The sequence below is a fragment of the Tenrec ecaudatus genome, chromosome 1 (genome assembly GCF_050624435.1).
Source record: "Tenrec ecaudatus isolate mTenEca1 chromosome 1, mTenEca1.hap1, whole genome shotgun sequence".
NCBI lineage: Eukaryota > Metazoa > Chordata > Mammalia > Afrosoricida > Tenrecidae > Tenrec > Tenrec ecaudatus.
Window position 1 is genome coordinate 261,336,658 of NC_134530.1, and position 62,446 is coordinate 261,399,103.

A 62,446-nucleotide genomic window follows, 5' to 3' on the forward strand; every position below is an offset into this window, starting at 1 on the left:
TGTTAATTGTCTAGTGCCATAATACCATAAGTAGGAGGCTTTAACCAGCTAAAGTTTATTTTCTCACAATTCAGAAGGCTAGAAGTTCTAACTCAGGGCACCAGCCCTAAGCTCAAGGCTGTGTCTTGCAGCTCTGAATGGAGGATCGTGTCTGATTTCAGCTTCCATTCCGAGGTAACTTGGTGAATATACAGTGTATGCTTTCTCTCTATTTGTCCTTGCTTACTCTGCTCTTTCACATCTCAGACAAGTTTGATTTAAGCCACACTCTGTGCTCATACTGTATAACTAACATACCAAAGAAATTCCATTCCAAAATAGGAGTATAACCATAGCTATATATATATATATATTTTTTTTTTAAAACCCACTGCCATCGGTCAATTTGAATATGTGCATCTCTCTGTATCAGAGTCATATCTACCACCTGGAAAAAATAAAGAGAATTACTATGAGACAAAAATGTCCCATTTTTGTATTTGTTAGGTTTCTCTCTTCGGCCTAAATCTCATCCTCGGTCCTTGGCTCCGTGCGAGAAAGATTTCACGCCGAAGCCGGGCTCGTGATCCAAGTGAATTTAATGAAAGTTCAAAGAAGCATCAGGTTTTACACGGCACCCATAGGATTCCTTTGACCTTGCGGCCTGGCAGAGACTGCTCCGGGACACGCAAGGATCTCTCTTCTCCCACGAAGACCACCACACCGCCCAAGCAAGACAAGACCAAGAGACCAAGAGCTCAAGAGCTCAAGAGCTCAAGAGCTCAAGAGCCCAAGAGCCCAAGAGCCCAAGGGCCCAAGAGGGCCCAAGAGGGCCTCTCCCTTCCGGTCCCTGCCTTTTCAAGGGTTCCCGGGGGAGGTGTGGTGAACGACCCCAGGTCGATTCCATTGGCTGAATTGCAATCACCCAGCCCAGGTGGGCTGCTCCAGGTGTAACGCCCATCAGGGCCCACCCGTGGGAAAATCCAGCTTTTGTCCTTTGCTGGCTCTCCTGGGCATGCGTAAATGGACTTCCCAATTCCCTAGGCTAAGCTACCTAACATATTCATAAAATTATAATGTATCTAGGGAAAGCACACACATTAGAAAATTTGTTATAAGTTAATATAATAATCACTAATTTATGATATTGCTACAAGCCTCCCACACAAATCCTCTATACCCACTAGAGCCCTGTCTCTCTGGAAAGGAAAATTCCCAAAAGTTCTTAGTGCTGAGCCAGAGCTTGAAGAAAGTGATGGCTATCTTTAGCACGGAGGAGAGGCATGCCCTCTGAAGGGGGGTGGGGTGGGGAATAAGCAGTGAGGAGAGACTCAGGTCTTGGAAAAGGATGGAAAGAGCCTGACTCTTAGATCTCAGCTCCAGAGCTGAGAGGTGAGAGAACAATGGCTCAATTCACAAGTTAACTAAAGCTCTTGAGTCATGAAATGACATAGGATAGTGTGACACTGAGCTAATAAAGTCATGTGATTTATTATATACCACAGACTTCAACAGACTGGGCTGAAAGGTAATGAGGGTCCTTCGCCCATACTGAAATTTCTACATTAATGTACCCTTATTTGCTACAAAACAGTGACATAAGAAAGCAACCCTTGTCTGTGCTCCTAGTGTCTTGGGGCTTGTGCACTCCATTGCTTCCATGACTAAGGTGGCTGAGAAGACCCCTGTGTGCACAAATAGTCCGTTGCTGTAGAGCAGGGATTCTTAAGCAGGGGGATTTCTCCCTCTCCCCACTCTCGGCCGGTGGACCAATAATATCTGGGAATTAGTTAAACATGAACATTTTGGGGCTCTACTGAATGCAAAATTCTCAGCACGAGGTCCAGAAGTCTGTGCTTTACCAGGTTTTTCTGGCATACTCAAATTTGGGAGCTATTGCTATAGGAGACGCCAAAAAAGAAACACACCAGTTGACAATTTAGTCTCCTTTCACCACTATCTTCTTCCTGCCTATTGTCTTCCCAAAGAATTCCTCAGGTCAGATGTTATTGTCAGGTGCCATCGAGTGGGTTCTGGCCCACAGCGACCTGATGCACAACAGAAGGCGGAGCGGCCCAGTCCTGCACCATCCTCACAGTTGTTCCTGGGCTTGAGCCCATTGTAGCAACCGCAGTGTCAGTCCCTCTCCTAGAGGGCTTCCTCTGTCTCACTGCCGCTCTGCAACATGATGTGCTTCTCCAGGAACTGACACATGTCCAAAGTATGTCAGGGACAGGCTCGCCATTTTTGCCTCATCCAAGCCAAATAGAAGTTGGCAAATTCTTTGGGGGTGAGGTCATCCTTAAAATGCACATTATATAATAATTATTTATAAACTATCAAGGGACCAGGGGTGGGATCAGGGAGGGAGGGGGATGGGGGAAAAAAAGGGAAACCGAGCTGATTCCAGGAACCCAAGTGGAAGGTGAATTATGAGAATGACGAGTGCAACGAATGTATAAGGGTGTTTTGCTCAATTGATGTATGTACAGACTGTGATAAGAGCTTTATGAGCCCCAATAAAAAGATTTTAAAAAATAAAATAAAATAAATGCACATTAAACATCTAAAAAATGTTGAAATGTCTAACTAGTAGAAAACAGTGAAATAGTGTTAAATGTCACAATCTCTGCCACCGAGGAGAGTCTCAATAATTGTCCATTTCTTCTTCGTAGGGAAATAGGATAAAACATTAGAGAATATGTATGAAAGGCTGTCAAAAGGAATAAAACCAAATATATCACTACTTAAAGTGAGAATGGTAGTTTCTGTTGTTGTTAAGTGTTATCATTCACTGCCAGGCTCTGCACCGTCCTCTTAAGCATTGTGATGTTTGAGCCCTGAGTTGCAGCCACTGTGTCAATCCATCTCCTTAAAGTTCTTCCTCTTTTTTGCTGCTCCTTTACCAAGCAGGATGTTGTCCAGGGACTAGTCTCCCTGACAACCAGTCTTGTCATCCTGGCTGTACTTTTTCAAGACAAACTTGTTTGCTCTTCTGGAAGCCCCGGGTTCTTTCAGTATTCTTTCCCAGCACAACATTCAGATATATCCATTGTTCTCAAGTCTTCCTTTTCAGTGTCCACCTTTCACATGCATATTTCCATAGCTTGGGTCCGCCACACCATAGTCTTTAAAATGACATCCTTGTTCTTCACCATTTGAAAAGGGCTTTATGCAGCAGATTTGCTTAATTCAATGGAGTGTTTGATTTCTTAACTGCTGCTTCCATGAGCAGTGAGTGTGAGTCCTATTAGAATGAAATTCTTGACAATTTCAATCTTTTCTCCATTGATCAGGATGCTGTACAGTTGTGTATTGTTTGCACCGAGTTGTAATTCATATTGAAGACTGCAGTCTTTGATCTTTGTCAGCAAGTGATTTAAGTCTTCCTTACGTTCAGCAAGCAAAACTGTGTCATCTGAATTTTGTGGGTGGTTAATACGCCTTCCTCCAATCCTGATACCAAATTCTTCATGTAGTCCAGCTTTTCAAACTGTTTGCTCAGCAGACAGATTGAATAAGTATGATGAGAGGATACACCTTGATGCACACTCTTACTGATTTTAAACCACTCAGTATTCATTTTTTCGGTTTGAATGACTGCCTCTCAGTCCATGTACAAGTTCGGCATGAGCACAATGAAAGTTCTGGAGTTCCTCTTCTTCTTAATGCTACCCATAGTTTGTTATGATCCACCCAGTCGAATGCCTTCACATAATCAGTAAAACACAAGTCAACATCTTTCTGGTATTCTCTGCTCTCAGCCAGGATCCATCTGATGTCAACAATGATCTCCCTCATTCCACATCCTCTTCTGAATCCAGTTCGAACTTCTGGTGGTTCTTTGTGGATGGACTGCTGCAACCATTGTTGAATGATCTTCAGCAAAATTTACTTACATGTGATACTAATGATATTGTTTGATAATTTCTGCATTCTGTTTGGTCACCTTTCTATTATAGGATACTAGTAAGAAAACCCAAACCAAACTCATTGCTCTTGAGTCAATTCAGACTTATAGTGACCCTGTAGGACAGGGTAGAACTGCCCCTGTGGGCTTCTGAGACTGTAACTCTTTATGGTAGTAGAAAGCCTCATCTTTTTCTTGCCAGACTGTCTGGTGGTTTAGATTTGCTGACTTTGTGTTTAGCTGTCCAACCCATAACCACTATGTCATGAGGGCACTGTGTTAGTCTGGATAGAGTAGGGGAACAAATCCACAGAAACTCATACATGTATAAGAGAGAGTTTTATATAAAGGGTAAGTGTACATTCAGAAAGCATTCCAACCCCGTGCAGTCCGAGCCCTAAGTCTGACTTAGCTCATATGTCTGACATCAATCTACAAAGTTCTCCTCAAACTCGCAAAACACACACAATGATGCTGCATGCAGAGGGATCACAGGTCAATGGGTAGAAAGTCTTTGAATCCAGTGGTGGTGTAAGCATCCCAGCACTGGCAGGGGTCTTCACATGGCTTCTCCAGCACCCAAATCTGTGGGTCAGGCTGGAGGCTTCTCCTGATTCATCTGGTGGTAGGAGCTGAAGAATTCCAAATTGGCTAAATCAGGATAATGACCTGGATGCACGACTGAGAAAGTCAACTTTGCCAGAACAAGCATGCACATTTATTGGTTACAAGGCACACTTCCGGGGAAATTTCTCTTTCAGTTGATTGGCTATTCATATCAGATCACAAAATGGAGAAGGATTACATAATATCTCTCAAAACATTGAGAATTGTGGTCTACCCAAGTTGACACATAACCATGCTACTAAAAGAATAATAATAAAAATCATATGACATTTACTCAATAGTCAATGAAGCCCTTATTTTCAACCAGGCCTTACTATGACCAAAAAATTAACAGGATAATGCTCCTGCAATTCTGGTGGGAATGCAAGAACACCTCTAAGAAAAATAACTGTTTCCCTAGTTTCTATGAAAAGCATTCCAGGCACGAACAACTTCTGAACACTTGAATTTGCGTTATTTAGACTATATGGAATACAATTAAGATCTTAAGGAACTGGAAGATAGATTTCCCATCACCCACAGATCTATTAAAAGTAGCTATATTCTTTCTGTTTTCAAGACATTTTTATCTCTCATTTATGAATAATTTCTTTTAGAAGGATTAGCACAAAGTTAGTTTCTATGAGGCAGAAACCAAAGATATCCCAAATGTCCAAACCACTGTACCACTCCATCATCTGTGACATCAACTCCTCTTCTTCCCTCCACTATAGGCCTCCCCTCCTTTGGCCACCATAATTCACTGCAACATCTCACAAACCATCAAAGAAATGGCTTATGTTTATGGAGGCTGGGAAGCACCAAATCTGTTGGTTAGGCATCAATCTGGCGGATCCTCCTGACTCACACGGTTGCAGGAAATAACAAAACTAAATCGATAAGTAAGACAACAATTCATACGTACGGCCAGGAATCAGATAAGATGATAAGCTGCTGGTTCAAGCCCTCAAAACCAGAGGTCTGGTGATGATGAGCCAGATGTAGGATCCAGAACAAGCGAGAGTGTTGCCGGAGCATTCACAGACACATAGTGGATGCAAACCACACACTCAGAGGAACGCTCCTTACTTGAGCAAGACAGCACAAGGGTATAAAAGGTAGTGACTGGGATAAGGGCAGAGGCTTGAGTTTCACAGTCTACTAAGGTTGTGACTCAAGATGCAGTTCACCCTAAGCCTGCCTCACAAACAATCCAGACGGCTCATTCCAAAAGGGACCGCAACCACAGGCGTACAGAGGGAAGCCTTTACAGCACATCACAGACAGAAAGGGCATGGACAACCCGAGCTAGAAAGGCCTCTGGTTCTTTTCACCGTTACGTTTTTCATACTTGAAGAATTAACTTGCCACTCCCAATCATTTTCCTAGCTTAAAATTCACTCATCCTCATGCTTAACAAAGAGAAGCAACTAGCTCAATAAGTGTTTTAAGAATAAAGGAATGCTCTTTGGAGACTCTAAATTTTTGGACTATTTCAATGAAATCAGACATGATGTAATTACCTCTTCGTTTTGTAAATCAATATCTATTGGCTAAATAAAAATCACAGAGAGGTAAGAGGAGCTTATCATTCAAACTATTGCTTAGGGAGATGATTAGTTCTAGATACATCCCACTCTTTTACCTTACTGAATATTCGAAGTTTGGTTGTTTTTTATTTCTTCTCATGGAGTGCATTTATCCAATTTTTCTAATTCCCATCAAGTCATCTGTTTGGGTCACTTGATTCCCCTGAGTTTTTTCTAATAATCTTGAAGAATTTTTCTTGTAATTACCCCATATCATCCAGATAGTAGACTTTACATACTTTGGTCAATGTCCCTGAATTATCTCATGTTTATATTATTTTGCAAACATCCCTGACAATAAATTATATGTGATCCAAAATACTCAGTAAAGTTTGTGCTTTTTTTTTAAACAATTTATTGGGGCTCATACAATTCTTATCACAGTTCATACATATACATACATCAATTGTATAAATCACATCTGTACAGTCTTTGCCCTAATCATTTTTTTCTCCTCTTTTCTTTTTTTAAATTTTATTAGGGACTCATACAACTCTTATCACCATCCATACATATACATACATCAATTGTATAAAGCATATCCATACATTCCCTGCCCCAGTCATTCTCAAGGCATTTGCTCTCCACCCAAGCCCCTTGCATCAGGTCCTCTTTTTTTTCCCCCTCCCTCCCCTTTCCCCCCTCCCTCATGTGCCCCTGGTAATTTATACATCGTTATTTTGTCATATGTTGCCCTATCCGGAGTCTCCCTTCCCCCCTTCTCTGCTGTCCCTCTCCCAGGGAAGAGGTCACATGTGGATCCTTGTAATCAGTTCCCCCTTTCCAACCCACTCACCCTTCACTCTCCCAGCATCGTCCCTCACACCCTTGGTCCTGAAGGTATCATCCACCCTGGATTCCCTGTACCTCCAGCCCTCATATGTACCAGTGTACAGCCTCTGTCCTATCTAGCCCTGCAAGGTAGAATTCGGATCATGGTAGTTGGGGGGAGGAAGCATCCAGGATCTGGGGGAAAACTGTGTTCTTCATCGGTACTACCTCACACCCTAATTAACCCATCTCCTCTCCTAAACCCCTCTATGAGGGGATCTCCATTGGCCGACACTTGGGCCTTGGGTCTCCACTCTGCACTTCCCCCTTCATTTAATATGGTATATATATATATACATATACATATACATATATACATATACACATATATACACATACATACACACACTTATATCTTTTTTTTGCATGATGCCTTATACCTGGTCCCTTGGCACCTCGTGATCACACTGGCCGGTGTGCTTCTTCCATGTGGGCTTTTTTGCTTCTGAGCTAGATGGCCGCTTGTTCACCTTCAAGCCTTTAAGACCCCAGACACTATCTCTTTTGATAGCCGGGCACCATCAGCTTTCTTCACCACATTTGCTTATGCAATCATTTGTCTTCAGCGATCCTATCATGGAGGTGTGCAGTCAATGATATGATTTTTTGTTCTTTGATGCCTGGTAACTGATCCCTTCCATGTGGACTTTGTTGCTTCTGAGCTAGATGGCCGCTTGTTTATCTTCAAGCCTTTAAGACCCCAGTCACTATCTCTTTTGATAGCCAGGCACCATCAGCTTTCTTCACCACATTTACTTGTTCACCCACTTTGGCTCCAGCCGTTGTGTCGGGAGAGTGAGCATCATAGAGTTCCAATTTAATAAAAGAAGGTATTCATGCATTGAGGGAATGTTTGAGTAGAGGCCCAAGGTCCTTCCGCCACCTTAATACCTTAATACTTGACCTATAAATATAGACACATAGATCTATTTCCCCATCCTCCTATATATATTTGCATGTACATGTCTTTGTCTAGACCTCCATGAATGCCCTTTGACTCCTAGCTCTTTCCTCCATCTCCCTTGACTTTAAGTTTGTGCTTTTTTGAAAGCAGTAGTTATATTTACAAATATAGCTTTGAAAATAGCATCGGACTAAGATTTTAATAACATACAAGGCTTCACATGCAAATTTCAAAGCAAGTTTGAAGATAGGGAGTTTATAAGACTGAAGGGAACTGAATTGGGACTTGCCCAATGGCTACCATAAATTATTCTAATAACATTGTTGATATTATCTTTTATTTTATTCTGTAACATACCACACTTATGATATATGTATATATGATATACCATATATAGTAGTATAATTTTTAAATTTCTGCATATAAAGACCATCATCTCACATTTAAAAAAACTTTGCAAATTATTTTCCATTTTGGAATTTATCTAAGTATTACGTAAGAGGTAAAGACCCTAAGGAAGAGAGGAAATGCCTTCTATTTGTTCCTTTGTTATAAAGAGTGGGCACTTCTCACCTGACTGTTGTCTATTGTCAGGCCTGTGTTAAACCAGATAAGCAGTTGGGGTGATGCATGATTTTAATTTTATGTTTTAAAATAAATGCACCTTGGTGCTGGGTGCCATGCAGGACATTCCCACACCCAGGGACCCCAAGTCTCTATGATATACCAGTGGTGCTGCCAACACTCCTCATTGTTTGGACAGCATTTCTGGTTGATTGAAAACCAATGCCCCTTATTTGTTTGCAAATACGAAGCTGGTGAGTTTTGGTGATTTCTTGAAGTTTCTAAGTAAACATTGTTCGGGGAGCAGAGACTGGCCCTATGACCTGCTTGGGAAAACCTCATTGCTGGTCTGGGATGCATGGTGCTGTCGGAAGTCATTTGTGTCCTCTGTCCTGCTGCTATCACTCCTTGACTAGAGAGCCTGTTAACTACTTGATGCTTCATTTACTCCTCTGGTCCCCACCCCCCTCTCCAGTCCCCTCAGTAAGTCTGGGAATTAATTTTCTATTATCAGCATAAACCAAATGTTAGTTCAGGCATTCCCATGGCGTCGCCCTGCGCAAGGCCACCCCCTCCTCAGATTGCAATCGCTGCCAGGACCCCCGCCACCTTCTTGGACCGGTTCAAGAAACCCAATGCAAGAAGGCCCCGGACAGGAGTAGCTCGGCGGGCGACTCAGTCCCGAAATGTGGGTTCTGCAAACATCACGTTTGAGAGGCAAGTTTCCTTTGTCAAGCAAGTGACCACGTGGCAGCATGGCGAACACCCCGGGACCGCTCCCACAATGGCCCGCCATAATCAACCTCGGGAGTGCTGTACCCCGCAGGGGGAGCGGCAGCCACCCCCAGAGAAAGCTTGGGTAGGACCCGGCCGGGAGCCGAGGGGGTCCGCAAAGCGGGGGGACGGGGCAGCGGGAAAGGGACGCAGCGGCGCCGGGAAGGCGGAGAGCAGAGACCCGGCTCTGGGCTGGGAGGAGTGGGGAGGCGCGCGGGCGGCTCGGGAAGGTGGGAGTCGGCGGGAGAGGGGCGGGGCTTCGGGGGGCGGGGCCTCGAGGAGGAGGCGGGGAGAGGACGGAGAAGCCGGGGGCGGGGCGAGTGGGCAGGGCCTGGCGGGGTGGGGCGGGGCGAGAGCTGCGCGGTGGCGGGCGAGGCAGGGTCCCGGCCATGGCCTCCATGGCGGCGGCGATCGCGGCCTCGCGCTCGGCCGTCATGAACGCGAACCGGCCTCTGGACGACAAGGAGAGGAAGCGCTTCACCTACTTCTCGTCGCTGAGCCCCATGGCCAGGAAGATCATGCAGGACAAGGAGAAGATCCGCGAGAAGTACGGGCCCGAGTGGGAGCGGCTGCCCCCTGCGCAGCAGGACGAGATCATCGACCGACACCTGGTGGCCCCGCACGTCCAGGCCCGCTACGCGGCTCACCGCGCCGGGACCCCGGACCCCGCGCCCGCCGGCCTACCCGGCTCGCGCGGGCCCACGGGTCAGAAGATCGTGCACTTCGGGGACGAGGTGGGCGCGGGGACCCCGGGGCTGGAAGGAGTGAGGGTGGGGGAGGGGCGTCCCGGAGCCGGAGGTGGGCTGACACCCCCGCCCCGCGCGCCCCGATACCAGAGTGGGCTCTTAGAGACCCTTGGTCTGGACCTGAACCTGCCCCACTGTAGTGACCCGGTAGCCAGAGACTTGCCAGGAGTGGGAGGCGGCTGCTGGTCAGAGGAGCCAGCCCAAAGTGGAAAGAGCCAAGCCTTTTAAGCCACACGCACGCGTGCATTCTAACACAGCTCCAGTAGTCTGAGTGGTCCGAGTGACTTCAACACAGCCTCAATTAGCCCCTGTGTAGAGCGAGCAGAATAGTAGTCCGCCCACAGGGTTGTTGAGAGCAGAGGGAGTTAGTTCTTGGGTGCCTGGTCCTTCCTGAGTTTAGAAGGGAAAGGCAAACCCCTCGGTCAACTCCTGAGCATCCACACTGCACTTCGCCTTGAGGGTCCGCCCTGAAACAGGAAGGCATGGAAAGTGCAGGTGAGGTGTGACAAGCCTCGGAGACAGGGGTGTATGCAGGTATGTGGTGTGGACGCCGTGAGGATGACACTGACCCAGAAACATAAAAAGGCTGCCACAATTGCAAAGGCCGCAGGGGTTTGCACTGGTCCCAAGCTTTGGTCTCGTTAATCTTGGGAACCTGTTCAACCAACAGTGCTACTTTGGTGCCATGACCAAAGTGACTCTTTGGCCATTCGAACTAAACCCTGATGATGGAGGGCAGAGGCCAGAGGAGTGAAGTGTGGGAACAGGACACCTGCCTACTGCTCAAGCTAAGACTGGAGCGAGAGGCAGCTGGGCGTGGAGTGTGTCAGAGGAAGTTGACCGTTGAAGTAAGAAATGATGTGTAAATAAATGAATTTAAGAGTCATGAAGTTAAGGTTTAAATTGGTTTAAACGTATTTTCTGAGTTGAGCGTGCTGAGATGTTAATACAAAAAGTTTGTGTTACTCAAGCTTCCTTGGATGTGAGGGAGTGTGAAAGGGCAGACATACACCGCAAACATTGCCTCATTCTGCCTGAATTAAGATGCAATTCTCTGCTGGGATTTAAACTCTGAAAGACTTGCTGGAAAAACAAGGGTCAGGTAAACTGGAAAGTTTTAAGGTATATTCTTATTGTTGAGAGGTTTCAGAGCATAAGCGTGTCTACCTATAGGGACATGTATAGTATCCATCTCCGATGAGCTAAGGGGCCTCTGCTGAAGATACATGAAAAAAATAAATGAGAGTAAAGACCTGTTAGTTCCTATAAATGTTGGAATGTGATCATCATGTTACGTGTCTTGGTGTCTGCCACAACGTATGTACACATCTGCTTCTAATAAAAAAAACCAATGCTATGTAAGAACCTGATATTGCCAATATGGTAAAAATAAAAAGGGCTTAGTGGCACAGGGGATTCAGCACAGGGTTGCTAACTGAAAGGTCACTGGTTCAAACCCACCAGCTGCTTCATCAGAGAAAGATAATGCTTTCAATTCCCATAAAAAGTTAGTCTCGAAAACCTACAGGAGCCATTCTACCCTGTTCTATAGGGTGGCCATCAACTCGATGGCAGTTTGGTTTGAGTTTTTGAGTGGTCCTCAGTAAGTGCCAGAGCAAGCTGAGGTTGTGAGTCCAGGGTGACTTAAAGGCAGACTGACAGCACTTCGTGCTCCTCTGCAAGGAGCAAACCGACCTTGTTTCCCAGAGTTGACACTTGGCTGCAAATCTGCGACTAAACCCCAGCTGTATCTGCCCAGCCTCAGCACACACAGGCAGACAAGACTCGGAATTTTAGGAGGGTGTGCCTGGCACGTAGGGTTGCTGCCTGCCACATCTGAATGGCACCCACACCCACTGTCATCAAGTCAATTTTCATTCACAGCAACCCTAGTAGATAGGGTTTCCTAGGCTGCGTATCTTTTACCGAAAGAGCGTCATCTTTCTCCCTTGGAGCAGCTGATGGATTTGAACCACCAACCTTGCAGTTAGCCATCCAACACTCACCTGACAGCACTTCTCTTAACTCACTGCTGTCAAGGCGATTTCCACTCACAGGACAGGGTGGGAGGGCAGCTCCGTAGTAGTTGGACAAAACCAACTGCCATCAAGTTAATTTCCACTCTTCCTGACCCTGTGTCGGGTTTCTGGGGCTGTAAATATAATGGCAGGAGACAGCCTCATCTTTCCCCCGCATTGGGTTTGTCCCAAATGGCGCTAGCCTAGTTTGACTAGGACAGTCTGTCCCTTCCTGTGTGATGTTTCTCCTGATTGGTCTCAGGGGCCTGCATGGAATATCAAGTGTTGGAGCATGCATTCCAGGCTAGCTCATGCCTTGTGGCGCTAAAACCTATCAGCATGCTTGACCCCAATGGCCACAAACAGACCGCAGCCCCAGCACAGTGTCTGACCTTAGATGAAAGCAGGGGAGGTTCTGGCCAGCCTATAGAATCTACAGGGTAGATGGAAGACCCCTGGGAATACTGGTTTCCAGGGGAGTCTGTGCCTTGTTGGCCTTTAGGCAGTCTTAGATTGGAATTCTGGCTCCAGCATTTACTGATCTCCAGACCATAGCAAATTGCTAACCTCTCCAACTTTCATTGGTCTCACTTCTAAAGTGGAAATCCCCCAGCAGGATGATGGCAGCGAATACGTCCGTGAAAGGCTGCTGATGGCAGGGGTAGGAGTAGCTCGTCTTCCCATTTTCACTTGGGACATTAACCGTGGTGCAGTAAATAAACTGCTACTGTTGCTAAACTGGATGTAGAGTTACCCATTTGTGAAGCAGTCCCGGGCCCAGCACGTCCCCAGCTGTACCCCTGGGAGCATGTACTTGAAACCTCAGTCTGCTCTGTCCAGTGTCTGGACTTGATACGGCAGTCTCTTATCAGTGGTCACATGAGCCTCAGACTGTGCCTTGGTTCAGCTACTCAGAAGACAGCTGCCTGTTTCTTTGAATCCTCTTCCCCTTCCCCACCCCCAGTGACATTTTGTATCTCACACAGTCCTATGGTCCATCAGATTATGCAAATAGAGTGTTACCAAGTGGGGACCTATGGATGTATTGGACCTGTGGATGTATTGGACCTATGGATGTATTGGACCTATGGATGTATTGGACCTGTGGATGTATTCCATGAGCAAATGAGTAGAAATGTAACGGTGAGATAACATAGAGCCTTTTTGGTTTTTCTGGGGGAAAAAAGAACCCCCTCAGCATGTCTTAAACAGAAAGAACTCAAGAAGAAATTCAAGCCTCGAATCACAATCTTGCAAGATTCTATGGGTGAAATGTTGTATGATGAAGGAATCATCACGAGAAGATGGGAAGAATACAGTCACCGTAGGTTGGCATTGTATGTCTGTACCATATTTTATTTATGGTAGGCACTTACACTGCTTCTAGATTTTTGCTAATGTGACTAGTGCTTCAAGGACGTGGATTTGCATGGGGCTGTGTTCCTCCTGTACTCTCCATAAAATATACAACTGCTGGAATTGCTGGGTCATGTGGCAGCTTAACGCTAGGCTTTTTTTTTAAACTAACACTTCTTTATATATGTTTTAAAAATAATTTTATTGGGGGCTTTGACAACTCTCGTTACAATCCATACATCAATTGTATCCGACATATTCGTACATATATTCCATCATTCTTTTCTAGACATTTACTTTCCACTGAGTCTGATTGCTCTAGAAGGCTGATAGCCTTCAGGGAGATGACCTCCAACCAGCTGACCTCTGAGTGTACCACCATTGAATATGTGTTGCATGCAGCGTCTTAGGTTTGGCATATATTTGGGGGACACCCTGGGGAAAAACCCTTCTGCATCCCACATCACAGCTGGGCCATTCTACATTCCCACCAGCAATGGACGAGGGTTTCGATTTCCCCGCATCTCTGCCAACACTTGCTATTTTCCATTTTTTAAATCTTAGTCATTCTAGTGTCGGGGAAATTGTTACAAAGCTGAATTTTAGGAAGGTTTATGACTATGTCACATTCTTGTTCTCTGCACCCCCAAACACCTTGCTGTGAATTTATTAGGTTCTGAGCTAAGCATTGGCCTGCGAACCACAAGGTCAGCAGTTCAAACCCACCAGTCACTCCAAAGGAGGAAAATGTCTGCTCCTGAAAGATGGACAGTTTCAAAAACTGTACTCTGCCCTCCAGGGTCTCTGTGACTGTGAAGCCACTCAGTGGTCTTGAGTTTGGTTTGGGGTAGATTGCAGGGAGTTAGGGATTTTCTCTGATTGCCTGTTTTGCTCATCATAAGCTGACCCAGGGACCTGGGGCAGCCTGTTCTTTCTTCTCTCTCTCTCTCTCTCTCTCTCTCTCTCTCTCTCTCTCTCTCTCTCTCTCTCTCTCTCTCTCTCTCTCTCTCTCTCTCTCTTTTGTATAGACCTACTTGGCCACTTTTGTTTTTCATAAACTAGGCAGAGCTGAACAGAAGTCATGAGTCCATCTGCCAGTCCACAGTGGCCCTGATCTGGATCTGGCTTGATGTTGGTTGAGGAGTTTTAAGACCTTGGAGCTAGACAGCGGTGCCTCTCTTCAATGGTCCCCCTCCAGCAGAGAGAAGTCTCTTGGTGCCTCCTGCTCCAGCTTCCCTTGTTGCCTGTAAACCTGGCAGCTTTCGGAGTCCTTTCAGCTCTAACCTTCTCCTTGGGGCCTTGGGACCTGAGCTCCACCCTCCCTGAAGCCCACCCTTTCATCTTTGGCAGACCTTTTACAGGGCTGCTTCCACCCACCCCACTGCTCGCTTGGCCCTCTGCCTTTCCTGGGTGCTCTGCGGAGTCCTTCCACGTGAACCTAGTGAACCTAGCCCTTTCTTTTGAAGGAAACAAAAAGGAAGTTTGGGTGTTGCTTTTTAGTATTTTGGATTTTTTTTTCTGAGAACGCAGTCGGGAAAATACAGGTGCTTTTCAGGGACGATGGATGGTCTCCGGCATGCTGCTTCCCTTCAACCTGGGTCAGGCCAAGACTCTGGGCAGGAGTTAAGAATGGGGACCTGCATTCCAATACAGTTCTCAGTGGCTAGTGGAGGAGGCTGCCTGTCCTCCCTCCTCCTTGGCTCTCCTTTCATTTGAGGTCTCTCTGGCCCAGAGCAGTACTTGGCCTGGCTCCAGTCTCAGTCAGTGGTGAGAAGGGTGCTAAACAGGATTGGAGCCTCTCCCTCTCCAGGTTCCTGGCAGGGCTGCCCAGGAGCAGGCCTTGAAGACCAATGGAATGACTTGCTCACTCTTGAGCAAGGAGGGCGGGACAGAACTGTGACGCATGTTTGCCGGGGTAGCTTTATATTGAATTAGTAGGAGCCACTTACATTCCTACCAAGAGATTCCCATGACCTGTTGTGTGGACTCAGAGCAGCCCTATAGGAGAGAGTACAAACTGGCCGATTCGCTTCCAGGACAGTAATCTTTTAAATTTTTTTGTTTCACAACATTGGAAGCCAATCGGCTTCCTGTGTTCATCATTCAGTTCTGCTTTCCCTTCTATCCTCGTCTCTTTTAACCTTCTGAGATTTGTGCCAGCAAAGCTGCCCTTTCGATCTAGGATACTTGACGGTTTTGAGCAGTGCATACGTCCCTGGTGGCGTATTCATCCTCTAGACGTGTCTGTTGCTTGGTTGCAAGTTGAGCCATGGGGATGATTTCAGTTCTAAGTATCAAGGTTGTCCAAGGGACACAACCTGGGGGGTTCCTCCAATCTCTGTCGGATCTGTAATTCTGGTCCTTTTTGATGATTTGGAATTGTGTTCTACTTTTTCTCTCACTCTACCAGGACTTTCTACTCGGAGCCCTTTCAGAGCACTTCATCGTGAGTGGTAGCAGGGCACCATCTAGTTCTTCTGGTCTTAGGTCTGTTGGACTGTCTCCGTGCATATTTGATTCCTTTGCTCCGGAGAGGGAGAGAATAGTTGTTACAACTTTGATGGCTGTTTGCAAGACTTGAAGACTCCAGGTGCTGATGTCCTCTGAGACGATGGTCCAGTGAATCACCCCCGCCAGGTGTTTGCTTCTGGCTAAGACGTTTATATACACCGGCCCGCTGATAAACATGGATATATTTAGAGCACATACAAATATATTTGGAGGAGTATCATCTGCCAAACATATGTGGTCATGAGTATGCACAGTGCTCATCCGGCCGGTCTGCTTGTCCAAAGCTGTAACCTTGATGGCAGCAGAGCTGCCATATCTTCCTCCCGTGGAGCAGTTGTTGGGGTTGAACTTCAAGCCTTTCGGTTAGCAATGGGTGCCTAACTCCCGCTCCACCGGGGTTCTAGAGACTCCTGCAGTACTGGAAAAATACCTATTCCTTGAAAAATGTAAATGAAGGTCAGATCTGGGCTACTCAGATTCTCTCCTCTTTCTGTTCACTTCTACCCTCTATCTGCCCACGCCCCCACATTGGCCAGAGCATGAGCTCTGCATCCCTGGAGGCCCACGTGTCGAAGTTGATACTCATGGTGGAGCCTGCTGAGCAGTTAGATCATAACTTTGCTATTGGGTCTGCACTTTTGTATTTCCTGTTATGGAAACCTCCATGTCTCAGCAGAGTTAAATTTATACAGTCAAAGAGAAAATCATTGATTCCATAAATATCCAAACAATAGTCCCTCAAAAGGGATTCTAATGGTGCCGTGGCTGTAGACCAGAAGGTCCGCAGTCGGCACTCCTGGAAGAACGATGTGGCAGCCTGCTTTTGTAATGACAGCCGTGGAAACCTATGGGCCAGTCGTATTTTGTCACATAGGGGCTGCTGTGAGTTGGAACAGTTTGGGGTTTTTTTGGTTTTTGTTCTTCTCTTTTGGGTTAGTCCCTTGGAAGAAGCAATGGGTAAGATAAGTGCATATTTTAGCCATTTTTCCCTTCCCTATGCATTGTTAATATGAAGCAATAATAAAGCAGTAAATCCAGACCAAACCATTGGCCATCGAGCCAATTCTGAGTTACCGTATTTAATCCTTAAAAAAGGAGCTCTGCTGGTGTAGTAGGTTGGCTATACATTGGGCTACCACAAGGTCAGCGTTTCAAACCTACTAGTCACTCTGTGGGAGCTAGATGATGCATTCTATTCCTATAAAGATGTAGAGCCTCACATACCCAACTCACACCTCCCAAAACTGTCACCTAGTTGATTCTGACTCTTGGCAACCCTGTAGGAGGGGTTGAACTGCCCCTTTGGGGTTCTGAGACTGTAACTCTTGATGGGAGCAGAAAGCCTCATCTTTCTCCTACACAGTGGCTGATGGGTTCTAATTGCTCACCTGACGGTCAGCAACCCGATGCATAAGCTGGAACCAGGGGTGGGGGGTGGGGGCGGGCAGCTGTACATCCATGCTGCCTTTACTGGATAAGGTGTTTCTATTTATAGTCACACAGTTGTAATTATTATGAAACAATGTTATTTAAAATGCAGTTACAATAGTTCTGTGTAGCTCTTCCAATTCTGGGAAGAACAAAAGAAGCCTTTGAACATGGTTCTCTTTATGCCCGATATCTGTAGCATTTCAGCAAACTGTTAATGTACCGGGCTGCTTAGACTAACGAATGTTGTTAGCTGCTGTCACGTTGGCCCCCAACTCATGGCGACCCTGTGCATATTGGGATCCAAAGAATTGCGATCTAAAGTGATCTCAGAATTGATCACTGACTGATTTTCAGAAACAGCTCTCCAGACCACCCTTTCTTCCGCATCCTTCTTAGTCTGGAAGCCCCACTGAAACTGGTCCAGCGCTATGGCACACAGATAGATTACACGGGAGGTGTATTGACTAGGAGTCAAAGCCGAATCTCCCACCTGGAAGGTGAGAATTTGATTCGTGTCTGCTCCAAAGTCAATTGAAAGAGTTGGTCCAGAAAACTTGGGTCCCGTCTTGAGAGAACCTGAACGTAGGATAGTTTCTCTGGTAGTTTTTATTTGGGGAAAATGGGAGTATGTAGATAGCAGTAACTTTTGATAGGGTCTTTGTGCATCGGGTGGTCTTCTGTGCAGCTGCTAGGAGTGAATGAGCAGAGCTTCATGGCCTTTAGTTAGTCATGTTGGGGCTTCAGGCATCCGAGGAAGGATGGAACTAGATACACCGATCAGTGCGGTACAGTGAGCCAGGTAGTGGTTTGTTTTTCTAAACAACATCAAGGTGGCACCTAAGGATTCTGCATATTAAAATAACACCTCAGGGGCTCTGATTTATAGGCCCCCTTGTAATGTTGCGAGCCACTGTGCTGGGGGGGTTCCCTTGGTCCTTGGATTTGATTTTATTTGTTTTTCATACTTACTGTGTTATTTATGTCCTTATTAATGAATTCATTATTGTGAGTTAGGTGAGGGATTTACATTACTGACCAGCTCTGTACACCCCAGTTTGGGTGTTTGTAAACAGCTCCAGGGGAATCCAGGGCAGAACAGACACTGAAGGAGGTGCTTACATTGGTTACAGATGACAAGCCAGTGTCCTCCCGGACAGGATGGCAGCAAGACCCAGTTTGTGGAGGATCGTGTTAGAGACAGCCCGTCATTCTGCCCTGCAGAACTGCTACAACTTTATGATAGGTTCTTCTTGAGTGGAAGTGCCACAGAATCCGTCCTTTGGGTATTATGGAAAGGTACTGTTTCCTCCTTTGAGGCTGTAGCAGGAGGCTTGGCTTTGTACAGTGGTGCTGGGAGGTGGCTTCTGAGGACCCTGTCCAGGGCCAGCGTGCCTCCTGGGCCTGCTGCAGGCTGAGTGATATTCAGTCAGTCAATGACTTCCACCGGGGACATCACAGGTGCTAGTGATCTAACTACAAGAACTACTGGCCTTGAAAATTAGAAAAGAAAACTCATTTTCTTTTAGAATTAGAATTTCTGATGCTGCAAACTTTATGGATGCTGAAAGTCTCCTCTTTCTCCCACAGAGCAGATGGTGGGTTTGAACATCTGACCTTATGGCTAACAGTGCAACACTTACCTAGTAGTACTATCAAGTCTCCCAGATTTTATACAGAATTATTCTGTTAGACAGGGTTTTCTAGAAAACAAAATCAGAATGCTAATAATTATATATATACATACAGATAGATGTATAATATAAGAAACAAAAAGTTAATTAAATTATAAAGCAGTACAAATGGTTCAATGCAACTCACTCCCGTGAGACAGCTGTGAGACACTGGCAGTCTTTCAAGTCTTGAGGGCTGCCAGGTAGTCCTCTGTAGAGCAATTCAGGCTATCCAGCCATTGACAACAAACAGCAAGGCAGGTCACCAACAGTCAGCCAGATGGCAGGGTCCGACAGTCCCCAGTTCAAGAGATGTAAATTCCAATGGTGTGGCAAAGAAGGTCTAAAGGAACTTCAAATTACAGCGACACAGTCCACGGGTTAGGTGTCCCACAGGTAGTGTAGCTGGCAAATTGAAGCATAGAACAAGCAAGGCAGCCACACACTGGTCCGATGATCAAAGAGCAAGAGATGAGAAAGGCGAGGCTCACTGAGCCATTTATCTCTCTGCCCTTCAATTAATTCCACATGTGTTTATCAGCCAGGTTGATACTCAATTATAAACTTTCAGAACCAAGGAGTCTAATGATTAAGCACTCAGCTGCTAACAAGAAGGTTAGCAGTTCAAGCTGTGCTAGGGGAAGAAAGACACCAGATTGATACATAATCTGAAAGATCCTTCTATTTATAACCTTAAATATGACAAAGGAACAATGAGCATGATCATCCTGGAAGAAGAAGCCATCAGCATGCATTGCAGGGCAAAAGCCACATGAAGTCCACTGAGTCCTGGCCATGGAAGTGGGAACAGGGCAGAAAACATAGGAAATAATCACAAAATCATAAGTGCTGGTGGGACACTTGCTCACTTTCCTGGGTAGGACTACAGAAGTGTGGGAAGGACCTGGTTGTGATACATACACAATTGCAGATTTCAAAGTTTTACAGGATTGGTTCTGGGGCTAAATGATGGGCATTGTATGACTCATGATCTGTGGCCGTGATTCAGAGTCTACAGGACCCCAGTTTTTTAAACTTAAACTAAGTAGCATGTTGCTGTTTTCTTTAGTAAATCACCAGGGTTACGCCTAGACCAGTTCCATGGGGCAGCACCCTCCTGGGCTTGTAATGTGCTTTCAACTGCATTCTTCCTGAGGGCAAATGTTGCCTGAACTTGTGTCAAGACTCCAAATGGAGTTGGGCCTCCCACTGTAGACCACAGCCTTCCCTAAACCAAATGCTTCAGAAGATAAGCTGTAATGCACAGCCCACCAGCTGCACGGAAGTAAAGATCCTGCCTCCGTAAGGATGACAGCTTCGGAAGCCCTGTGGACCAATCCCATGCCATCATGGGCAGCTGCTATGAACTGGAACAGACTCAAAGGAATTCAACGGTAACAACAGTGTAAATCCACTTCATTCATGTGAAACCTCACACTCGACGCACTTCTGTTACAGTAGAGTGGCTTGGCACGGCCCTTCTATCCACAGCCTTTGTAGCTTCCATCAAATGACTGCGTGGGAGTCTGCAAATAGGGTGTCTGGGATTAATGTGAGTTTTGCCTTCCCACTGGGTACACAGTGAACCATCTCAAACGCAGGATTGGAGAATTTGATCACCAAGAAAGAAGAACCGAGAGCTGAGCACGTCCAAAATCTCTGCAAACACGCAGCAGGTGCAGCACAGAGACCATGAGATCAAACAGCAGGCGTCCTGGCCCACGGAATGAGTACCTTTGGGCAGGAGACTGGCTTGCAGAGTGGGCTACACTCAAAGAAAGGTCTTTGTAACACTTGCTGGAGCAGCACAAAGGCCAAAGGGCTAAGAGGCCAAAGACCAGAGAGAGATGTGCCTGCTGGCATGGCTGAGAAGACACAAGACTGATGAAAGAACTGCATCCTTAACATGTCTGATCGGGACTTGTAACCTGTTAGCTTCTGGGAGTTCTGGATGGCTCTTATTACAAGAGATTCCTGAACTCAGCAGACAAATAGGGTGCTGTGGGAATAAAGAAGGTTGACGTCTTTGACATCTGCTCACAGGCTGGTCGTGGGCTGGTGTGGAGTTGGAGTCTCCTTCCGCTTGTGTGACCAGAGGAAGTTAGACCATTTCCTCACATGTGAAATGAAGACCACATTTGCTCATTTTGGAAGAATGTTGGAATAGGCCTGATTTCTGACAGAGAAATCATAATTCTACTGAGTTCGTTGTAGCCGAGGGATTTCAGCAGCACAATGACCAAAATGCATTTCAGTTCTGGTGTCTGCAGCCAGGGGTGTGCTGGCTTTGGGGGCAAAGTGAAGGAACCTACAACTCTTGACAGTCTGTACACGAACCTCCCACCTCGGCCTCTGTTACAGCGCTGACTTAATTCACTGAACTCAAACTTGTGACGAAATACATTGGATTTTAGTTGTACTTTATAACTGTAATCGATGCAAAGTTTCAAGAGCATGGACAACAGTAAAGCATACTAAATAAATTAGGAAATTATGAGTTCTGAATATTAATTGTCTCTCTTGAATGCAATTTATTCCATTGTAAATTTGTATAAGTTAGTATTTCATCATGGTTGTGCTTAACAACAGACATATGATCCCTAAAAATGTACACATGGCTCAGGATGGGGCCTGCTGGGTCAGATGATTCTGTTTAGCTTTCTGAGGCGCAAGCAAACTTTCCAAGGAGCTGCACTATTTTAGATTCCTAGCACCTTCCCTCCATTCTTTACCAGCCAGTCCATTTCAACGCACAGTGACCCGTGTGACAGAGTAGACAGACACTTAGGGCTTTCTAGGCTGTCATTTGTTTGTTTTTTAATCCATGTGCTTCGTTTTATTTATTTCTTTATTTTCTTCTTGCTTTTTTTGACTCCCTTCACTCTGCCCCACCCTGCCTCTGTATGCTTTCAAAGTATGCTTCTTCTTGATGTGAAAACCATTTCCCTTGTCTTTTTTAATGGTGGTCTTACACAGGATTTGTTTTTATAAGATCCACTCAGCTTGCTGAGCATCATGCTTTCCAAATTCGCTCAGGCTATGAAGCCTTTGGCTGGGTTTGAAGGCAGATCACCTGGTCCTTATCCTGGGTTCTTGCTGGTTCCACATCCCAGCTGGGTGTGTAACCCGCGCAACACCAGGCCTCTCTTTTACCAGTAGGAAAGCAGTAAATGTGAGAGCTTTCATACAACATGTATTTATTTACAACATAGTGTCCCCTTTAGAAGTAAAAACCCTGCTGGGTGAACATTTCTCCGATGGCATTGTAGGGCTCAGGGCCTCAGGGGCATTTTAAAAGAGGTATAATTTGTGACTTTCCACCATGGAGTCCTGGAGCCATGGTGGGGACCTGCAGAGCCTCCCATGGTGTTCTCTTGTCCCTGATAATTACCAGGTGTCATTCCTCCCCACCCTGGGCTCTGTGGGAGGAGAGGGGCTGGGCACTCCTGTCAAGCTTTACAGTCTGGGAACCCTTTGTGGAGCGGTATGAAAACCGACTGATGCGGTGGTGGATGGGTTTCACTGGTTTGATGTGTGTCCCTGGCTTTCAGTAGCCTGCCATCTGACTTCCGGCTTTCTCCTTTGGAATTTGGTGCCTTGAAGCCTCTTCCTGTCCCTTTCTCAGGAAAGGAAATAATTTTCAGAGAGGCTGGGTGCTGCCTTTGGTATGGTTATTTCTTGTGGAAAGGAATTCCGCTCAGAGGATAGTTCATAGCAAAAATGGAATCTGTGCTGTCCCTTGGTGTAAGTGATGGGTGTAAATACATGTAAACAGATAGTCAAGGATGGGCGTAGGGGCAGCCTTCCAGGCAACCCTGTAGAAGCATACCCGGTTAGTCCCTAAGTTAGTGCCCTGCTTTGGGAGTCATTGTGTGAGCAGAAGAAAGGTTGCGCTGTGTGTGTGAGAGGGGTGGGGGTGGGGGGTGTTACCACTTCACAATTCTGTGTCATTTGGCATCCAGCTGCCGGGGAGCCTATTTTTGCTGCCAATACTCTTTTTTTGTAGCTAGAGTGTGCAGCTGGTGACTGACATCAAAACTTTAATCACATTTTTGTTTGGCATGTTTATTTTTGTTAGGTGCTTTATAATTTTTTTTTATGAGCTCAGAATCGCAGACACCCAAGGAATCTGCTCTTTGAGTCTTTTTCTTGCTGCAGGAAACAAGAGACTATTGACTTGGCACCGAACTGGGGAGAGGTCATGATGTGCCTCCTCTCCCAGTCTGGGACACCCTCCCCTTCAGTCTGTGGTCCCCTGAAATTTCAACTAATTTGAATGACAGCCTCTGGAGAACGGACCTTTTCGCCTATTTCTGAACTCATTCTTCCACTTCACTTCCCAAGGCCCCAAACCTAATTCCTTTCGCTTGTGGAGAGTTCAAGGAGGCTCAGTCGCATACTGACTTTGTAGACAGTCGGTTCCATTTGCCTGACAAGGCAGTCCTGGGGCATGGGCACAGCCCTGCTGCCCCAGAAGATGTCTGCGTGTGCTTCATCTGTCCACAGAGCTGGTCACTCTGGATGAAAGGGGCAGCTTGGCCAGCAGACTGCCCTTTCCCTCTCTTCTCCCTCCCCCCTTTGCCCCCAATAGGCTCACATGTCGAATAAATGATACAGTCTTTCCGCCTCTGTTTTTCTCATCTGGGGATGCAGGGTGGGTGGAGAGAAGTCCTCAGTTTGCTTTATGATTTCTACGCGGAATTCAGAGGGCTCTGAAATCATGGGCTTTTAAAGACATTTGCTGCAATCCTCTCTAGCAACTTCCAGGTAGACACAGTGGGGCAGGGGCCACGCGGACTGCTTAGGAGGGCCCACCACCTCGATCAAATACTTCCCTCAGTGACCCAACCGTAACCTGGAAAGGACAGCATTTGTAAGCTGGAAAGTAACTTGGAAAGGAAGTTGGATTTTTTTAACTGGAATTCCACCCAGGGAGAAAGTGACCTATATTCCCTCTAATTTTAAAAAAGTTTTTCCTGATAACCATGACTGATAGGATACCATGCAAACCCCCTCATATGTCAGAACTATAATCAAATAGTATTACATGAAAATATTTTTATATTTTTTGATAGATGAGATCTTTGCTAACAACCCCCCCCCCCACACACACACACACATTGTTTATATAGTCAGAGAGAAAGAAAATGCAGACTTCTGACCTTCCAACCGGCTCCTGCTGACAACCTGGTTTGCAAAATAGCAAGGCAATTAAAGACAAAGGCAGACCTTTGACAGTGGCTGCATCGATGGATGCAAACACAGGGACCATTTTGATGCTGGTCCAGGGTCGAGCAGTGCTTCATTCTGTTCTGCACAGGGCCACTGTGAGTCGGAACTGACCCGGTGGCACCTGGCAACAATGATACACTATGGGAACTGTGTGTCGTCTCCATTGCCTTTGCCTTGCAGAGCGTGAGCAGTGGGGTTGAGAGGAGCTCAGTTCTTTTGGCATGACGTTTCCCCTCCTGTGTTATCTCATTTAATCAGCCCTGCCTGAGCAGTAATGTTCTCGCTTTGCAGCCCAGGGCACTGAGCTCAAAGAAGCTAAGTATCTCCCCCGGGTTGCACAACCAGTCCTGGGTAGAGCCCAGACTGAGCCCCTGTCCTCTGCAATTACCAATAAACCAAACTCGCTGTCCTTCTGTTGATTGTGACTCATACACTGGAAAGTCCTGTGCCCTTTCTGGTCTGCTCCCGTCCTGTCTCTGAGTCCATAGCGGGCCTGTTTGGGGAGAGGCGGACACTTGCTATGGGCTGGCAGCCTCTGCCGGAATGGTGAATGTGAAGGGCCCCCGGGATGGCTGGGACTTTCCGCGCACAGCATCCACACAGCACAGGTCCATGCTGGGGGTCGGGGCACTCGGAGCTCTGCGTTGCCCTTGGCGTTGGGTGGGTGTTTGTATGTGGTAGGTCTGGGTTTCAGATTTATTTTAGAATTTTTGTTTTTCAGGGCATAACTTGGCAAGATGAGCACTCTGCCCCTTTCTCCTGGGAAACAAGGGTAAGTAGGGTTAAATTTAGATGTATGTGTACTTTTTTAACAGGATTGAGGGCTTCCGTGTTTTTCTTTCCACATTTGATGGACTTAGAAGGCAGTGGCCCACACTCCCAGGCTGCAGTTGGCATGCCTTTGTGGATAGAAAAGCAGCCGTCCCCACCCCTCCCCAACCCCAGGTGGGGACTGTTGTGGTTTGGGGATGGAATGTTAAGTAGTTCTGAGTGCTGTCAGCAGGCCCCGTGGTGCCCCAAGGGCCAGAGAATGTGGGCCAGCTACATCCAGCCTTTCCTGGTAGGCACCTTCCCTCCCAGCATCAAGCATCTTGCTGGCTTCATAAGACAAAACTGTGGGAATTGTGGATCGCAATTTAGTGACATTGGCTGGTTCTACCCCCATGAATTGCCCCAGTAGAACTGCCTTAATGAGCAGCAAAATATCCCAAAGGCACAGGCATCTGTCACCCAAGGCAGAGAAAGACAGGGCCAGGTGTTTCTGAAGGCCAGTAGTCATTGTCATTGTCATGTTGAGGTCATGGAAGTGGCTGTGTGCCCAGAAGGCACTAAGGCTAGGCCTTCACCCCCTCCTCATTAAGGTGTGCACCTTTCCCCGTGTCCTCTCATTTGCCAGTTGGGGCTGTCACCCTGCAGCACCAGGAGCGGGGTGGGGGGCAGGATGCTGCCATGGAGTAAGCCTGTGAGGAGAGCCAGGGTGGGCAGAGCTGCGAGCTGACCCTCCAGGGTCCTGGGGGCCCTTACATGGAGAACTGTGTCTTACAAGGAAGCATTGGCTCCTATGGATGTGCACAGCCAGTATACAGATATAGTCAATAAGTGATTGCAATTCCCCCCCCCCCCCCAAACACACACACACACACACTCCAACAGTGAAGCAAGCTGGCCCCAGGACAGATCCAAAGTGTGCCATTGAGCCTCACAACCAAGTGAAGAGGTGGTTTGGGGGAGTGCCTAACATTAGATTACTTTGGTGACACACCCTCTGTTTTCAGTGCATTGTTTGTGTCTGATCCAAAATGCCTTAGAAATAAAGACACAGGCAACTTGGTCCTGTGCGCCTCATTTTTTTTCCCCTTATAGGGTGGTCACCCAAGTCTGTGCAGAGGGTAAGGCAAGAGAGGGTAGCCTGACCGGAAGCTGAGTCTCCCTGGGCTTTTGGACGTGGGTTGAAAGGCCGGCTGTGATTGGGGTGGGGAGCCGAGGGTGCAAGAGGGAGCAGCCTGCAATTGCAGTTCCTCCTGAACCTGACCAGAGCCCTATGTCGGATGCCACTGCAGAGGAGCCTGGAGGAGGTAGAGAGAGATTCAGCTGTTTCCCTGGATACTGATGTGTGTGTGTCTCCCAGAAGGCGTGCCTGTGGGAAGCACTGCTCCCAGAGTGGTCATAAAAGTCAGGAAGTATTGCTGTACACCCATAGAGACCTTTAGTAAGCAAAACCATCAACACGTGAAGCGGTTGTTTCTAGACATCCTCTGCACATCCCTGTGCACATTTCTGAAAGCAGTGGTTTCATCTGTCTGACCTTTCCCTAAAGAATCCTGCCCGCTTGTCGAAGGGATCAGGTATCAAGCATCAAGGAACAAAAAATCATATCATTGAAAATGTGGGTGAGTGCAGAGTGGAGACTCAAAGCCCAATGGTAGCCAACCGGACATCCCTTGCTGAAGGGTTGTGGGGAGGAGATGAACCAGGCAGGGTGCAGGGTAGCAACGATGAAACACAAAACTCTCCTCTAGTTCTTAGATGCTTCCTCCCCCCCCCCCCCACTATCATGATCCCAATTCTACCTTGCATATCTGGCTAGACCAGAGGATGTACATAGGTACAGATAGCAACTGGAAACACAGGGAATCCAGGGTTCATGATGTAGGGGGGAGTGAGAAGAGAGGGGGAAAATGAGCTGATATTAAGGGCTCAAGTAGAAAGCAAATGTTTTGAGAATGATGATGGCAACAAATGTACATATGTTCTTGACACAGTGGATGGATGCATAGATTGTGATAAGAATTGCATGAGCCCCCAATAAAATGATTTAAAAAAAAGAATCCTGCCCGCTTCAACTTGCCCCCTTGTCAGGATGGCTGCTTGGAGCGCTTCAAGAATGCCAACTGTGCTTCCATCCAACCCAATGTGCTTTGAGTTTGATGAACAAAAAGAGCTCGGAAGCTGCAGGGGCAGGGTTGCCGGGCGGATGGGGGGGGGGGGGGGTTCCTAGCAAACGTCTCCTAGGGCAGCGCTTACTCCCCTCAAAGAATGAGCACACTCATTGTGATGGGAAAAACATCCTCCAAGCCTCTTTCCCTGGCCCTTTCCCCACCAGTGTGCTGTTCTGCTTTGTTAAAACCTCCTCCTGACCAGCCCCATGGTCACGCCGTGTCCTTTGGGAAAATCCATCAGGATTACCCCTTCTGGAATCTCAGAAACCAGTCTCCAAGAGCTGTCTTGAATTGGCCTGGTCCAGCAGCTCCCCTCAGATGCCTGTTTGGTTGATGGGATGTCCTTTCTGGAAGGCACCCTTGAGGAATTTAAGACAGGGCATTTCTGGGGAATTTGCCTGCACCCATCCACTGATTGCAGGGGTGTGCTTAAACACCCCCCCTTTTTTTTTTAAGGAATAGACCTGTCATATGTAAGAACTGGCTCCCCAGAGGCTCTGCCGTAGGCATCCTTCACACTAGGAACCAGCAGCCTGCGTACAGTAGCCCAGAAAGCAGCGCCCATTTCCCAGTGCTGGGCCCATTGTCTGCTGTTGTCAGTCATCACGGTGAGGTCATTGCTAACTGTCAGAACAGCTAAAATGTCTCCAGGCCTAAACCCATCAGGTGACCCAGGAGAAGAGCTGCTCTCTTAAGAAATTTAGCGTGTGAAATGTTCCCGAATCAGCTCTTTGCAGGAAGGGCATTACATCTATTATTAACTGGCTGCACACCGCCTTCTGAGACCAGGGCGCCTGGTGCCTGGGGCAGCTCAGCTGCTGATACCAGGTCTTTTGACTGGGCACCAAGTGGAGCTCAGGTAGGTCCAGCCTGCTCCCACATGCACTCATTGTTCACAGCGACCGGCTAGGCTGCTTGGGAAGCCATCATGCATTGAGAAGGCCAGGTGAAATCAAGCCCAGGATGCTACCTTTTTCACCCAGCATCCTCGGAGAGGAAAATGCAGTGTGCCGCTGCACCATTCTCAACTCAGTTCCCTGTTTCAAGAGTTGCAGTTTCTTTCATAAGCTGGGGTGGGGTGGGCCTATGGGGTGCCCTTACCTGTGGTGTGCTCTCGGGGGGTAGACTTGTGTAGCTCAGGGCATGAACTTTTGCAGGTGAAGTAGAAATACCCCAGAGAGCAGAGTAGCTTAGTCCTTCTGCTCCCGTTCACTAGTGTGTGTGTGTGTGTGTGTGTGTGTGTGTACACCGCAGGCCAGCTTTGGATTCTTCTCATTCCGCTGGTGCTTCAAGAGGAAAGCCAGCAGGATTTGGATTGTTCCACTCCACTCACGGGAGGTAGGGAGCAGAGCGGTCTTGGCATTCCCCAGCCAGTGGAGGAGGAAGTCTGAGGAGGCCAGGTGGGCTCTTGGGACCCCTGGCCGATCTTGCACTTGGCTCTCAGTTCAGCTGCCTGCTGCCTTTGTATGCTGTCTCCTTCACTGCACTTGAGCTGCCTGCTGCGGGTTACTAAGCAGCTGGGGCGTGTGTTAGACCCCTTGGGTCCTTGGGGCTTCAGAAGGCCAGTCCAGACCATTCCTAAGAGAGGGCAGTCCTCCAGCCCCTCTTCAAGGGGGCACCCTGAGCAGGGGCACCGCCATGGGACGTGCCCACCACTGTAGACAACCACGTGCACTGTACTAGTGTCCTGTTGATTCATTACTGCCATGTCCTGACCCCTATTAGAAGACAAGTCCCTGGTGGACAGTGACTTTGTATTTCTCCCTTAGCCTTTCTAGCCACAGGGGCCAGTGAGGCAAGGGTACATGCCCTAGACAGAGGCTGGATGATGGGGTATGTCTGGGTGGGTGGGGTCAGGCTGGTGTGTGAGCCCCTCTGCAGAGACTCAGGACTTGGGGTCCTCTCAGACCCACTCCGTTGCAGGTTGCCTGATGCACGGGGCAGCACCCTGAGACCCCCCAGCTCTGGTGGTCTGTTATCCTCTCTCCCTGCCAGGGCTTCACGGCTTCACGTCTATTGAACTTGTGAGATCCCAAAGGTTTTTCATCTTCATTCTTCCTTTTTCTCCCTGTCCCCCCCCCCCCCCCGGGAGGGGGAAGTGGGAGGAGGGAGACTAGACGGTTTGTGGAGGTATTAGGACTTGCTCCAGCTTTCTTCGGACACTATTTCTGCGCCTCTGTTTCAACAATTTAGATGTGCCGAAGGCTGCCAAGCCAAACAGTGAGGCTTGGCTGCATACTTCCCCCGCTTTGCTGGAATATTACACATTCCTTTCCAGGGACAAGGACACAAAAATAGATTCTGGGTCCCATCATGGCTGTTCTGTTTTTAGAGTGGACGTGGCCATCTAAGACCCAGTTCCCCCATGGGCTGCGCTGCTAATCTTGTCTGATCCTAACTAGACTGGGCCCTCCCAGAGGTCCAGCCCTAGCACTGAGGACCTCGGGGTTGGCTCTGCTTGGCTGCCAGGGGAGAGGGGCCCCTTATGTCACCCTGCCAGCACCCATCGCAGATCTTCCCTCCCACACTCTTGCCTGTACCCAGTGTGGGTGTAGGAGAGTCCCCCTATCATCCCTCTGTCACACTGAGTCCCTTGACTAGCAACTGGCTCCGTGCTTTCCAACACTGCAGAAGTGGTGCTGATGTCCCTACCCTTCCCACAACGCCCCTAGGAAATGGAAAGCTCCATGTGGGGTTTCATGTCTTCTGGATGACACCCTCCGTCCTCCGAGGCCTGGGGCCTGGTCTTACCCCAGCTGCAGGGGTGTAGGACTTTCGGCAGAGGCTTGGCTTCCTGCTCCAGCTGCTCCCCGGCCCCTGACCCCCCCTTTTAAGTGACAAAACCAGAGCCAGTACTGTTAAGGCAACCCCACATGTGTTTTCAGACAACTGTGCTTCATAGAGCTCCCAATGGCTGATTTGGGGGAAGTTGACCACTAAGTCTTTTTTCCCCAAGGTGCCCCTGAGTAGACTTCAAACCATTAACCTTTCAGGTAGTCGCTGAACACGTGAGCTGCACACTCAGGGGTTCCTTAAAGTAAAAAGGGAGTCTTGAAGGTGCTGACCACCTTAGAGTCCAGTGGGGCAGTTTGTGAGCAGTGCTGAGTAAGTCTGAGCTATTTTACTTTGCCTCCTCCTCTTCCTCCTGAGTCAGCAGAGGCTGAGGTCAGCCATGATTTGTGGGCCCAGCAGCAGTGTTCCATCGTGGCTTGCATCCCTCTAGTCACTGGGCATGGACTGCCACTGCCCACCACCATGGTTGGCACTGCAGCTCGTTTCTGTGCCTGGTGAGCAGGACCTTCCACATAGTACTGTGACTGAGCCATTGTCCCCTGGCCCTCTGAGATCTCCTCCCAGCTCTCAGTACCATTGGTGGTCTGGCTGTGCCGTAGAGGCTAAAAAGTAGGTGTGAGGGCTCGAGTAATGAGCAGGAGAGAGGTAGTTCTGACTTGGAGAACTTAGGTCCCGCACAAGAGGCCTTTCTGCATCCCTGGGCCACTGCTGTGGAGGCTTTGTGGGATTCCCAAAGACCTGGCCAGGTCGGTGGGCTGTGCTGGCCAGTGTGGCTGTCAGTGGTGAGTCGGAGGCCTGGCTGAGGGGCGGGAGCTGGCTGGGCTGGGCTGGGGCGCTCCTGGCACAGTATTCCAGGGAAGAAATGGCCGTTCCCTGACCTGGCTGGGTTCCAGGCGGGAGAGCAGAAGCAACCTGGTCTTTAAGGCCAGACTAGATGGTCCAGTGTCATGTCTGCTGTGTTTGATTGGTCAAAGGATGTCAGATGGACCAGGTGGTGAAAGGGATCCCACCTCTTGATGCGGGGTGGGGGGTGGGGGTGGGAAAGGAGGGCAGCCTTCGCCTTGGGGCTAGCCCAGGTAGGGACATGTCAGACGCACATGGTAGAAGGTCTCCCTCTAGCTGCTGTTTGGAGAACAGCCTGGAGATAGGCAAGATGGAAGGTGACCAGCTGGGAGGCAGTCTCAGGTGACAGGTGAGCTGGGATGATCAGAGTGGGGAATGAAGAGAGATGAACCAAACAGAACAAATTGATGAGGGATCATTGTCAAGGTCCAGTGATTGGCAGGGTGGTGAGGCATGTGTGTGTGTACACAAGGGGTACCCCCAAAAAATGGAAAAATTTTTTCAAAGCTATGTTTTTGTTGTTGGTTTTTTTGGTTTTTTTTTACAAAACCACCTTATCACCTTCAAAGTACTCTCCTTTACACTTAATACATTTGTCAAATCTGCGATTCCATTCTTGGAAACACTTTTCAAATTCATCTGTTTGGATGGCTGACAGCACTTCCCTTGTTTTTTTTCGTCATTTCTTCTATGTCATCAAATGGCTGTCCTTTCCTGTTCCTCTTCATTCCTAGAAACAAAAGAAGTGTCACGGAGTGAGGTCAGGGGAGCCAGGTGTGTGGGGCAAGAGAAGTATGCTGTTTTTTGCCTAAAACTGGCACACCGAGATGGCTGTGTGAGCAGGTGTATTGTTGTGGCAAAACCAATTCCCATATCTGCCATAAAACAGGCCTTTTTTGGTCACACATGGTTACGATATATTTTCAAAACCTTTAAATAGAAAACTTGATTAAGTCTGACCTGGTGGCGCACACTCCAAATGCACTACGAGTTGACATCTTTGTCCCTTCGGGAAGTTGACGGATGTCCAGAACAAGGCTTGTCATCAAGCGACATTTTACTTTTTTGGGAAACAAACAAGAAAAACCACTGTACACTTGATATTTTCCCCATAACACTGTCCTTATAAGCTGTATTCAACAGTGTCTGAGGCATTTTTCCCAAGCAGGAAACAAAATCTCACAGCCACACGCTGTTCTCTTAAATCAGACATCACAAAAAACGAGGTTCCAGCGAAACTACTTTTATGAAAAAATTCACTGTGACCAGAGAGAGCCTTCCCAGGCAATGCCACGGGGTGCACTAACTCTGAGCGAGTTGCTGAATGTTCACCTAGTGGCGGAAATGGGTACTACAGAAACTGCCCAGCTGAGCTGCTTTCCCTTTTTTGGGAGGGGGTGGGGCGTGTGGGGGGTGTTTGTGTGTGTGTGTGTGTGTGTGTGTGTGTGTGTGTGTGTGTGTGTGTGTGTGTGTGAAGGTGAGAGAGCATGTCAAGGGTGACCTCTACTTGGGGGTTAGCAATTGCTGGGCAGTTTTAACCTTTACTGAGAAAGAGCAGGCTTGAGGAGAAGAACTTGCCTTTGGTTTTGTGAGCTGAGGCAACTTAACCATCTTGGTGGAGTTACCTGTAAATTTGGGGCTCTGTAAGGAGCGCTTAGTTGAGGATCAATCTGACTCCCTGACATTGGATGCTAGCTGATATCCTTTAGATCGAGCTAAGAGAAATTTCCAGAGCTGCTCCCGCCTAGTGGGGAAGGAGTAGTCAGTAGAGCAGAATCCTGGGGTTGCGTGGCATCACAGAAGCAATAATATGTGTTCTGAAAAGGCCCAGCGGCACAGCCATTCTCTCCCTGTGTTTCCCCCTTTCTCCTTGTGGTCCTCACCGTTGTGGACAGCCTCGCAGGCAGAAGTAGCTCTCCGGGGGCTGCAGCCCTGGTGCACCCGGTCTCCCAGAGCCCATCTGGCCCCATTAGAGTCAGTTGTAGTTTGCGTCCTGGCGTTCTTAAAGCTGAGTAAGATTTGAGCTAGGCAGGACAAAAGGGCCTTTCTTCCTCTTCTCCCTTCTTCCCAGGCCTCCCTTCTGGACAGCTTTGTAGGCATGCTAGTTAAGGAATTCTTTTTCCTTTGGAAGTGAGGGGAGGCAAGAGACAGGAAGAGACCCAGCACAGGGCCTGGTGATCAAACCCCAAGCCAAACCCACTGCCATCGAGTGATTCTGACTCCTGGCGACTCTAGAGGTCAGAGAGGAACGAAGTGTCCTCTGGAGTTCCCGGGAGTAGTCAGCCTCATTTTTCTCCTGCGGAGCTACTGGTGGGTTCAAACTGCTAACCTTACAGAGAGCAGCTGAGTGTGTAACCCAGGAAATCATCAGCATCTGCTGATAGCCAAAGAGAAATATTTTAGGAAGGAGAATGTAGTTGTATTTGCACAGTTAGAAACAGCATCTATGAGTACACGGGGTGAGGTGGGGGCTGTGGGGAGACTTAGGAGCAAATTTGTTAGACACTTTTTCATCGCTACATTTCTTGCTTTCCTCCTATCTGCCGCCATGCTACAGTGGCTATAACAGGTAGCTGCTAAGCCGAGAGAGAAGTTTAGCCTTCTTCTCGCCAGATCTGTTTGCCAAGAGGCAATGGGAGCTGCCTGCCAGTCAGTGTGTGGACACCAAGTGCTGCCAAGTCCAGTGGGCCCGGAATCGCTCCCGGAGCCATGGTGACTGGCTCTTCTCTCCAGTGTTTCTGCGGGCCCATGTCCAGCCCCGCCTTCCAGAGGCTTCTAAGCAAAGAGAAACTGCTGACCCTAGAAAAAGCCTGGGGTTTGATGGAGGGCTATGTTCTAAGTACCTCCCTTATACTACGATTTCCAGATCAAAAGTCAAATCTGTTCTTAGACTCTTGGGGCCCCACTTCTGGTCTATTTTCAGCAATCTGCTTATTTAAAGAAACCAGCGTGTCTCTGTATCCTTGGAATTTGGTATTCGGACTGCTTGCACTTGGACACAGTTCTTCACACATCACTTTAGGTCAGAGATGCTTGTCAACGCTACTATGTGCAAAGGCCTCCAACTGGTTACACTGTCATTATGGCCAGTGGCACCTGGCTCTAGTACACCTGTGATGCCGGTTGTGACTTCAGATCCAACCTGGGCCATCAAGTGCATTTGTTAGGCTTTGTTTGAGTGGAGCTTTTGGGTGGAAATCTCCATTCCAGGTGTCCTGATGGACAGGGGACCTGGGGCTTGCTACTTCATCTCAGCAGACCTCCACCCTCATCTGTAGAATGGAAATATACGCCAAGGGTCTGTGCGTGGGCTGCAGGTGGGGATCCCCATGTCTTTGAACCACAGGACGGGAAATGCCAGAAACCTTTCCTTGGGTTTTGTTTTTGTGACATTGAATTAGGAGCCCATGCTGTGATTTAAACTCGGAGCCTGTTACCAGCCTCACCGGCTCACTTCCGTTACCTGGAGGCTGTCCTTTAGCAATCACAGGAAGGATGGGCTTCAAGTCTAGACTGTTAGAATATATGGGCAGCTCTGTGTCCTAGGACCTACAGGTTTTCTAGGAAAGAATACTATTTTCGTGTTTGCCCTCTAAAACAGTGGTTCTCAACCTTCCTAATGCCACGACCCTTGAATACAGTTCCTCATGTTGTGGTGACCCCCGACCATAAAGTTATTTTCATTGCTACTTCATCACTGTAATTTTGCTCCTGTTTTGAATTGGGTGACCCCTGTGAAAGAGTCACTTGATCCCCAATGGGGTCGCGAGCCCCAGGCTGAGAACCACTGCTCTCAAATATTCTGGCCTATTAGTGAGAATCCTAGAGGAGGACTGAAGTTTCTTAAGGTTGCACCGAATGAACCATGCACTTCAGTAAGAAAGCGCCATATTTTAGTATCTCGAGTTAGCACTGCTTTAGATGGCTATCCCAGCGACAGAAAATGCTGCTCTGATAAACAGCTGGTGGGATTCAGATCAGAACAGCCCCCCAAAAGCACATCTGGTAGTGCACCCAGAAAGGGTTTAATACAAAGGTCTGAACCATTTATATTTTGATTTAGTAACATCATTTCTGAAATCTCTCTGGAGGAATTAATCAAAAATAGAGGGCATGAAGATGTTCATTATAACCAGAATTATAACAGCAAATATCGGAAGGACCAAATTGTCTGATATGATAAAATACGGCAGGGCCATTGTAAAGATTATGCAGTAAACACGGATGGCGGCTGTGATTCAGTGATAAAGTAATACTCCGGATTATTTGCTCAGCAGAACGGTGGCCTCATAAAGTGCGCACAGACGCAGATTCTACAGCAGTACAGAAATCAACAGTAAGAGAGGAGGGGAGGATGCACAGTGATTTCTCTCTTTTAGTCTCAAACTTTGGAAATGTGGTTTTATTACTCTTACGTAACCAAAAAGGCAGGGGGTGGGGGAGGGCGTAGAAGTGGTGAGGAAGGGGGCTGTTTGCAAGGTTGATTTCAGAGAGGACGGACATGGCACGTTGCTTGTTCTGCAGAGCTGAGTACACCGCCTAGTGTGCGCAACAGAGGGTCAGTGTACATTTCATACCCACAGGCCAGGACAGCTTAGCATGGCCATTTTAGGAGGCCACTAGCAGAAGTGCTTTATGTTCATTCGGTGTCTGCCCGGACCCGCCTGCCCCAGGTCCTTTTGCCCTCTGGGCCTTTATAGCCTATGTCCTATGTCCAGAGCCCCAAACCAGATAGAGGAGTCACCAGTGCTCGGCAGGGGGGCGGGGTCTAGAGAAGGCAGGCTTGGCAGGAGAGGAGGGCACGGTAGAGTCGCAGCCCCGGCAGCTCTCTAAGGAAGTAGAAGGTTGGGCTTTACCACTACACTCAGCCCCGCCCTGGCTGCGGCTTTCTTGGAACCCAAGAAACCTTTTTGTCGAATGTAACCCCTTGATATTCATTCCCCCTTGTCCAGTGAGGGCAGGACCTGGGAGATGGGGGTTAAGTAGTCCTGGTGGCAGAATGAACTAGACGTTGGAGTGCTAACCACAAGGTTTCCGGTTCAAGGCCAGCAGTTGCTCCACGGGATAAAGATAAGGTTGTCTGCTCCTGTAAAGATTTATAGTTATGGAAACTAGGTAGGGTCACTCGGAACCATAATGGCAGTGGGTTTGGATTTTGTTCATTTGGTGCAAGGGGGTGGGTGGGTATTGTGTCAGTCCAGCGGTAACAAATCCTTGTGCGCTTGGCTGCTACCCGAGAGGTGGGAGGTTTGAGTGCCCCAGAGGTACCTCAAAAGAAAGGCCTGGTGATCACCTTCTGAAAAGTCAACCATTGGACACCCTTTGGAGCACAGCTCAGCTCTGACACCCATGGGGCTGCCCCGAGTTGGAGCTCAATTCTGTCAGGCTGAGTTGCCGACACAGCTTGCTCTGTGCGAAAGTAGGCGCCCTTTCTCGACAGCTCCCTTAGGAAGATGCTGAGGTCACCATGTGCAGACAGGGGGCCTTGTGCTCAGGTGTGTGGAAGCAGCTGTGAAACTCAGCACCTGGGACACTGGGTGCCATTTCCTGCAAGCTGGGGCAGCCATTGCTGGCGGGCAGGAGGCGTGTGAACGGTGGGGCTGACTGCTAACTGGAAGGTTTGCACTCTTGTCTCTTTCCTCGCCCGCACCCCCTCTGCCAGAGCCAGATGGAGTTCAGCATCTCCTCCTTGTCAGTCCAAGACCCGGGCAGCACGGCGCAGGGCCTCAAGGGCTCGCAGGGCAGCAAGCCCCCTGGCCTAGATGCACTGGGGCCTGTGCGGAAGGAGGAGGAGGCTGCCTTCTGGAAGATCAATGCCGAGCGGTCCCGGGTCGAGGGGCCTGAGGCCGAGTTCCAGTCGCTGACCCCCAGCCAGATCAAGTCAATGGAGAAAGGGGAGAAGGTGGCCCCTGCCTGCCTTCGGCAGGAGCCTGCCCCTAAGGACAAGGAGGCCCCGGCTGAGCGGCCCGGGGGCCCTCGGCAGGAGCCACGCAACCGCCCTGGGGTGGTGGCCGAGCTTGAGAGACCCCTGCCCATGCAGCTGCCCATCAGGCCGCCCCGGGAGGCCAGCCCCGCGGAGCCTGCCAGGAAGCCACCCACCCCTGATGGAAACCAGGAGGACAGCTCGGGCCGGGCTCTGTTCTCAGAGTCTGCACCTGTGCAGGTCAGTAGCACCTTCTAGACGAGAGGGACAGCGGGCTCTTGTGGTCTCCTCGGCTGCTGTGAGCTCAGGAGCTGGGGCTCCTTGTTAGCAGCACCCCTGGCAAGTGTGTCTTGGCATGTTGGACTGCAAGAAAGGGTCAGCGGGGCAGTTGTGAGCAGGGCACTTTGGAGGAGAAAGCTAGTGGGTTGGTGGGTAATGGAACACCGGATGGACTGGGAGACCGGAGACTGACTGGCTTTGGGGTGGTAGGAGAGACAGTGGCGGCCTGCAGTGATGGGATTCCAAGGGTACACATACACCCCATAACAAAAAGAACGTGAGGGTTGAGGGGAAGGATTTAGAATTCGTTTCAGATTATGGTTCAGAGATGTGAGGTGATTTTCTCTAAAGCAGGTGCGAAAGAAGTGGATAGGAGCGGTCATTCCCCACCGGGTAGGGGCAGGGGTCCCGGGAGGGAGTCGGATGACAATTGTTCGTCCCATTGGATGGGAGGGAAGCAAAAGGCAAGGTCTGAGGGGGGTGAGAAGTCGCTGAGCGAGGAAAGAAGAAAAGAAATCACCCCTTTTAAACTCCCCAGCCCCCCGCCCCAGTATTTTGGAGACGGGTGATACTTAAACGTTATTGTTTAGTTTGCATTTCTTTAAGAAGCGTGAACACCAAAGTGAAGACAAAATCTTTGATTTAAAGATAAGGACACACACACACACACACACACACACACACACACACACACACACACACACCCGCAGTTAGTCCTTATGTTCCCTGGATTTGAGGCAGCATGTGTAACAGACAGAGCACAATATGTGCACGTGGTAGGTGTGAGCACCATTTCTGGGAGAAAAGCAACCCCCCCCCCCATTGTTCCTACATCTGGAGGGGAAGCTGTAGGCTGGTTCTGCAACCGCCCACCTTGACATTGGCTACCATGGTCCCAGCTCTTGCTTCCCCTTTGTCAGTTAGCAGCCCAACGCTGGACCCACAGCGCCACCTAGGTCCTTACATTTTTGGTCGGCAAGTGCGTCTGTTGGATTGTGTAACCCCGGCAGCAGCTTTAGACAGCCCACCTTCACAAAGAACCCCAACCGATTGCTTTCGATTCAATTCCAACTCCTACTGACGCACCCTCCACGGACAGACTAGAACCGCCTCATAGGGTTTCCAAAGCTTTAATCTTCACAGAAGCTGACTGCTGCCGCTTGTCTCCATGGAGCAGACGGGGGGTTTTGAAGCCACCCACCTTCCCTTAGCAGCCAAGCATGGAACCATTTGCCACAAGGACTCTGTGTTTACTAAGACCTCTTTAAATCAATCCCTGTTTCATTTAAGTGGGTTATCCCGACTCCCAAGAATGTCCCTGCTTTAGAGTAAACCACCTCATGTCTCTGAAACATAATCTGAAACAAATTTAAATCCTTCCCCTCAACCCTCAAGTTCTTTTTGTTATGGTGTGTATGTGCGTGTGTGAACCGTTATGACTCATTCTCTTATTTCATGGTGAACAAATTTACACATGTCCCCCATCAGTCACAAACAGGAAAACGATCCCTCCTTGGCTCAGGAGCTAGGCCAGTTGCAGTGGGTTTGTTTTTTTTTTCTCGTCCCAGGCACTGAGGGCCAATCAGGTCAGGGAATCTCTGAGGCAGAAGCCGCTACATTTGGGTCATTATAAATGAATTGCTCTTTTTAGGGCTTCCTTCTTACTCTGTGCTTCCGTTCCTTCCGCAGGCCAATTCCAGCAGTGTCATCTTGAAGACAGGATTTGATTTTCTGGACAATTGGTAAAGTGAGCTGGACAATTGGTACAGTAGGTCAACACAACCAAGAATCCCAAATGTCTCTGGAGCGGTGTAGTGGAGGAGGGAAATGAGGCAAGATTTTTCCGTGTCTTTCTTGGCTTCTGCACATCCTTTTCTTAATCACTGGGGGCTTGTTAAATATCATCTTGCCCAGATTGGTCCTTTTTTGGTAAGACCAAATCTACATGCCATTCTCAATAATTTAAAAGCAGTTTTGCATTTGGAATTTTAAAAGACTCTTTGGAATTTAGTCAATGGTGTAAATAGAACTTCGGTTTCCAGTTCTGCCCGGGTTTCCCCTCCTCAAAGAGAAAGTTGTTTCAGCCATGTCACAAAATCCAAAAACAGGATCTCTGCCCCCGCCTTTTACTGGCCGGGTTAGCTTTGATAGGGTGCTTGATGGTCATGTCCTCAGCTGTCATGACTTCAACCTCTTGCTGCATCCCCGGGAGAATTTGCCTCTGATGAAGCTCTCAGCTCATGCCCTACCTACCCCAGGGCTCTCTTTCTAAAGCTACCTTTCCCATGTTATGTTCCACTCATCACCCTTGGGCTACTTCTTGGATTCCGATGGCTGGTATACGTTAACGTTGGTCCTTAGCCTGCCCTAATGCATATTGAGATGGTTACTCATTTTTTAAAAAAAATTGCATGTTTTAAAATTTTGTATTAACTTTTCATTATTTTGTATCTAAAGTTAGCAGCCATGGGGCTACCACTTTTCTTGTTTTTACCAGTGTCCTTTTTAGGAGTTTTTCTTACTTCTGTAGCCTGTTGCTTATTTCCATACTGGGCACTGGCCACCAACAGGAGCAAGAGCTGATGGCAGGCGCTGCTGGAGCAAAGAGCCGGCTTCTGATGAGTCAGGTTTGAACCTTCCAGTGTGAGACTGCCAGGCTGATCCCAAGGACTGGTCAACCTGCGCTGCGATGGATCCTCGTCCACCCCAGTCGCCATCAGACAGGCATCAGCAAGTGTCTGCCTCTCCCAGCAGTGTGCCCCTAGAGACCTTGGTGGCAGGAAGGTCTCCCCTGAAGCTGGACTTGGTCCTTCACTGTGTTCCCTGCTACTCCAGTGACCTCTGACTGTGGCTGGGGACTCCGGGCTTGCTCAGCGGAGCAGGTGGACCGTGCTCCAAACAGGCAGGGAGTGTGACTCGCTTACATGATGCCGTTGGCGAGTGCACCTCTGCTGTGAGACAGGCAGGAGGTGCCGGCAGAGCTGTGGGCCCCAGAACAGCGTACGTTACATGTCTCTTCTCACTGTGTCCTCCTCACCTGAAGCCTTAAATCCTTTAAGCTCTTGCCAGTGAGTGTTTGGTTTCAACACCAAAGTGCGTGCGTGTGTGTGTGTGTGTGTGTGTGTGTGTGTGTGTGTGTGACTGTTTTCCTGGCTCATAGCACCGTCTAATGATTTCCAGAACTTTTTTTTATCTGCCGGGCCAAGCTGTAAAGCACATGGCAACTTACTTTTTCCAAGGAAGTTTTCTGCCAAAGCTCTGGCTCAGCCAACTTTCGGGTTGGTTCTTGCCAATTGCTTTATGTCCCTTCACCTCCCTAGGTTCCCCTGGGGTCTTGGGTTTTCACATTCCTCCTTTGGAGACGGACTAGAACTTGATAAAGACAGATTCTTTCTGTATTACTTGAATACAGTTGATCTGTAAAGACCCACCCACTGCCATCGAGTCAAGTCTGACTCATAGCCACCCTATAGGACAGAGTCAAAATGCCCCGCAGGGTTTCCATGGCTGTCAGTCTTCCCGGATCCACACTAGCCCATCTTTCTCCTGTGGAGGGGCTGCTGCCGACCTCCTGGCCAACAGCTGAGATCTCTAACCACGGCACTACCAGGCCCCTCTGTTGATATATATACCACGTGGTTTCAAAGAGTTCATGGAAAAATTCCATTATGTTGTAATTCCACCTTTCTGTGAACTTTTTGAAGCCCCTTCCACATGATGAGGCTAGAGGGCCTTCAAATCCCAGCCAATCAGACCAGCAGGAAGCCTGCTCTGGTCTTGGGTTACAGCCTCGGCGCTTTGTGGGCAATGGGGTGCTGCATGGTCCATCGTAAACATTGGGGCTCATTTTTTCCTTTAAGACATGTATGTATGAGTTTGTGTGTTTGTAGCAAGAGGAAATGCCTGCTTTCTTAGAAAGTTCATTGCCAGACAGCTTCCCAGATTTAAATATAAAAACCAGGAACGAGGAAATCCTGAAGAGGCCCCAAAGCATCACATTGCTTTGCTCAGCTTGTAGAAGTGATAGAAGTAACAAGTGAAACGGTAGGGGCTGAAGGACTGGGGACTTTCTACTAGGGCTCGGCATCTCTTCTGACCTGTCAGATTCTTCTCCAAACCTGGGCACTTCTTTGTTGAGGATCTAAATTCAGTGTGCTCAAGCAGAGGAAAATTAAGCTCTTATGTTTGTCACTTTCTTTCCCATGTACGAGGAGTTTATATTTGTTGGAAATAGCAACAACACAAATTTCAGCTGGAGCTTGTATGTTTGGGATCCACTCCACCCCCACCCCACCATTTGCACCTGGGATTTGATACTAGGATTCAGGGTGCTGCTTTGGATGGCTGCCCATCTCTTGTGTTCACCGAGCTCCCGTGCTGCCCTCTCTCTGAGTTTCAGAGGCCGCTGTGGTCATCCCACCCACCTCTGTCCTCCTGGATGTCACAGCAGCTGCCGCTGAGATTGAATGTGCTGCCCTTTCTTTGATACAGGTTTTCAAAAGCTATACATTCTTACAACTTGTAACTTGGTCATATTTTCTATTAATCACCTTTAATAAAGCCATTTAAAGTATGCTGGATGTGTATATTTGGGGATTCTGCTGGAATCAGGAAACCTTTGGGAACCCAGGAGGAAAACAACAGGAATAAGGATTAATATGAGGGCTAACTTGACACCACTTCAGAAAACCCCGCTCTGCACCATTTTGACAGAGGAGGCCCTCTAGTGGGGAGTGGGAGGCACTGCCCTGGAGGACTGGTGAAACTGTCCTGGTGAAATGGAAGCTCCCAGAAAAGCTCCCAAACACTTGGCCCACCAAATGCTTTCTTGCTGGTCATGTGCAGGTTGAGTTTGCTTGGCCTGGCGGCAGCGGAGTTTTAATAAAAGAACAGACTGAAAGAGCCAGCCAGGCCTTCCCCATTCATTGTAGTACATGTGGTAAATTGCCAGTTATAGATCAAGGAGAATTTTTAGTTGCCAATTTTACATAGCAAGTAAGTTTTTAAGCAGAAATGATTCATCCAGTTCGCTTGAACCTCTGAGATCAGCTGTTTGTGGGGGTGTGACTTTCCCTTTGTTCACTGGTGTGGTGTCCTTATGAGCCATCAAGAGATAGATCGTTTTTTAAGTGTTTTCATCCAAGGGAATTCATCAAATACATATCTAGGCTGACTCGACACACTGGACTCTAATAAGGAAGAGAGGTCCTTGGGGGACAAAAATGTGAGTTGTGGGGTGAGGGGATTCATGGGGTTTTCCCAGAAGTTTCGGTGGTCTGCTCCCATGCTACCGGAAACTTGTGATGAATTGATCCCAGGAGAGTAGGGTACTTTGAGTGGAAACTCGAGTGGTTCTGAATCCCACCCAAACTCATGCCAAAGAAAATGAGAAATGCGGGAGATGAGGTAAACTTCGAAACCACAAATAGCAAGGCCGGTTAGAAACTGAAAAAGATGGGACTCATAATGGGGGAGAAATAGCTGAAGTGTCCAGGAATCAGCTTAAACAAAGGCTTTTCAAAAGAACATTGTAGAAGTCTAATAGAAGGCTCCAACGGGCTATTTTGAGAAATTTGATACATTAATTCAAATTGTAAATGGAGACATTTAAATAGTTTACTAAAGGACGTTGATGCTTACTACATAGTTTATTTAACGAGTTTCATAATGGGGAGGGAGGTTGTCCTACCAGATAGGAAGACATTACAAGGCCCTGGACAGTGTGTCGGTGTTGGACAAGGACAGTCAATTAGATCAGTGGAGTAGAGAGCTCAGGCAAAGCCCATCCATATATGTGGGAACTTACAAAGCTGCCGTCAAGGTGACACTACAAGCTGGTGAGTAAAAAGGAAAGTGGATGGATTATCTGTCTGAACTGGATTCCTCCCCAACTACACAGGAGGGTTCTCTATGGGCTAAAGACCCAATTAGGACAGGAAAAGTGTACAACTAAGAGGAATTTTATCTTGTGGCTTATCTTTCATAATACTTCCAAAGCACACATTAATGAGTTTGATTACATGGAAATTTAAGTTATCTGTCGGTGAAGTACAGAGAACATAGGGCTAATTAGCAGAAAGAATATTCTATATCAATACTAATCAAAGAAAAGTATCAAGAATATACAAAAGCACTCTGGGAAATGCAACCAGAAGGGACCAGCAACCTCAAAAGGACACAGAAAATCTCACCGCCCCACTCCCCTCACCATCCCCCAAACTGTCAAACAAAGTGAGGGTAAAAACAAAAACCTTCTGACAAAGTATAAATATGTCAAGCTATTGCCTCAAGACATATCCTCCACTGGTAATCAGAGAAACTTAACTCAATAATGCTAAATGTTCGCAGAGATGGAATCGACTATTGGTTCTCCAATGTGGACAACTTTGCCCGCCTCAGGAGCGTGTGGCCGTAGCAAGGACTTTTTCACGGTCACAACTGGGGAGGAGGTGCTTTTGCCATCTGTTGGTTAGAGGCCATGGAAACTGCTGACACTTTATAGTGAACAGTACACACCTGCTACCCACCACAAATAATCAGCCAGCCCATAATGTCAACAGAGCGCAGGGGGAGAGGGCCTGGGGCACAGGGACCACACAACTGTGTGCCAAAAGTAATTGGGCACCACTTTGCCAAGAAAAGTAAACACAAAAGTAAGTTAAAAAAATGTATTACTGTCCCAATCATAGGAACCTTTATCCCAAATATAAAAGTGTGAAGCTATTGCATTAAGACACAGCCTCCATCTACGTCTGTACACTTCTGAAGGCAGCGTTGCTCTTTCTCCCCCCAACGCATTCTCCACTCTCCGTTTGCACCGCATCACATTGCCGACTTGGCATCCTTGAGGAATCCCTATTGTTTTCCTTTTCGGTGTCAATTGAAATTGGAAAACACAAAGTCTGCAGGGACAAGAGCAGGGCTGTAGGGTGGCTGGGGTGAGGTTTCCACCAAAAATTCCTGCAGGACAGCCTTGCTATCTTCGAAGAAGGAGCACGTTGTCATGATGCGGGTTGGGGGTGAGGGGTGAGGGTTGGAATTCTTGGAAGAACTTTTTGCCCTTTGCCTTCAATGCAGTTTTCAAAATTCTGAAAACATCAAAATGAAACCCTGTGATCCCTCTTGCCCTAGAAGATCTATCAAGAATTACCCGTGGAATCCCCGAAGCAATCTCCGCAATCACCTGAGCTGATATCTCTGCCACCAGATTCCCTCGAAGCTCCAATTTTGATGGGGCTTTTTTGGCAGAGACTCCATCGTGTGTGTTGCTGCTGCCACCCCTGATCACAGCGACTTGTCTAAGATGCTTGGTTTAGAATAAACCCGGGCAGGTAGGAAATGGCGTCTGGGTGGCAATACTTTTTGACTTACCTTTGGGTATCCTGCACGCCATAATTCTCCTCTGGAATCTGAATCTTAAGGGAATTCTGACACTCATCCTCAGGGAGTGTGGAAAGAGGTTGCAGGGTTAGTGTAGGAGACCGAGGCAAGCTGGGTGTGCACCGTGAGAAAGGTGGTCATATGCCATGGGATAGCCTCACGCCAGAGGGCGCTATAAAGCAATGCAAAGGAATAAACTAATTGTATACATGATGGTGTGGATGGACCTGAACTAATGCACTGCTGTAGGAGGCACTCAGCAGCAGGTGTCCTTAGCTCCGTTCGGGTCATTTTCTTTGATCTCCACTTGCACTTAAGCTCCACCGATAGTCATGGAGCGTCACCTCATTACAGTCCCTGGCCTCCAAGACCCAGAAAGGCAACAAGAAAAAAGAAATGTAAGCTCATCATGGAACATAACAATGGCAACTCAGTTTGTTACAGCACCTTAAGTGCCCAGGAATGAGATCTATAAATTAAAAGACAACTCTTAATAGGTAAAGGGTCTGCTCACTGGAACCAAACTGGTCTGGTTCAGATCTGCTTGAAGACCATGTGACAGATGGAAGGGTGTGTTAGTCTGGGCACATTAGAGAAACAAATCCACAGAAACTCATATGTATAAGAGAAAGTTTTATATAAAGGTAAAGCCACCTCAAGAAAACATCCCAACCCAGTGCTTCCCAAGCCCACAAGTCCAACATTAGCCCATATGTCCAACACCAGTCCACAAAGTCCTCCTCCATCTCACAAAACACACACCATGATGCTGACTGCAGGAGGAAAGCCGAGTCAGTGAACGTGTAAGCATCTCAGCACTGGCAGGGGTCTCCACACGGCTGCTCCAGCACCCAGGGCTGCATCGGGGTAGGTCCATGTGGCTTCTCCTTGGGGATGTCTCACAGGAAGTGGGTTTTGCAAGCTGAAGCAGGGAACTTGCTAAGACACCCTGGTCCGACCTTCAGGAATCAAGAGACCCAAGAACTAGAAAGGCGAGGCTCACCGAACCATTTATCCCTCCGCCCTTCAATTAACCCCACATGTGTTTATCAGCCAGGCTGGCACAATAAACTTTAACTAACTCAGAAGACTTACCTAATATACCCTTCTTATATTTCAATTAAATTGAATTTTCAATGACTGGTTTGTTAAGCCAGATATTTTGAAGGAGTTGACTTTGAGCAGCAATAACAACTGGTTCACTTTAAAGATATTATTATCATATTATAATAGAGAACATTATAAATCATCTCCCAGGGACATAAGGTTATTCCGTTAATAGTGTCATTAATTTAGCCAATGGTATAGCACTTAAAACACTTGCAGATAGGAAATTATACATGTATAGGCTAGCCTTTCAGCCCACCATATGTGAATTGTTGACTTGTACCGATTAAGTTCTTCAGTGATTGGGCACTACTTCCATGAACAATGGGGGTTGATCATAGGGCAAAACTTTCAATAACACTCATTCACAGAGGCAGAACCAGGACTGTCAGACTCACACATGTCATAAGCAAGCAGGGAGAGCATGAAAAGAGTAACTATATGTTAGTCTCAGGCCACCATTCTATGAGCACCCTCAACGCAAGAGGGCTGAGACCAACCACCACCAGGCCCATTGCCTCGGAACAGTGGCCAGCTGCTTCCCACATGAGGGTGTTCTGCCTTAAGTCCAAGGATGTATCTCAGTTACTTAAATCTGCCACAGGGGAGTTTGAGGTAACCCCCAGTTTACTGAGTGGGTTTTCTACATTGAATCCTTCTGGTGCGGCCTATGAAGGATATTGTGCTCCTCAAAAGGACAGAGTCTAAAGTCCAAAGTTTGTAGCACAAAGCCTGGGTCAGTAGTTACCAAGGACTGGGTAGAGAAGTGTCCAATTGGGAACATAGTACTGAATGCATTCTCCCCTTGGCTCTATGTAAATAAGTGGGTTTTTTTTTACCCAACGGGAGCTTGCTCCTAGTTTACCCACTGTGTTAGACAGGGTTCTCTAGGAAACAAAACCAGAACGCTAATACTTATATATATATTTATACAGATAGATAGATGTATAACATAAGAAATAAACAATCTATAAAGCAGTAAAAAGGGCTCAGTGCAACTCACTCCTGTGAGACAGTTGTGAGACACTGGCAGTCCTTCAAGTCTTGAGGGCCGCCAGGTAGTCCTCTGTAGAGCAATTCAGGCTATCTGGGCGCAGGCAGCAAACAGCAAGGCAGGTCACCAACAGTCAGCCAGATGACAGGGTCCGACAGTTCCCAGCTCAAGAGATGTAAATTCCAATGGTGTGGCGAAGCAGGTCTTGAAGGAACCTCAAATTACAGCGACACAGACCACGGGTTAAGTGTCCCACCTTGCAAATGGAGACACAGAACAAGCAAGGCAGCCACACACTGGTCCAAAGAGCAAGAGACAAGAAAGGCGAGGCTCACTGAATCATTTATCTCTCTGCCCTTCAATTAATCCCATATATGTTTAGCGGCCAGGTTGGCACAATCAACTAACTACCTCACCCACCAACAGAAGTGTAATTATCTTCTCTGAGCCACCCCCCCACCCCCCGCGCACCTCCACTTCCTGACTTGAGTGTCCAGTGAAGTTCCCTTTCTCTTAACACTCCTGTGGAGCCTCTTTTGATTTGGGGTGATCTTCCGGAAATTTTACTTGAATGTGATATCAATGATATTGCTCTATAGTTGGGACATTCTGTTCAGTCACCTTTCTTTGAAATGGGTACAAAAATGGATATTTTCCAGTAGACCAAGTAGCTGTCTTCCAAATTTCCTACATCGACAAGTGAGTGCTTCTAGTACTTCATTAGCTTGATGACACATTTCCATCAAGGCCTGGAGCCTTATTTGTGGCTACTGCTTTCAGGGCAGCGTGACCTCCTTCCATGAGCACCACTGGTTCTTGATCATATGCTTGCCCCTCGCATGGTGGAGTGCTGACTTCTTTGTGTGTTTGTCGAATGACTGTATTATTTCCATCTTTTTTGGAAGCCTCTTGCATTAGTACTTTGCCCATAGAATCTTTCAAGATTGCAACTTGAGGCTTGAACATTTTCTTGACTTTTTTCAGTTTAAGACATGCTGAATATGTTCTTCCTTTTTGGTTTTCTAACTTTAGGTCTTTGTACATTTCATTATAATGTTTGGTTTTGTCTTCTGGATCTGCACTTTGAAAATTTCTATTCGGCTCTTTGACGTCATCCTTGCTTCCATTGTCCTGACCTACTCTACATTTAAGAGCAAGTTTCAGAGTCCCTCCTGACCTCCACTTTGATCTTTTTTTCTTTCCTGCATTTTTATACCCTATAGCTTTCTTCTTGTATGATGTTGTTGATGTCATCCCACAGTGATTCATGCCTTCTGTCATTAGACTTCAGTACATAAATCTATTCTTGAAATTTAGGAGGTATAGATTCAAGGTAACATTTTGGTTCTAGTGGACTTGTTTTATCACTAGATCTTGTGGTTAGTGCATGTAGTTGCTACAGAATCTGTTGTCAAGTTGAGACTGAAGAGTGAAAGGGTGGAGTTTAGCCTGTCAAACCAGGCCGCAGCTTGGTGACCTCATTTGCAGGTGCTAAGGAGATAAATAGCTTGCTGGAAGCAGGATGCAGAGACACTCCCTGTGAGACATCCTTCCGGACAAGACACATGGAGCTATGCTAGAACCCTGAAGTTGAAGGAGCCACATAGAGACCCCTACCAGTGCAGAGATGCTTCCACCACCATTGGATCCACATGACTTTCCACCCACTGGCCTGTGATGTTTCTACATTTACATGTGTTGCATGAGTCTGAAGAGGAATTTATAGATTGCTATTGGACTTATGGGCTAATATTGGACTTATGGAGTTGATTTGGACTAGGCTGGGATGTTTTCTCAATATTCAATTGCTCTTGTATACAAAGCTCTTTCTTATACTTATATGAGTGTCTCTATGAATTTGTTTCTCTGGTTTTCTCAGACTAACACAGTGCATAAATTTGAATAATAGTTGTATTGATTAGATTTCCTGGAAGGTTGATAGATATAATCCTATCACAGATAGCAGTGTATTTCAAGATAGATCTTGAAATGTCCTTTTTTGATGCTATATGCAATTTCTCTTGATTATTTCATTTCCAGCAGAGTAATCCATAGATTTTCTGATTCAAAATATCTAATGCCAGTCCAATTCAGCTCACTAATGCATTGAAGACTGGTTTTTATGCATTCCATTGCATTTTTTTTACAACTTCCAATTTTCATAGATTCATTTCAAGTTGTGATTATTAACTGATCTTTGCAGTTGTTTCTTCTCCCTTGGGCTCATGTTCCTTCAGCAAATGAAAGTGCCCAAAGCTTTCTTCCACAGGCTTTCCTCCAGCCACATCACCATGGTGGACTCTGCTTTGGGAAGGCAGCTCTACCTCAGTCATATTTTGAGTGCCTTCCAACTCGAAGGGCCCATCTTCTGGCACTGCCTCTGCAACGTTCTGCTTCTCGCCGTGAGGTTTTCTGTATCTGGCAATGTTTCGATTCTGTCCATAAGATTTTCCATGGCGAATTCCTCAGAAGTGGACAGACCATTCCTTCTTTGCAGTCTGTTCTTACTATGGAGTCTTTACTGAAGCCTGCTCACTTCTGATGACTCTGCTGGCATCGGAAACATCAGTGACTTAGCTTCTGGCAACACACAAGGCACCACAGCATGACAAACTGACGGACGACAAGCAGTGGTCAATTAAGATTTCTCCGACTAAATTCCTAGAGATAACCCACTCCACCGACAAGCCATGGACCTGCAGCACCCAGCTTTCATGCTGCTCTGTCTGTGCCTGTTCTGCTGTCCCTTGCTGCCATCACTTTTCTACTGCCACCTCCCATGCCGCCACCTCCAGTTTCACAACTCTCTGTCTCTGGGGTCAAAGAAGTTCAGCCCAGGAACCTCAGCTGTAAAGGAGACACTTCCCTCCTGGCTCTTCTTTAGTGACAGACATGAAAGCCCTCCTTCCAGCCTCTGGGGTGGCTCATTGAAACCCAGCAAAATGGCAAAACTAGCCAATCACCTTGTTAAGGTTATGATATACCTTATTCGCATGCTACTAGATTATGTGGTGGGATGATAAAGTCAGCAGTTTGAATTTCCCACTGTTGTTTGGGAGAAGGACAAAGTTTTCTATTCCTATAAAAAACGTACAGCCTCAGAAACCAAAAGGGGGCAGTTCTACCCTGCCCTATAGGGTCACTATGGCTCAGAATTGACTCGGTAGTTTTTGTTTGTTCATTTATTTATCCCAGGGGTGCCTGGAGTTTGTTTTTCTTGGCATATTCCAGGGGTGTCTTGTCCCTTATATACATTATTAGGAAGTTATCCTATCCCCTTCGTGGGCCTCAGACACCTTATATTTGCACAACCCTACCCAGTTATTTGATGGGAGTTACAAAGACTATCGCTAGTGACTTGCTTTGGCCAAAAGAATATATAATGGAAGTGGCGCTGTAAATCTTTTATATCCAGGCCTCAGGAGGCCTTGCAGTTTGGGCTCTTGCTTTGTGCAAGTGCTTGCGTCATCCTGTAAAAAGCTCAGTCCAGCCCACAAGAGGTTGAGAGGCCAGGAGGGGAACGACTGCAGAGCATATTGGTGGGCAGATTCAACCAGCTGTCCTACATGTGAGCAAACACACGGGGACCTGCCAGCCTCCACTCCATTTGCCAGGTGGCTGAAAAGACAGGAGGAAGCCCAGCTAGCTCAAGGAACAGAGAGGCTTCATAAAAATTCTAAATGTGATTTTGAAAAACATGTCTCATCTGTAGGTTTATTTGGGGTGAATAATTCAAATGCATCTATGGTCCTGCCTAATTGCAGACCCACAGAACCTTGAACAAATAAGTGGTGGCTGCTGTAAACCACTGGATTTGGGGGTGGTTTGATCAAAGATATGTTTTTCTTACCCTTAAAGCCCACAATGAATTTCTTGATTCCTTTTTTGCCCCTGCGTTTTAGACCGGGTTGACTAGAGAAACAAATCCAGGGACAGTCATGTGTTTCTAAGAGAGAGCTTTTTATATCATAGAGCAATTGTATATTGAGAAAACATCCCAGCCCAGTCTGAATCAAATCCGTAAGTCCAATGTTAGGCCATCTGTTTGATACTAGTCCATAAATTCTTCTTTAGACTCACATAGCTTTCACAATAATGCCAAATACAGGGAGATCACAGGCCAGTCTTGTGGATCTAACAGCTGTGGAAGCATCCTTAGGGCTCTGGCTGCCATCAGCGTGGCTACATGTGGCTTGTCACCAGGAAGGTGAAACAGAGGGTGGAAGACCCACCTCTTCCAATAACACGAAAAAGAGAGAGAGGAAGTTCCCAGAATCCTCATGAGAAGGCCATGCCCACAAGGAGGCATCATCAGGCCGTGCCCTGATTGGCAGGCTGGACTCCACCCCTACGTTTACTTATCAAGTTGACATGAGATTATTTAACTGCCACACAACCTTAAGTCTTTGAACACATCGCACAAGAGGACACCAGCTCTCTGCAGATGGCAGCCCAGGGGCCACACCAGTCCCTCTCGTCCTCAGATGGAGAAGTCTGCTTTATGGGTGCCTGGGCACCTTTGGGAGCTCGAGCTGGAGTCGAGGCCTTTGCTGGCACATCAGTCTTGCTTTGCGCTTTGGCCTTGGGCTTAGGCAGGCAGAGCCTCCGACTCTTGGTAATGCACACCCAAGCCCATTCACCAAGTGTGGGGTGGGCAGTGCACCCATTGACTGAGCTTGCAGTTAATGACCAGTGGGAGCTTCTCCTAGACCTCTTGGCTTCACAAGAGCTTGATACCTGAGGCACGAGCATCCGTGGCCTTGGGGTTTGGGGCCTGCATTTTCTTCTGGTCCTTGTTGATGTGCTTCTTGGTAAAGTGTTTGTTCCTCAGGAACTTGGGGTCCAACTTCTTAAGCGATTCATATCATTGTCATCAGGGTGGTTCTTGGACTCGGTCATGTCTGTACCGATGCCTGCTGCTCTGGGAGCACCAGAGAGAGAGAGAGCGAGAGAGAGAGAGAGAGGTCGCCGTGAAGCTTAAATTTCTATTATAAAGAGCAAATAAAGCACCAACCCAAAAAAACCTCTACCCACTAGATAAATCTTTATAGAGTACAATGAATATTTCAGTGGTTTAATTGAGCAATAATAACCTGCGGGTCCTTGCCCATTTACAGACACGTTTCCTCCCTTCATTCTGCCCATTGCTGTGGAGCAAGAAGTCTCGATATCACGACCGAGGCCTTATTGGAAGAGGCTGATGGGGGCAAGAGAGAGAGCTGGGGACAGAAAGTGGAGAGAGAGGTCCCCCGTAGGCCCTGTCCATCTCCACTCCAAGTGGGTGGAGATGCGATTTAGCCCGCCTACAAGTGGGATGTGTATGTTTAGCCCGCCTGCAAGTGGGATGTGTATGTTTAGCCCGCCTGCAAGTGGGATGTGTATGTTTTTCAGTGCTGGAACTAGTAGCTGGATACAAAGGAAACTGGCATGGGCACGTGCTCAGGCATCTCACTGGGAAGGCAAAGAGATCCAGAGCTGAAGTATGAATTTAAAAATAAATAACTAGAAACCCTAGGCATCACGGAAGACAGCACTGCTGGGCCTGCACCACCCTCACAATTGTTCCTGGGCCCATTGTTGCAGCCAGGGTGTCAGGCCATCTCATTGAGGGCCTTGGTCTGTTCTGCTGCCCTTCTGCTTTCCCAGGAGCGCCCTGGTGGTGTACTAGTTATGAGTTGGGCTGCTAACTGCAAGGTCAGCAGCTCAAAACCACCAGCTGCTCCTTGGGAGAAAGACAGGCTTTCCCATTCCCATAAAGTGTCTTGGGACCCCCCATAGGCAGTTCTACCCTGCTCTATAGGACCGCCATGAGTCAGAATTGACTCAGTGGCAGTAAGTTTGGTTTTCTGCTTTACCAAGCATGATGCCCATCACCAGGGTATAGTCTCTCCTGACATAAAATCTTAGCTAATCTTGTATTTAAACCTTACCATTTCTATGTTCATCTAGGTTTTGTCCTATGAGTCCTCCTTTTTTCATTCTGGAATAACCAGTCTTTTTACTTTCGAATGAAATGGCTCCTTTCCTTCTGAACTAAACACACTCTGTATACTCAATGTAGTTTGGTAACTTGGAAGACAGTTATTTGGTCATTGACTGGAAGAGATTCAGATTTGTGCCCTTTCCAAAGAAAGATGACTTACCAGAGGGTAGAAATTATTATTATTAATATCACTCACAAATAAAGCAGTTGCAGCAACTTCCAGAAATCCAAGTTGGATTCAGAAGAGGATATGAAACAAGGGATATCATTGCTGGTGTCTTATGGACCTTGGTTGAAAGCAGAGAATCCTAGACAGATGATGATTTATAGCTCTTCCTGTGAGTTCAGAATTATGGGACCTAACTTTGGAAGACACAGTTGTGGGTTACTGATGATCAGCTATAAGTTGTACAGGCAATTGATCTGAAAGGATAGAGCCCTTGTAAGTTGTAGGGCCTGATTGCTTAGGAAAGTGCTACATGACTGATGAAGAGGATGATGGAGACATCAGGAGATGAAGACTGGATTCCTTTTCAGGTGAGAATTGGATTCATGCTGATTTTTGCCATCTTGGTGGGATTTGTTCACTGTGACCCTTGCTTTGTGCGATTAGTGATACAGTCACCAAGCTACTAAAGCAAACTGCAATGACTGGGATTCTTGAGATGGTATAGATAAGATCCAGTTGAAGCAGAGACAAGGTACCTTCCAGTTCTCCAAGGAAAGCTGCTGGATCACAGAAGAGCCATTAGGAAAACGGAAACAATGATGGAAAGGAAGACCGCTCTGGTGGAATCACTGAAGCCCAGTTCTGGTTCTGCAAATGATTAGTCTGTACTTGAAGGGGATACACTCTAAACTTATGTTCATGGGTAGGGCTTCAGAGACTGTAAATTCTCTGAAATCATGTGCAAATTTTGTGGGGTTTTTTTTTTTTTTTTTTTTAGGGGAAGGCCTTTCAGTTTTTGTTGTTTCAGATTCTCAAAGGGGAATGTGACCCAGACAAGCCCAAGAAATAACTGTGAGGTGACCTCTAAAGTTCTTTTCATCATAGACCCTCTGGATTCTCCCAAGCACACTCAGTCCATCATGCCTGGGCCCCGCTTCCTGCCTGGCTCGGCATATGACTGGATGGGGCGCAGAGTGGGATGTGGGCTGGGAGAAAATGCAGTGCTGCAAAGGACTGTGCTTGCCCTGAATAATTGAATGCAGATGTTCCCGCGATAATAATCCCCTTTGTTCCTGCTCCAGCTTGGCTCAGAGCTGGCCTGCCTCACATTTCTGTCATCCTTGTTTCTGGGCCCATTTTTGGCATCACCTGGAGGTGCTATGACCCAAACCCCAGGCCCATTGTGGAGGCAGAAGTGTCACTCATGGTATTTCTAGCTCACTATCTTGGTTTCTAGATGCACAGAAATGTTTTGTTTTAATACTTATCTCTACAAAACCTAATTTTTCTCTGTTGATGTGCAGTTGGGAGAAAGACTGGATTTTCTTCTTTTTAAAAAAATTTGTATTGGGGGCTCTTACAGCTCTTATTACAATCCATACATACATCCATGGTGTCAAGTACATTTGTTGCCATTGTCATTTACAAAACATATTCTTTCTACTTGAGCCTTTGGCATCAGCTCATTCTCATCCCCCGCATTCTCTCATGAACCCTTGATAATTTTTTTTCATGTCTTACACCGACCACTGTCTTTCTTCACCCACTTTTCTGTTGTCCATCCCCCAGAGAGGGGGTTTTATGTAGATCATTGTGATTGGTTGCCCCTTTCTTCCCCCCCCCCCCCACATTCCCCTTCCCTTCCTGGTATCACTACTCTCCTTATTGGTCTTGAGGGGTTTATCTGTCCTGGATTCCCTGTGTTTCCAGTTCCAATCTGTACCAGTGTACATCCTCTGGTCTAGCCGGATTTATAAGGTAGAATTGAGATCATGATAGTAGGTGGGAGGAGGAAGCATTAAAGAACTAGGGAAAATTGTATATTTCATCGTTGCTGCACTGCACCCTGACTCATCTCCTCCCTGAGACTCTTCTGTAAGGGGATATCCAGTTGCCTATAGATGGGCTTTGGGTCTCCACTCCATACTCCCCCTCATTCACAATGATGTGATTTTTTGGAGGGGGCGGGGTTGTTGCTGAATGCCTGATCCCATCGATACCTCATGATCAAACAGGCTTGTGTGATTCTTCTATGTGGGCTTTGCTGCTTCTGAGCTAGTTGGCTGCTTATTTACCTTCAAGCTTATTTACCTTTAAGACCCCAGGCACTATATCTTTTGATAGCTGGGCACCATCAGCTTTCTTCACCACTTTTGCTTATGTACCTGCTTTGTCTTCAGCGATCGTGTCAGGAAGGTGAGCACCATGAAATGCCAGTTTAATAGAACAAAGTGTTCTTGCATTGAGGGAGTACTTGAGTGGAGGTCCAATGTCCATCTGCTGCCTTAATACTAAACCTATAAATATATGCACATAGATCTATTTCCCTTTCATCATATATAATTATATTTACATATGTGCATGCTTTTATTTAGACCTCTATAAATGCCCTTTTCCTCCTAGTTCTTTCCTCTATCTCCTTTTACTTTACCCGTGTCCCACTATCGTGCTCAGCCTTCATCAGGGAAATTAAATGTGTAATTAAAAGTCCTTTTCCCAAAGAACCCCTTAGGCTCAGATGAAATCACTGGGTCATTCTACCAAATTTAAGAGAAAAAGCATATTGATTTCCACCCAATAATTTTGTTTCTTAAATCATTTTATTGGGAGCTGGTACAACTCTTATCACCATCCATTCATCCTTACATCCATCCATCCACTCATCCATCCATCCATCCATCCATCCATCCATCCATCCATCCATCCATCCATTGTGTCAAGCACATTTGCACATTTGTTGCCATCATCATTCTCAGAACATTTGCTTTCTACTTGAACCCTTGGTATCACCTCCCCATTTTTCCCTTCCATCTCTGCCCCCCTCCCTCCCTCACACTTGATAATTTATAAATTATTATTTTGTCATGTCTTACACTGCCCAATGTGTCCCTTCATCCACTTTTCTGTTGTCCGCCCCCCAGGGAGTGGGTTATATGTAGATCCTTGTGATTGGTTTTTCTTTCTACCCCACACTCCCTCCACCCTCCCAGTACACTGCCACTCTCACCACTGGTCCTGAGGGGTTCATCTGTCTTGGATTTCCCTGTGCTTCCAATTCCTTTCTGTATCAGTGTACATCCTCTGGTCTAGCCAGATTTGTAATCCACCCAATAATTTATTAGGCATTGAAGAGAGAGCATATTCTCAATTCATTCTATAATGCCAGTATTACTCTCATATCAAAGCCAAAATCATTATAAAAATGACAACTATAAAGCTCTTTATGAATAAAAGTACCAAAATCATTTTAAAAAGCTTTAGCAAATGAAATTTAAGAATATATCAGAAGCATAATACATAATAATGCAAGATTGTTTACTATTAAAAAATCAGCCAATTAGTAAGACTGATTGTTTTTAATTTAATAGTTGTATTGGCATAGACTAAGAAATAAATACATATAATCATCTCAGTAGATTAAAAAATGCAGTCGGCAAAATATTTAAAAGTATATTTCTGATTTTTAAAATGCCCAATCTTTTGGCCTCTGGGCTAATGAGGGATAGAAGGCAACTTTCCCAGTTGGGAAACCTAGAGCTAACAGCATACTTATGGGTGAGAGACTGAAAACTTCCGCGAAGAACAGGACCAAAGACAAAAAGTCCATTTCTCATTCCTTTTATTCCACGTTGGGCTGCAGATTCTTGCCAATGTGAGTTTACAAAGTGGAGGTACGACTGACCTGCACTTCATAGCAGTCAGCCTTGCACTAAAGGTGATGATGATTCTGTGCACCCCCTAAAGTTAGATGAAGTCGGACATTGCCAGACTACTTTTTACAATCCACTCTGAGTTAAATTTTGTCCTCTGGGTTAGATCCCAGGGGACAGACCTCTCCGCCCTCTCAACCAGGCTCCTCTCTGTGTGGGCTATAGTGCATTTTTAGTATATGACATAATAGAGAATGACAGACATGAAACAGGGTTTCTTTGGGAGTCTCAGCTCCATCTTCTCCAAGGACTTGAGGCTGTTGAGTGTTGCTTAGACACCGTACTGTTTTTTTTTTTCTTTTTCAATATAAGTTTCCTTTTATTTTGACATTGCAACCATGGAATAAAGTGATTTATGACCAAAGCAACCGTCATGGAAAGGAAACCAGGAGTCGGTGTCCATAAAAGAACAAACTTGGAAAGACAGCCAGCTGCCACCCCACTCCCACCCTCCAGCAAAGTACAGAGCAGGTGAAAGGGTGGAGAGCCAGGATACAATCAAACTTATGTTGGCAGTGGCTGGCAGACTTCCCAGAAAGTACAATTTTGGAAGTTGCTCAAGTACAGAGTAGGATAGCACTTAGCCTTTAAAAAACTTATAAGCAGGAGTACCCCTTTCCAGCCCTCTATCCGAAACACATTCTTAGAAATGACTGATTCTCTACTTTGAGTAAGTGACCTCTCAGGGCTGGATCCCAAGTGCCTTGGCCTCACAGAGGGGGTTTGTGTTAGTCTGGGTAACCGAGAGAAACAGATTCATAGAGACACTCATATGTGTACAAGAATGAGCTTTATAGACAAGAGCAATAGAATATTGAGAAAACATCCCAGCCCAATCCACATCAAGTCCTTAAGTCCAATATTAGCCCATATGTCCACTATTAGTCCATAAATCCCTTTTTAGATTTACAAAGCCATGCAATAATGCCGAATGCAGGAAGGTCACAGGCCAGTGGGTAGAAAGTCTTGTGGCTCCCCTGACAGTGTAGGCATCTCAGCGCTGGCAGGGGGTTCCACGTGGCTCCTCCAGCTCAGGACACTAGTGTAGCTCCATGTGTCTTGTCAGCTGGAATGTCTCCCAAGGAGTGAGTGTGTGTCCCACCTCCAATGAACGATTTATCTCCTTAGCACCTCCAAATGAGGTCATCAAGCTGCAACCTGATTGACAGGCTAAACTTCATCCCTTCCCTCTTACGCCTCAAATTGACAACAGATTATGTAACTACCACAGGGTTCTTCTGGTGTACTCTGGGTTCCTCAGATCAGGATCAAGATTCTGAGGAAAGGGGTGAACACAGTTAGGGTGGAGGATGTCATTCACTATGTGAACTTATTCCCTGCTGAAATTCACAGTAAAAACCTTTACAGAGCAGTGAGTTACAGCAAATTATCAAAGAAAAGTTACTAGTGAACCCCCATTCCCCAGTTCCTAGTCTTTCCAGAAGGAAATGGTGAATAAAGGCTTGGGCAGCCCAACACATTTGTGTGTGTGTGTGTGCTTTGGGCCAAGGTGGGCCGGCGGTACCATACATCTCGAGTGGGAGGGGAGAGAAAGGGAAGACCACACAGGGCTTCCTGATGGATGCTCCTTCCCTCCAAAGGCCATTGTGAACGCTGTACCTGTTAGAATAGCACTTCACCTTGAACAAGTGACGGAGACAGTTGAAGGACAAATCTGATTCATGGAGGGGGGAAGTGGGAAGTTGGGGGAATTAAAACCATCGTCCAGTAGTCACTGCAAAATTAGACCCGTTAATGTGTTTTAAAATGTTCAATGGCCAAAGACAACAGGAATTTCCTGTGCATGGAAAATCGATTCTTTCGTTTAAAGAGGTAAAAGTGGTTAAGAGGTTAAAACCCTTCCATCAAGGGTGTTTACCGTATTATCCATTTCTTCAGCGAAGGCCACCCAGTGTTTGAGATTCCTTGTGGCTGGAATGCTTGTTGCCGCCTCGGGAGCAGAACACACCGCAATACTTTTTAAGCGGTAACAGAGCCAGTTTTTCGTGCCAGCCCTTCACATACCGACAGAAGGCAAGTCCTGGTCTGATCATCTGAAAGGATCATAGGAGGGTAGAGTATATATTCTGGATCAAGCTTTGGACACCTGCCTTCCAGAAACTGTGTGTTAGCTACTTTAGACAAACAAATATAAAAATGACTCAATTCTGTCCCTTTAGGAAATTTCCCACAGTCTACAGAGGAGACAGCCCAATGGTAACCGTGAGCACACAGTAGAGTCAGTGTTGTGATCCAGAGAGGAAAGACCTAGGCACAAAATGGGAGGGTTGCCACCCAATTCTAGCTGCATACTGGGGGGCAAAGAAGCAGAGCTTTACTAAGGAGGGTGGGCTTTTCTGGGAGCAATGAGGAGGCATTCAATTATTTGATGCCAGAGGTTTTCTTTTATTTATTTATTTTAAAAAATCATTTTTTGGGGGTCTCATACAACTCTTATCACAATCCAGCCATCCATCCTTTGTGTCAAGCACATTTGTGCATATGTTGCCATCATCATTCTCAAAGCATTTTCTTTCTACTTAAGTCCTTGGTATTAGCTCCTCATGTTTTCCCCTCCCTGTCCCTCCCTCCCACCACTCCTCCCTCTCTTCCTCATGAACTCTTGATAATTTATAATTATTTTTTCATGTCTTGCACTGTCTGATGTCTCTCTTTAAACTCTCTGGTCTGTTGTCCATCCCCCTAGGAGGAGGTTATAGGTAGGTCATTGTGATCAGTTCCCTCTTGCTCCCCCCACCTTCCCCTTCCCCTCCTGGTATGGCTACTCTCAATATTGGTCCTGAGGAGTTTATCTGTCTTATAGTCCCTGTGTTTCCAGCTTTTATCTGGACCCATGTATATGCTCTGGTTTAGTCAGATTTGTAAGGTAGAATTAGGGTTATGATAGTGGGGGAGGGGAGAAGGAAGCATTGAAGAACCAGAGAAAAGTTGTAGGTTTCATTGGTGCTATACTGTACCCTGATTGGCCAGTCTTCTCCCACAACTCTCTGTAAGGGGGATGTCTAATTGTTACAGATTGGCTTTGGGCCTCCACTCCGCACTCCCCCCACCTCATTCACATGATAATTTTTTGCTCTGGGTCGTTGATGCCTGATACCTGATGATACCTGATGCTTTGACACCTCATGATCACACAAGTTGGTGTGCTTCTTCCACTTGGGCTTTGTTGTTTCTCAGCTAGATGGCCGGTTGTTGATCTTCAAGCCTTTAAGACCCCAGATGCTATATCTTTTGATAGTCAGGCACCATCAGCTTTCTTCACCATATTTGTTTATGCATCCATTTAGTCTTCAGCAATCGTGTTGGGAGGGTGAGTATCTCAGAGTGCCGGATTATTATTAAACCAAAGTGTTCTTGTGTTGAGGGAGTACTTGAGTAGAGGCTCAGCCAGAGGCTTATATAGCAATGTAAACTATCCAATGTTTGCAGAATGCAGAAGTATATTTCCAGGAAGAGTGCTTCCAAATAGAGTAAGTGTTCAATATTTGCAGAATGCAAAATGTGGAGGTCTCTGGAGATGTCAGAAAGCTGTCTTCGAGGTAGTGCATAGATTGCCCCAGAGCCAGGAGTGCAAGCGGGAGTGACAGACTTGGGTGTAACTGGCATAAAAGGAGGAAATCTTAACCAGAAAGAGCACATAGAGGGAGATGAAAGGGGATGGAAAATTTTTGGAAATGGATAATGATGGTTGGACAGCATGATGACCATAATTAAAGTCACTGAAGAATGTGTAGAATGTTGAAATGACTAATGTTTTGTTTACACATATGAATGCCTTTGCCACAATTATGTAACTACAGGAAGGGAAGGCCAAGAAGAGAAGGCAAAAGAACACCAAGATTTAAGTCCGAACAAAGGAAAAAGATCATAAATGGTGACCCTCAGAGAGCAGCCAAAAAGGCAGGAGGAAAACCAAAGTACAACTGCACTAAAAGTTAGAGAAATGAAATAAACTTTATATGAAATAAAGCGTCATGAAGAAGGAAGTGGTCAGTGATGCCTAGTGCTCTGGAGTCACCCACCAACAGGAGGGCTGATGGGAACTCGTCTGTCCCTCGGATCGGTTATTTCCAGGAAACTGGTCCTTCATCGGCAAGTGTCAGCAAAGTGGTGATGGAGGGAGTGGGACAAAGTGTGCGGAGAAAAGACCACGAGGGAAGCCATCTGGGTTGATGATTCGTTTTTGATTCTAGAACGTCCATTGTGAGAAAAGGCAAAACCACATGCGTTGGGTTCCACTGGCTTTTAAGGTAGAAGAGTAGAGCTTGTGGGAATGCAGAAAGAAAGGGGTGCAATATTTCAGAGAAGCCAGATCCTGCCGTGGCCCAGAGAGACCTCTGGCAATCTTGTTCTTCTCCTGAGATCTGTGAAAGATTCCAATGAATTATCAGGGCTTCTCGGACCTCATTTCAGTTTCCCCATCCGATTGGAGAAGGGTTGTGTCACACTGACCTGGCCTTTAAGTTTCCAGGGTCCAAGAAGAGAGAGAGAGAAGGCTGCCCAGCTAGCTGGAGGTCAGTTCTACTAGGCTACAATTTGGGTTCCTAGGCTCTAAATCCAATGTCATTGCCATTACATGGTCTGCTGAACTGTGATGGTCCAATTTCCTTCCAAATCGAGCTAAGTTTCCTCTCAGCAAAGCCCTGTGGATAAAAAACAAGTAAGTTTTCTCATTCCGGAAAATGTCTGGACTCCTTGCTGCCATCTAGAGGCTCTATTCGAAAACCCCAAGACTCCCAGGCCCCCTTGGCGTCCTGCATCCGTTTTGGGCCTGGGACGTGCTCCAGGCTCTTAGTAAGCGGCACAGTCTTCTATTCATGCACAGCTGGGTGCCGCCAACAGTCTTCACACTGGTGCTTGCCAGGCAGTCTTTTCTCTTGGCAGAGGGGCATTCTGTTTGCACAAAGGACCCAGTGCACTGAATTAAATTAGCACTCACTGATCTGGGCAACCCCTCCCCATCTGTTCACATGCTCCTGGCCCCTCCCTTCACCCCGTGGCTCTCCTTGAAACCCCGCGGGAAGGAAGACTGGGAAGATCCTTCGTTTTCACTGTCCCCTGCTTTACCAAGCATGACTTCCTTCTCCAGGGACTGGTCTCCTGACTACAATGTCCAAAGTCTCTAAGATGAAGTCTCACCAAGTGATTCTCAACTTGCGTCATGCCGCGCCCCTTTAATACAGTTCTTCATCTTGTGGTGACCCCCAACCATTGCTACTTCATCACTGTGATTTTGCTACAGTTATGAATCGTCATGTAAATATCTGATATGCAGGATGTATTTTCATTGTTACAAATGGAACATAATGAAAGCATAGTGATTAATCACAAAGCAGTATGTAATTATATATTGTGAAATATTTATGTGTTTTCCGATGGTCTTAGGTGAACCCTATGAAAGGGTCATTTGACCCCTCACGGGGTCGCGACCCACAGGTTGAGAACCGCTGCCGTAAGGAGCACTCTGGCCATATTCCTCCAAGACAAATTGGTTTGTCTTTTTAGCAGTCCACGGTATTTTCAATATTCTTCTTCAGCACCGTAATTCAAATGCATCGATTCTTCTTTGGTCTTTCTTTTTCAATGTCCAACTTTCACGTGTATATGAGGCCATTGAAAATACCATGGGTTGGGTCAGGAACACCTTAGTTCTCAAAGGAACACCCTTGCTTTTCAATACTCTAAAGAAGTCTTATGCAGCAGATTTTCCTACTGCACCATGCTTTTGGATTTCTTGACTCACGGATTGCGGATCCAAGCAAGACAAAATCCTTGAGGACTCCAACCTATTGTCCACTGATCCTGTTGTTACTCTAGGGCGGCTCAACGTGGGATCAATTTGGTTTAGACTCCCACCGTCAATTGTTGGCCTTCCACAAATCCAGTGTTCAGAATTCAAGCTTTAATGCAACACAAAGAACTCGCTAATGTACCTGGGCATGTTTTACTGAAAGTAGCCATTCAGATGCATGTTATTTAAGTCAAGATTGCCCACTGCCATAACCCGATCTAGGATTGCTGAGGCTTTGTACGTCTCCATGGAGCTTCATCTTTCTCCCACGGAGCAGCTGGTGGGTTTGAGCATCCAACCTTGCCATTAGCAGTCCAGCACTTAACTGCTTGCGCCATTCGGGTTCTAGGTTAAAGGTTCATATTACCAGAGGGACTGAAACCTTCAGGGCCC

At 46.9% G+C, this 62,446-nt stretch overlaps 1 protein-coding gene across 1 annotated transcript; it reads left to right on the forward strand.

Moving 5' to 3' along the window:
• Positions 1–9,528: 9,528 nt before the first annotated feature.
• On the forward strand, positions 9,529–41,473 carry C1H1orf198 (chromosome 1 C1orf198 homolog). Its single transcript, XM_075531928.1, has 4 exons — positions 9,529–9,891; positions 24,843–24,893; positions 36,359–36,859; positions 38,588–41,473. Exons 1-4 carry the CDS (start codon positions 9,547–9,549, stop codon positions 38,642–38,644), a joined length of 954 nt encoding a protein of 317 aa, XP_075388043.1. The 5' UTR covers positions 9,529–9,546; the 3' UTR covers positions 38,645–41,473.
• The last annotated feature ends 20,973 nt before the right edge of the window (positions 41,474–62,446 follow it).

What these genes read in the sequence shown, in the direction of transcription:
- C1H1orf198 (XM_075531928.1), top strand. Translation starts at nt 9,547, where the DNA reads ATGGCCTCCATGGCGGCGGCGATCGCGGCCTCGCGCTCGGCCGTCATG. An exon ending in CTTTCTCCTGGGAAACAAGG is followed by an intron (nt 24,894 to 36,358) that starts GTAAGTAGGGTT and finishes CCCCTCTGCCAG; the next exon opens with AGCCAGATGGAGTTCAGCAT. An exon ending in CAGAGTCTGCACCTGTGCAG is followed by an intron (nt 36,860 to 38,587) that starts GTCAGTAGCACC and finishes TTCCTTCCGCAG; the next exon opens with GCCAATTCCAGCAGTGTCAT.